The following is a 71,452-nucleotide window of genomic DNA, read 5'->3' as shown; positions in this document are numbered from 1 at the left end:
AATATAAATAAAAAAAGGCCCAGATGACTAGAACACTCCTCACTGCACCCGAATTCCTTGTAGTGAACCCCCAGGATTCAGAGCCTTCAGCAGGTTAGAAGAGTAAGGAATCTCCCGAGGAAAGAGTCCAGAATCCCAGTTCACTGACTTTCCCAAGAATTTCCTAGACCGTTCCCGGCTGCACAGAAGTATGGACTTCCGTATTCTCTCTCTAACCACGGCAAGGGGCCAGCTCTGGGGCCCTAAGATGGCCATAACCTCTCATAGGAATTATGGTAGAAAACAGCGGGTGTCATAAAAAACACAACAGAATGGGTGGGCACTTGCACAGCAGATTAAGCCACTGCTTGCTTGCAACACCCATGTCCCATATTAGGGTGATGGTTTGAGTCCCAGATGCTTGATCCAGCTTCCTGCTTGTGTACCTGGGAAAGCAGAAGATGGCCCAATTTCTTGGGCCCCTGCCACCAATGAGGGAAATCTGGATAGAGTTCCAGGCTCCCAGTTTTGGCCTGGCCCTGGCCATTGCACATCTATCTATCTCTCCCCCTACTTGAAAAATAAAAAAATCTTTTCTAAAAAAAATAAACAATGCAGTACAGTGGGCTAAGCTACCAGCATCCTATATAGGAGTGTTAGTTGGAGTCTCAGCTGTTCCTCTTCTTATCCAAGTCCCTGCAGTGTGCCTGGGCCACCCACATGTGACACCTGGATGGAGTTCTGGGCTCCTGATTGCAGCCTGGCCCAGCCCTGCTCATTGCAGCCAGCTGAGGAGTAGCCCAGCAGACAGAAGAGAACACATATGCACGCACCTGCTCTCTCTCTTCCTCTCTCTCCCGCCCTTACCCCATCACTCTGCCTTTCAAATACATAGAGCTTTAAATAAATAAATAAGAAACTGGTTGGACTCTTAGAGTCTTGGCCCATGATTTGAACAAGGAGAGTAATGTTCTCTGGAAGACAAGCTGAAGTCCTCCAGCATCTGAAGTGGCTTTGTGTCAAGTTGACTGTGCAGAGGAAAGGAGCCCACGAAAGCCAATCTGCCTAAAAGGAGGCTGCAGAGCGATTTACACAAAGGGACTAGAGCCATCTGGTGGGGACTATAGAAAGCCACAAAGAATCACGAGAATCAGCGAAACTCTGCTAGTGAACCCACACCCCAGAAACAGTGACTTCTGCATATGATGAAATTGAGACCCAAGAAATGTAAGTGGCTTACCTAAGCTGAAAGAGCGAGGTAACGTCATTTCGGTGGTTATCCTCAGATAGCATGTGAATCCAAAAGTGGGGGAACCGGTTTCGAAGAGCCTCAGTTATGAAGGGATGAGTGCTCCACGCTGAAGCTTTTGCTTCTTGCCTCTCCCTGAACTCGGGAACCTATAAAGGGTCAACAGGATCTCTTCGGCAGTCTTGACTTTCCATCTGGTTGATGTCCAAGAGCACACAGCTGGGTGCCCAGCCATCGTCACAGCCTCGTGGCCCTGCCTCAAGGCCCCCCAACCAGGAGGGGAGGCAGCAGCTTTCCCAACCCCTCCTAGAGTTAGGACTGCATTACCAACACCACCCCCTCATCACTGGTGACAATAATGAGATGTCAAATAAACCTCTCTTTGGTCAAAGGTTGAAGATGAAACTGTCCTACCTCACTGCACAAGAAGTAGAAATATTTAGCTTGCTCTGCTTTAGTTTAGGAACAAATGTCTTTGGGCCTGAAACCTGTGGAATGGATTTGCTACAGACCTTGCTTTTGTATGCATGTAAGTCTAAACTTGTTCATAAAGACATTTTTTTTTCTGACAGGCAGAGTTAGGCAGTGAGAGAGAGAGACAGGGAGAAAGGTCTGCCTTCCGTTGTTTCATTTGTTTACTCATTTATTTGAAAGGCAAAGTTCAGTTAGGGTCTAGGGGTCAGCACAGGGAGAGATCTTTGATCTGCTGGTTCATTCCCCAAATGGCTGCAACAGCTGGGACTCAGCCTGCCTGAACTCGGGAGCCAGACACTCCCTCTGGGTCTCATGTGGGTGGCAGGAACTCCACTCCTTGAGTCATCATCTGCTGCTTCCCAGGTTCATTAGCAGGAAGGCAGATTGGAATCAGAGTAGCTGGGAGCTGAACTGGCACTTCAATATGGGATGCAGGCTCCCAAGCACCAGCTTAGCCACCTCTGCCCAGAATTGTTCTTAACATAAACAGAGTATACAGATTGTAGAGACAGAAGTTAAAAGTAAATACCACCACTTCAGTAAGACAGTCTCTGAGGCCTAATCTCAAAGGTAGATACAAATGACCCAAAGTAGTACTGAACAGGGCCGGCACTGTGGCCTGGTGGGTGGAGCCGCCGCCTGCAGTGCTGGCATCCCCTGTGGGCTCCAGTTCAAGTCCTGGCTGCTCCACTTCTGGTCCGGCTCTCTGCTGTGGCCTAGCAGAGCAATGAAGTATGGCCCAGGTCCTTGGGCCCCTGTGCCCATGTGGGAGACCTAGAGGAGACTCCTGGCTCCGGATCAGCACAGCTCTGGCCATTGTGGTCAACTGAGGAATGGCAGAGAATAGAAGATTTCTCTCTCTCTCTCTCTCTCTCTATCACTCTGTCTCTCTCTCTCTCTCTATCACTCTCTCTCTATCACTCTCTCTCACTTGCTCTCTCTCTCTGCCTCTCCTTCTCTCTGTATAACTCTGACTTTCAAATAAATTAAAAAGTCTTTTAAAAAAAATACATAGCAGAAGGAAAAAAGCACTCAGAATTATTAGCTACAACCCATGAAATCCTCTCTGCTTAGTGTAAGCAGAAAAGGCACTTGTTCAACTCACACAACTGCTGGGAGAGTTACAAAGCCAATCATTGCAAACTACATGGGCAGGAACGACAACCACCCCCAACTACATTGATGGCTTCTCATGAAATACCTTTACCCCTACTGCTCAATCTCTGTACCCTTAGACACTGAACATTAGAAAGCATTTGCCAAGGAACTATCATCTGTCACCATGTCACCCAGAGAGTCGATTCCATAATGCAGCAGGAACTACTGTGCATTCATGAAAACCCACGACTAGGTCACATTTCCCAGCCTCCCTCACTGTCAGGTGTGGCATGGGACTGAGTTCTGACCTTTGGTATATAGACTGAAGAGTAGCTCACCACTTCCAAAAAGAGACCATGAAAACCTCCAAATTTTTTTGTTTTGAGATTTATTTCTTTGTTTGAAAGGCAGAGTTACAGAGAAGTGGGGGGGGGGGGGGTCTTCCATCCATTGGTTCGCTCTCCAAATGGCCGCAACGGCCAGAGCTGCTCCAATCTGAAGCCAGGAGACAGGAGCCTCTTCCAGGTCTCCCACGCCAGTTGCAGGGGCCCAAGGACTTGGGCCATCTTCTTCTGCTTTCCCAGGCCTGGATCAGAGAGCTAGATCAGAAGTGGAGCAGCCGGGACTCAAACCGGCACCCATATGAAATGCCTCCACTGCAGGCAGCAGCTTTCCCCACTACACAGCACTGGCCCCCCCTTAATGGTTCTTTCTTGCTTCTTCTGCTGTCTTAATGGAGAGTCCTCTGGGAACCTAGAGGTGGCAGACACACAGAAGGTATACACCCTGAACCACGGAGTGAATATACAGAAAGCTGCTCCACCAGGAACTCTCACATGAGTGACAAGTAAACGCACATTGTGCTTCAGTGCCAAGGGTATGTGACTGATCTGCTACAGAGACTGTCACTCACCCTAAGAATGCCATTCATATTGCTCATTTCCAAATCAAGTCTTACATGGGCCCATCTGACTGCAGAAGTCTAGTTAAACACTGAACTCTAGATACAAGAGAGCCAGGAGATGCAAGTTTTCTGACATTGTTCTTGGAAAAATGGAACTCTGAACAGTTACCACACTGTAGAAAGAATACATGGCGTAGGGGAAAGTGAAGCATGACCTCCACAGAAAGGAACAAAGAGTTCACAGGAAATATAGCCCAAATAATACATTAAAAGATGGCCAATTTCACTGATAGTCAAAGAAATGTAAAAGTACACCCCCTAAAATAACCATTTAATAGCCATTAAATTGCAGGGGAAAATTAGTATTTATTTGAGAGGCAGAGTGAGAGAGAGAGGGAGAGACAAAGAAAAAGGTCTTCTATCCGCTGGTTCACTCCCCAAATGGCCACAACAGCCAGAGCTGCGCCAGAAGCTTCTTCCAGGTTCTCCCACATGAATGCAGAGACCCAAGCATTTGGGTCATCTTCCACCACTTTCTCAGTCCATAGCAGAGAGCTGGATCAGAAATAGAATAATTGTGACTCAAACCAGCTACCATATGGGATGCCGGTGCCACAGGTGGAGACTTAGCCCACTATGCCACAGCACCAGCCCCCACAAAAATTTTTAAGGCTTATAAATTTAGCAATGGTGTAGAGAAATGGACTCTGTCATAGCACAATAGTAGAAGTATAAATTATTGCAACAAATATGGAGAGGAAAATTGTTCACTATTTAGCAAAGTTGAAGATGAACATAGAACCTAACCCAGCAAGTCCGTTTCTAGATAACTATCTTAGCACAGAAGTGATACACATGGCTTTCACAGCCGTGGCCAGAAGTAGTCATACAGCCATACCTCGCTGCAACATTGCAAGGAAGGGTAATCCTCTCCCATGTCCAAAATGAGGAAGAAAATTAGAAAACACTGAGTACAAGAAATACCTACCACACTTTTTCAAAGAATCCCAGTGCTGAAGCCTTCCTGTATGAATCAGCAAAGAAAGCCTCACAGCAAGACCTTCTCACCATGCATAGAATTACTGCCATCCAAGGACTGCAAGAACCTTTTGCTGGGATAGAATCCATCGTTGTTGAAAAGGAAATCGTTACAGAGCCAAAGTTAGAAAGGTAAGAAGTAAATCCCAATAAGGACAAGTGACTCATCCCTTCCCAACTTAGACTCAGAAGACACTCCATGATGACATCCTGCCATCTGCTGTAGATGAGAATCCCTGTACCCAGATGGAAAGCCACCTCGCAAGAACCCTTGGTCAGGGCTGGCTGCACGTCAGAGTAACTGGGTTGGTAACTGGCACCAGCTTCAGCTCCTGCCTCCAGTTGCCTGCTAATGCAGACCCTGGATGGCAGTGGCAATGCCTTAAGTAGTTGGTTTCCAGTCACCCACATGGGAGACCTAAATTAAGTTCCAACATCCCAGCTTCAGGAGCTCACTCTGTGTGTGTGTGTGTGTGTATACGTACCTCTCAAATTAAAATCAAAAACTTTAAAAAAAAAAATTCTTGCTCAATAGTAACAGCATTTTGTTTATTTACCATTGTCTATTCCAGAAAGGCATCCTGATACCCATATGTTGGAAAGCAGTCAACAGCTAAGTGGTCATTAAGCCTATTAGAGGTATAGATCGGATGGTCCACTTCATACAGGTCTTGAATACACAGAGTCTCCTGGAAAATTCAAGCAAATCAACAAAATCTACTGCCTTCCACCTTTGTTACAATAAGGTGATCTTTCACGGAGTGTTCTCACAAAAGACCTAGCTGATTACCAACACATAGGCACTCGATAGATGTTTGTTAAGTGATTGGAACAAGGCCCCGATCAACCTAGATCATCACATGCATGCCAGTGGTTATGTGGTCTACAGAATAATTCCAGGACAAACAGGCAGCCGGTAAACCACTGCCAGAGCTGGGTGGTTGTACATACACCAGGAATTTTTGTCCAAATGCCAAAGGCGAGGTGGAGGAGGAAGATGGGAACTCTCCCAACTGGCACACCTCGATCAATGCCACTGCCAAAGGAGGCAGAGGGGCGGAAATGGATCTTGGAGCCAACTCATTAAATTCAGAAGCTGAGAGATTTCTTCCCATCTTGCCTCACAAGTGACTGTAGTCTGTCTACATTCCTGCTTGCCACCTAGAACATACAGGGTGGGAGGGAGGAGACTGAAGTTCGCATCAGATTCTCAGGCGAGCAGAAAAGAAGAGACCGTTTTGCTCATAAATACTAAGATCCCACCAAGCTTCTGGCTTGGTTTGAAAGCTGAGGTGAAGATGCACACAGAAGAGTGGTCACAAACTTCCCCACCCAAAGTATCCATAGACATCAAAACCACCTTGATCTTTAGAGGAGACAATCCCTGGGAGGAAAAAAAAAATTTTTTTTTTCAAAAGACTCAAAGGATGACAGCACAGCAAAGTGGGTGTTAACTGGTGACTTTCCTAGGAAGATGCAGTCGAGAAAATAGATGCTGTTGCTGTGATAAAGCAGCCAGGAAGGACCCGGAGGCGACCTCGCTCACCCCTGGTGGACCTACACAAAATTGGAGGCAGTTCAAGTTCTCTTTCTTCTATTCACCTTTCCCTCTCTTAGACTAGTTTGTTACTTCCCTTTGTCCTGGTTTCCGTATTTTAGGCCTGTTTGAGTTTTTTCTTCACTCAGAAAAATCAGCTAGAAGTAATCCACTATGACTTTAGTTACCATCTCTTGAGGACTTCCTGTGTGCCAGACACCGTGCTAGGACTGAACATTCTCTTTCCTAATACCCCCTCCTATATAAGCACCGTTATCTTTGTAATTGATGAACTGGGGCTCAGAAAAGTTAAATAAGGCGTGAGAGCTCACACAGCCAGGAACGTACAAAACTAGATTTCAGCTTTTTTTTTTTTTTTTTTTTTTTTGACAGCCAGAGTGGATAGTGAGAGAGAGAGAGAGAGAAAGGTCTTCCTTTTTGCCATTGGTTCACCCTCCAATGGCCGCTGCAGCCAGCGCATCTCGCTGATCCGAAGCCAGGAGCCAGGTGCTTCTCCTGGTCTCCCATGCGGGTGCAGGGCCCAAGCACTTGGGCCATCCTCCACTGCCTTCCCGGGCCATAGCAGAGAGCTGGCCCAGAAGAGGGGCAACCGGGATAGAGTCCGGTGCCCTAACTGGGACTAGAACCCAGTGTGCCGGCACCGCAAGGCAGAGGATTAGCCTGTTAAGCCACGGCGCCAGCCTATTTCAGCTTTTTCCCTCTACCAGTGCAGCCTTCATTCTCAGTAATGAGCTGAGGAACAGGCTATGATCCTTCCCAAGTGTGTTTGCACTTTGGAGGCTACCACCCCACGTTATGGGTTTCACTTTCTAAAATGGGTCCATGTCGCAGGACAGGCTTTGCCCTAGCAGTTAAGATGCACTGCACCGCATAGCACAGTGCCTGCGTCTGATGCCCGTCTCCAGTGCCTGACTCCAGCTTCCTGCTAATGCAGACGCTGGGAGTCAGCAGTGATGGCTCAAGTGATTGGTTCCTGACACCCAGCTGAGAGACCTGGCTTGATTTCCCAGCTATTGGCTTCAGCCCACCCAGCCCTGGCCATGGTGGGCATCTGGAGGGTGAACAAGCAAATGGGAGTTCTTTCTTTTTCTTCTTCTCTTTCTCTTTCTCTTTTTCTCTTTCTCTTTCTCCCCCTCCTCCTCCTTCTCTCCTTCCTTCTTCTTCTCTCTCAAATTAAAAAAAAAAAAAAAATTGAATGCACCAATGTCACCAATGTCTAAACTAGAGTATTTGAAGATGGAATAATAGAATGTCTGGGATTTTAAAAATAATCTCAAGGCTGGTACGCTGAACAAAGTACATAACTATTGAAGTTAGGGGATTATATAATGTTTTGAAATATATTGGAATTTTTCCAAAATAAAGTGTTTAAGAAAATAAATAAACTGAGTTGAAACAAAAGGTTAAAAACCAGGCAATCTTTCTAAAGAAAGCAATGCTTCCCTCACAGAAATTCCACCAACCATGCCTGCCTCTGTTGAGCTAGAAACCACAGTTCCACTGAACACCTCTGTAACCACACCATCTAAGGTGGGCCCTGTTCTCACCATCACCACCATAAATGCTAACGTCTTGAGATGCACAGAATTAAAGCACCCAGCCTAATTTTTTTTTTTTTTTTTGACAGGCAGAGTGGACAGAGAGAGACAGAGAGAAAGGTCTTCCTTTTTGCCGTTGGTTCACCCTCCAATGGCCGCCGCGGTAGGCGCACTGCGGCCGGCGCACTGCGCTGATCCGATGGCAGGAGCCAGGTACTTATCCTGGTCTCCCATGCGGGTGCAGGGCACAAGCACTTGGGCCATCCTCCACTGCACTCCCGGGCCACAGCAGAGAGCTGGCCTGGAAGAGGGGCAACTGGGACAGAATCTGGCACCCTGACCGGGACTAGAACCCGCGGTGAACAGGGCCGGAAGTCCAGGATGAAGGTGCCAGCAGGGCCGGTTCCTCCCGCGGCCCTTTTCCTGGCTTACAGATGGCTGTGAGCGCACAGCTCCTTTCATAGGCCCGGTCCACCCTCCTTTGCCCTTAACTGCCTTTTTAAAGGCCCCGTCTGCAGATATGGTCGCACCGGGGTAAGCGCGTCAACAAATGATTTTCAGGGGGCCACAACGGAGTCGAGACTGCTCTCACCTCCGAGTTCTCCCGCCTACAGCCCACAGCTGCCCCCACGCCCACCTGGCTAGCTCCCACTTCCTCTTTAGGACTCTACCCGGGGAGCGCCTCCCCCTCCTCTGTGCTCACACAGCTCCCAGTGCTGAGCGCCCACAAGAAGGGCGTGCAACACAGCTGGGTATGGCCTCCAAAGGCTTGCAGGTGCAGCCAGGGCGCTGGGAAGGGCCCAGCCCTGCTCCGAGACAGGCCTGCGCACAAAGCCTAACTGGCCGCAGTGGAAGGCCTGCAGCCCGGCCTGCAGCCCAGCGCCTAATCGGTTTCTTTTTTTTTTTTTTTTTTTTTTTGAGTGATGCATTCTGTTTGCGCACCTTGTGGGAAGAAGGGCGCCATGTGACAGGAGTTTAAGTATCAACGTGATGACCCACAGCTACGCCAGCATTCCCTCCATCTTCACTTCGTCCTCCACCTGGGTAGCAGGTGTTATGTTTTAGTAATGTGACAGACATTTCCAACTGTCTGGACAGCGAAACGCTCCCTTTCTCATTTCCACTGCAACCATTGCAATCATGCAACAGAGAAAGATGGCCAAGAAAATGCACAAAGGGTCATGCTTAGGATTGTAAGAATCCTGTTTCGATTTAAAAGGGGAGGGCAGAGGTTTGATGCTTATTGCCCGCTGGGCTGTGCGATTCCAGCTGCATGTGGAAGCAGCCAGGAACGAAGTTCCCCAGAATCCCCATTCACACCGGGCCTTCAGATTGGGTTTGTTGTGAAAGACATTCACCTGGGAGTTAGTGGACAGCAGCAGAAGCAGCCAGGGTTATGTAAGGTCAGGAGCAGGTCGACTTACCGGCAAACATAGGTTTGGGGCAGATTCCGGAGTCCAGGAAAGCAGCGTGCTTTGCTGTTTCAGATGGAGATGAGTGGTAGGAGCTCTGCAGAGCTTCATGAGGTTTGTGGTCGCCTCTGCATGAGCTCTGAGCACCAACCACTTTGGGGTTACATGCTGTGATCAGCAGTCATAACATCTTTGCCCTCCCAACGGTTACAGAAACAACTAATCCTGTACCATTAAAATGCTTCCCATTCGGGACAGGGAGAATAATTTGTTTTCCCAATCAAAAAAGTTTTTAATATGGAAGTTGAATGAAAAGATGTACACCTGGTAGACCAGGCTGGCCTCTCAGAAAAGCCGGCTCTGCAGAGTAGTAGGCTACGCCTCCATCTGCAGGGCCCGCATCCCATATGGGGCCAGCTGATGTCCCTGTTGCTCCTCTTCTGATGCAGCTCCCTGCTGATGGCCTGGGAACATAGTAGAGGATGGCCCAAGGGCTTGCAGCTAAAGCAATGCATGAAGCCACCAACCTCCAGACTTTCCCCCACTAAGAATAAACCCACTCATTTAAGCCAACCTCGGCTGAGTGTGCCGACGTTTGTAGCCTAATGCAATCTTGATAAATCTTCCAATTTTCAACGGTAACTTAGAAAAGGGAGGAAGACTCCTCTATGAAATCCTCTCACTACCTGGTTAATGCCACTCTTAGGATCATTGGTTGCTATTCTCACCCTTTTATACTATTGTGTCTGTTTAAGTGTTTACAGGAGTGGATAATGGAACGAACCAAGATCTTCAGCAACCCGGCGGTCAACCAAATGCTGCTACAGGGATATACTCGGCCCCCACCCAGGAGACAACGGCTTGAGACATTGCCCCATGCCAGCGAAGAGTACCTCGTCGCCCCAGGTCAGCAGGAAGTAGCTCTAAAGTCAGATCATCGCCCCCCTACCCCTCCTGGACTTTTGGGGCTAATGTAATCCCATACAATGCTTTATAAAAAACAAAAAGGGCGAATGTGAGTAAAATGACACAGTCTTATCTGTGGTGGGATCTGCACCCTGACACCATCATGCTCTACCCCCCACCACCATTGCTGGAAGCCAGGTGACCACATGGCCCAACGACCAGTGTCAGCTCCACCCCTATCCTAATTGGATTTGCTGCTCCTACCTCCCTGCCCGCCCCCTGGCAAAGTTTTAAAAGGACCTGCTCTTGAACATCTCTCTCTCTCTCTCTCTCTCTCTCTCTCTCTCTCTCTTACGCTCTCCTTCTCCCTTTTTCCTTCTTCTCCCCTTCCCTCCAGTCTGTCAGGTTTACCCTAATAAAGTCTTTCCCTTAAAAAAAAAAAAAAAAAAAGAAGGTCTGATGAAAACACTCAATTACTCTGAAATATTGGTTTGGCATATTAGCATTGTCCATCAAATGAACACCATCTGAAATGTAGAAAAATAATTTACATGAAGACAGAGAGAAGGACAGGGTGATGACTACTGTTTGTCTACTCTCCCACAGGAACATATGACTGTCCAGCCAGCAGGGCATGTGTGGAGAACCAAGGATCAGAGGAAGGAGGCAGTTCTCGCCGAACTTTACAGAGAACATGCAGGGAAGAGCAGGGAATATATTCATGGACAGCATTATAAAACCATAGAATGTTAGAGTTGGGGGGCTTGCATTGTGGCACAGAAGGTTAAGCCTCTTGCTGCAATGCCAGTATCCCATATGGACACTGGTTCAAATCCCACTGCTCCACCTCTAATACAGCTCCCTGCTAATGTGTCTTTGAAAGCAGCAGCAGAGGACCCCAGTGCTTGGGCCCCTGCACCCACTTGGGAGACCAAGATGGAGTCCCAGGCTCCTGGCTTCAGCCTAGCCCAACTCGGGCCATTGCAGGCATTTGGGGAGTAACCAGCAGATGGAAAATATTCTTTCTTTCTCTCTCTCTCCCTTCATCCCTCCCTCTCTCCTTCCCTTCCTCCCCATCACTCTTTCAAATAAATAAAATATTTTTTAAATGATAGAGTTGGAAATGGTTTTAATTTGACATCACTTCACAAGTGAGAAAAACAAGACCCAGGTTGGCTATTTTAACTTGCGAGCCACGAATGGGAACCATCATTCTTTTTGTTTGCTGATTTTGCTCTTCTGTTGCAGCTGCTCTCCAGAATTCAATAGGCGACTCCGAGGTCAGGTGAGAGGACAATTCAAAGAGCAGACGTCTGATGACTCGCAGCATCCCTTTGTCCCTGCTGCTTCGACCCGCTCTTTGAAGTCAGTGTATGCACACGACTTCTGTGCCCCACGGATGAGTCTTTGCCAGGAGGTATGTCTGTCTTCATGATATGAGCCCCCAGTGGGCTCACTCGCCCTCCTGCAACGTGTCCACCTCGGTTTGGTGTGCACATGGTTAAAAGTTGGGTTTTTCAGGCTCAGACCTCTACGACATGGGAAAAAATCCAGCGGGCCACCAGTGAGCCAAAACTCACTTCTAACTGTAGCCTCTTCGGGGAGACCAGTGAGCACCACCTTTCAGCCAAATTTGGTGTTCCTTGGGGGAAGTTTTCTGGAATACGAGCATAAATCTTCCCCAAAATAGAGGAATGAACCCAAAAGGCATCTGATAGGGATAGGGAATATCACTTCCAAGCCCTGCCTAGAAAGCTTCCAGCACCCCGATAACATCACGTCCTATGAAGAAAATTAAACGAGAAACATTGCCATGAAGTGGGTGACATCAGTTCTCTTAAAGCACCCCAGCCTTACAGTTGCAAATATATTTTCCCAGCCCCGTGGAGGGATGCTGTCTGAAGAGAACTGAAACAGTCATCGTGTGCTAGAGCTGTGCGTTTCTCAAGATCTGCAGGACATCGGGAGATGGGATGGCATGTCATCAAGGTGTCTATCTTATGTTCGAGAAATAGAAGTCCCTCCTGGATGACAGATCCATACAACCAGGGAGTGACCCCACTGTATCCCGCTTCACTGACAATCCCCCAAGTCACCCACGCCCACCCTGACTGTGCGGACTGAGTAACCACCTGTTGCTAATCTGGTTTCCTGAGCCAGGCAATGCAGCACAGGATTCAATTACTGAACGACCTCAGCGAAGACGGCAGAGTAGGGGAAGCTGAACGTCCCTCCTCTCTCCATAAAAGCAGTGAAGGAACTGGCCAAATGTGTCAGAATCCACTTTTCTGGGATGCTGGAATCTAAGCAGCTTTACAGCAACCAGGAGACCACTTAATAGGGAGGGAAAAAAACAGCTGAATTTCAGGAGCAGGGCTTTGTAGGGCTGTAACTTATTCCAGGCCCCTCCCCACTCCCAAGCTTGGTGGTGGCCTTGGAGACACCAGCCCATTTTTCCAGTATAGCTGCCTGGTTGTGGAAGGAACTCATCCTTTTTTTTTTTTTTTTTTTTTTTCCTTTTTAATTGATTCTGCATGATCCCTTTGCAGGTTTTTTTTAAAAAAAAACATGTATTTATTTGAAAGTCAGTTACACGGGGTGGTGGGGGGGAGACAGTCTTACATCTGCTGGTTCACTCTCCAATTGACCGCAATGGCTGGAGCTGTGCCAATCCAAAGCCAGGAGCCAGAGCTTCCTCTGGGTCTTCCCACACGGGTGCAGGGGCCCAAGGACATGGGCCATCTTCTACTGCTTTCCCAGGCCATAGCAGAGAGCTGGATCGGAAGTGGAGCATCCGGGACTCGAAACGGCGCCCATATGGGATGCCAACACTGCAGGCGGCGGCTTTACCCACTACACCACAGCACCGGCACCCCCCACTTTTTTTTAAAGACATTTATTTATTTGAAATGCAGAGTGACAGAGAGGGAGAGGCAGACAAAAGATTCTCCATCTACTGGTTTACTCTCCAATGGTCACAACAGTAAGAGCTGGGCCAGGCCAAGGCCAGGAGCCAGGAACTCCACCAGTGCCATCTTCCACTGCTTTCCCAGGTACATTAGCTGGGACTCAAACCAGCGCTGCAATATGGGATGCTTAACTCACCGTGCCACAACCCCAGCCCCCCATCACTGCTGTCTGAGACCGTACTTCTGTCCAAAAAGAGTGAGAGCTTTGAGAAGTTCCTACATACTCCTGGGAATCTAGAAGGCCGCGCACCCTCCTGGAGCGGAACCCAGGCTCAGGGCAGTCTGGCGAAGGCGGCAAAGACCACAAAGACCACCTCTGGCTGGCTGACAGCCTCTGCACGGGAGGAAGTAAAAACTAAAGCAGAGCTGTAAACTCTCTCACCAGGCGGTGACGACGTGTCCCAGCACACACACCACGCCCAGCCCCGAAGCCTGGGGGCTGCTCTCATGGTCCTGGCATTTTAATAAGTCACTGAAGAAGCACTGGGTGATGAGCAAACTACTAGAGATTTCAGTAGCCATACAGGATACACGCTTTATAGACATAATTCAGGAAAGTCACTCAACAAGCAACTACTCCTACTACAAGTAGCCACAAGATACCCTACGGAGGAGGGAGAATCTGATGACCAGCACTGTCACATTATAAAATTCTAGATGTTTAGTTCTGAACAATAGCAATGAAAATACTACAAGGTGTGAAAAGAAATGAGAAGATATGGCTAAAAAAACTAAGGAAATTAAAAAGAAACTGTTGCTGAGGAAATGCAGGCGTTGGAAAAAACTTTATATTGACTATTTTAAATAGCCTCAAACACATACAGCAAACAAAGAGCTAAAGGATATTTCTCCAAACAACACTGTGAATGAGAACCAGCTGCCAAAGGTGGAAAGGTGTTAGGAGAACAAAGAAAGAGATGGACAAATCCAGGATCACACAGCACAAGCTACTGCAGGGACAGACAGACAGAAGTGCTTAGCCTAAGCATGCAACTGAACTAGACAAGCAAGAACAAACCAAACCCAAAATTAATATTAGGAGGTAATTAACAAAGAGCAGAGCAGAAAGAAAACAGACTAATAAAATAATACCAAATATCAACAAAATGAAGGTTATTTATTAACAAGATAAAAATAGTTGATGAACCATCACCTAAACTAACCAGAGAAAAAGAAAAGACTCAAATAAGTAACATGAGAGAGGTAGAAAAGGAAAAAGTACAACTTCTACCAGAGACATTCAAAGGCCATTAAGGACTAAAAAAGAATGAAGTTTCATCCCCACCTTTGCACCTTACAAAAAATCAACTCAAGGTGGATCACTGGCCTAGTTTAAGACCTGAAACTATAAAAGAACCAGGGAGAAACACTTCCAGGTATCAGTATAGGCAATAACTGTTTTGGATAAGACCCCAAAAGCACCATCAACAAAGGTAAAGATGGACAAATGGGCTTACAGCATCTGCATAACTAAGAAAACAATGAAGAGAATGAAGACAGAAACTACAGAATGGGAGAACGTATCTGCGAACTCTTTACCTAATGAGGGATTAATATGAATATACAAGAAAATCAAAGTTTCAAAAAAAATCATCTGATTTTAAAAACAGCAGGTGACCTGAATAGGCATTTCTCAATGGAAGATACATAAATGGCTTACGAATACAGGAAAATCAACATCACTAGACACCAGAAAAATGAAGATCAAAACCAAAATGAGATACAATGCAACCCCTGTCAGAATTTCAAAAAGACAAAATATAACAAATGCTGGTGAGGACTCAGAAACAAAGGAATCCTTGGGCCAGCGCTTGTAGTGGGCCTCTGCCTATGGCGCCAGCAGCCCATAGGGGCACCGGCTCAGGTCCCAGCTGCTCCACTTCCAATCCCGCTCCATGCTGATGGTCTAGGAAAGCAGTGGAAGATGGCCCAAGCGCTTGGGCCCCTGCACCCTTGTGGGAGACCTGGAGGAAGCTCCTGGCTCCTGGCTTCAGATCAGCCCAGCTCCGGCCATTGTGGCCATCTGGGGAGTGAACCAGCAGACGGAAGACCTCTCTCTCTCTCTCTCTCTCTCTCTCTCTCTCTCTCCTCTTTTTGCCTGTAACTCTGCCTCTCAAATAAGCTTTAAAAAAGATAGAAAGAAAGGGGGGGGGGGGAGGGAGGGAGGGAGGGAGGGAGGAAGGAAGGAAGAAAGGAGCCTTTATATGAGGGCACTTCAAAAAGTTCATGGAAAAGTCCAAGTGAAAGATGTTTATTTTTATAAACAAAAACTCTGAAATCCATAGTTTTTTATAATATACATTTCCCATGAACTTTTTGAAGATTTCTTATATATACAATAATATGTCAATTTTAAAAGGAAAAAATGCAATTTTTAAAAAATTAACAGCTTTCCTACATGAAAGAAAACTATCAAGGGTGAGTGTTTGGCTCTGCACTTGGGGCTCTGCTTGGGGCATCCACATCCAGTACTGGGTGCCTGCTTCAAGTCCTCATTCCATCTCCAGTCCAGCCTCCTGATGGTGCCAATCCTCTGAGGCAGCGCTGATAGCCCAAGCAGCTGGGTCCCCGCCACCCATGAGGGAGACTCAGACTGGGTTCTGGGCTCCTGGCTGCAGCCTGGCCCAGCCCTAGGGAGTGAACCGATTGATGGATGACCTCTCTGTTTCTCTCTGTTTCTCTCTCTCTCTCTCTCTCTCTCTCTCTCTCTCTCTCTCTGTGTGTGTGTGTGTGTGTGTTTCTCTCCCTTTTAGGTGAAAGTGAAAACAAATAAAGACAAACAAAAAAGTTAAAAAGAAAACTATCAAGGTGAAAACTTTCAGAGTGGGAGAAAATATTTGAAAATCACACCGCTAATAACGGTCTAGTATCCAGTTAGAGTGAAGAAATGAAATCATTGAGTGAAATGAATAAAAATGTTACTAAGGAGATAGAATTCATTAAAAAAAATCAGCCGGCGCCGTGGCTTAACAGGCTAATCCTCCACCTTGCGGCGCCAGCACACCGGGTTCTAGTCCCGGTTGGGGCGCCAGATTCTATCCCGGTTGCCCCTCTTCTGGGCCAGCTCTCTGCTATGGCCCGGGAAGGCAGTGGAGGATGGCCCAAGTCCTTGGGCCCTGCACCCGCATGGGAGACCAGGAGAAGCACCTGGCTCCTGGCTTCGGATCAGCGCGATGAGCCGGCCGCAGTGGCCATTGGAGGGTGAACCAACGGCAAAAGGAAGACCTTTCTCTCTGTCCCTCTCTCTCACTGTCCACTCTGCCTGTCAAAAAAAAAAAAAAAAAGAATTCATTAAAAAAATCAAATAGAAATTTTGGAGATGAAATCTTTAATCAGTGAAATAAAAAATACAATTCAGAGCTTTAACAGAACACACCAAGTGTCCATAAGCTGTACTTTGGAAATTTATAGTCATTAAATAAAAGTTAAAAAAAAAAAAAAAGAATACACCAAGTGGAAGCAAGAATTTCAGACCTCAAGGACAAGACTTTAGAAATAACCCTATCAGGCAAAAAATAAAATAATTAAAAAGAATGAAGAAAGTCTATGCAAAATATGGGATACCATAAAACTACCAAATATTCATATTGTACGTGTTTCTGAAAGAGAAGGAAAGGACAAAGACATTGAGAACCTGCTAGATGAAATAATAGCTGAACATTCCCTAGGTCTGGAAAGGGACAGGGACATCCAGAGACAAGAAACTCAAAGAACCCCAAGCAGACTCATCCAGGAAAGAGCTTATAATGCAACATACAAAAACCTATGGGATATAGCAAAAGCAGTATTAACAGGGAAGTTTATAGCATTAAATGCTTACCTTAAAAAAAAAGAGACAGAGAGAGAGAGAGAGAGAAATGTAGGAGCCGGCGCTGTGGCACAGTGGGTTAACGCCCTGGCCTGAAGCACCGGCATCTCATATGGGCGCCGGTTCTAGTCCCGATTGCTCCACTTCTGATCTAGCTCTCTGCTGTGGCCTGGGAAAGCAGTAGAAGGTGGCCCAAGTCCTTGGGCCCCTGCACCTGTGTGGGAGACCCAGAAGAAGCTCCTGGCTCCTGGCTTCGGATGGGCACAGCTCCGGTCGTTGTGGCCAATTAGGGAGTGAACTATTGGATGGAAGACCTCTCTCTCTCTCTCTCTCTCTCTCTCTCTCTGTAACTCTTTCAAATAAATAAATCTTTTTTTTTTTTTTTTTTTTTTTTTGGACAGGCAGAGTGGATAGTGAGAGAGAGAGAGAGACAGAGAGAAAGGTCTTCCTTTTTGCCGTTGGTTCACCCTCCAATGGCCACTGCAGCCGGCGCATCTCGCTGATCCGAAGCCAGGAGCCAGGTGCCTCTCCCGGTCTCCCATGTGGGTGCAGGGCCCAAGGACTTGGGCCATCCTCCACTGCCTTCCCGGGCCATAACAGAGAGCTGGCCTGGAAGAGGGGCAACCGGGATAGAATCCAGCGCCCCAACCGGGACTAGAACCTGGTGTGCTGGACCGCAAGGTGGAAGATTAGCCTGGTAAGCCACGGCGCCGGCCTAAAATAAATCTTTAAAAAAAAAAAAAAAGGAGAGAGAGAGAAATGTCTCAAATTAAAGATCTAATGATATATCTCAAAGACAGAAAAATAAGAACAAACCAAATCCCAAATCAACAGGAGGCAGAAATAATAAGGATCAGAGCAGAAGTAAATGAAATTGAAACTAAAAAAAAAAAAAAAAAAAAATCCCCAAAACAAAAAGTTGAAAAGATAAACAAAATTGATATAAACTTCTGACCAGATTAACAAAGAAAAAAGAGAAAAAACTCAAATAAATAAAATTAGAGATGAAAAGGGAGACATTACATCAATGCCACTGAAACACAAAAGATCATAAGAAACTGCTATGAAAAACTGTAAGCTAACAAACTCGAAAACCTCCAAGATATGGATAAATTCCTGGATTCCTATAACCTACCAAGAGTAACTCAAGAATATATAAATAGGAATGAGAGAGAGAGAAAGGAGGGGAGGAAGGAAGAAATGCCTGAGTTTATCAGTTTTGGTACAAACATAGTTTTGTGAAACTTTGCTTTACAACTTTATCAAACCAATGGTTAAGAATGTTGGGGGCAAAATAAGGGCGGGGGGCTGGCGCCATGGCTCACTTGGTTAATCCTCCACCTGCGGTGCCAGCATCCCATATGGGCACCAGGTTCTAGTCCCGGCTGCTCCTCTTCCAGTCCAGCTCTCTGCTGTGGCCCGGGAGCACAGTGGAGGATGGGGCAGATGCTTGGGCCCTGCACCCCCATGGGAGACCAGGAGGAAGCACCTGGCTCCTGGCTTCGTATCGGTGCAGCGCCAGCCGAAGCGGCCATTTGGGGGGTGAACCTTTGGAAGGAAGACCTTTTTCTCTGTCTCTCTCTCTCTCTCTCACTGTCTAAAACTCTACCTGTCAAAAAAAAAATGTTGGGGCCAGCATTAAGACATAGCAAGTAAAGCCACCACCTGCAATGCTGGCATCCCATATTGGCATTGATTTGAGTCCCAGCTGCACCACTTCAGGTCCAGCTCCCTGCTAATGGCCTGGGAAAGCAGCATAGGATGGCCCAAGTGCTTGAGCCTGTGCACTCCCGTGGGAGACCCAGAAGAAGCTCCTGGCTCCTGGCTTCGGATCAGCACAGCTCCAGCCATTGTGGCCAGTTGGGAAGTGAACCAACAGATGGAAGTTCTCTCTCTCTCTCTCTCTCTCTCTCTCTCTCTGCCTCTCCTTCTTTCTGTGTAACTCTTTCAAATAAATAAATAAATCTTTGAAAAAAACTAATTGACATTAAAATTAAAAGAATAACAAAAGACACATTTTAAAAACGGGAGCTGCTGGCCTTGTCCTGCAGCAGGTTAAGTCCTTGCCTGCCATGCCAGCATCCCATATGAGCATCGTTCGTTCAAATCTCAGTTCAAGTCCCGGCTGCTCCACTTCACATCCAACTCCTTGCTAGTGTGCCTGGGAATGCAGCGGAGGATGGCCCAAGTGCTTAGGCCTCTGCACCCACAGGGGAGACGAGGATGGAGCTCCAGGATCCTGGCTTCGGCCTGGTCCAGCCCTGGCCATTGCAGCCATCTGGGGAGTGAGCCAGCGGGCTATTTGTTGTGTCATGAGTTTCTGCTTTGTTCAGTGTGTTGCCAAAATACAGCTCCACATAATGTCCAGCATCTTTGCCCATATAAACCTGTCCAAGGCCAATTCAAATCTCACCACAATGGAGCCTTCCCAGTGACCCTAGCTAGGGATACCTCTTCCACTGAATTTCCCAGTAAAAGGAAAAAAGCAATAATTCAAAAATCTCAGTGTCCTACCACAACCTTTCTCAACTTCCCCCAACATCTAGTACAACAGCCCTTTGACCTCATCAACATCCCCAGTTCACGGCCACTTCTACTCTCATTTTATCCAGCACATTCTTCCAGAGCACCATTCAATTCCAAGGTCTAACAATGCATTTGCTATAACAAATACCTCCAACTCCTTGACCTCCACCTTCCAAGGCAAACACTTAACTCCACGCAGATCCAACAACCACCCACCTCTCTTGTACCTGAAAAAAACATCCAACTAGGCAGACTGGCAAGAGGTCAACTTAACCTCAACTTCACATGTCACCATGTCCAGGAATCTCTCATTCTTCATGGTTATTTCATACGTCTGCACGCCACTGAGACCTTGACTGCCTCCTACCTCTCACCCTCAGCTGATGATCGCTGCTCAAATTGGGTGAATTGAGAGCCCATCGGGTGTCATCACTGGTTTTCCAACCACCAATCAAGCCTCCATTTGCAACTGTGTTCTTTTTCCTTGTTTCACAGAGGAAGCGTCTTTCCCCTAATGAAATCCCCATCTGTCCCTATGTGCTTTGGATGGAATCTTCTTCCCACTTAGAACCTTGCTGTACACCCAGATGTACCAGAACTGACTTAAGGAGGCCTCAAGAGGTTAGAATGGTCCCCTGCTATCCAAACTTCCGACAGGCTTGGAGCCAACATTCTACTTGGGGGTAGGAAAAGAAACTCAATTCTGCCCAGACAGGGAGCTGGGTAAGAGCAGATCTCAAGGAGATGCCCCGAAGTGCTGTGAGATGTCAAAGCTGTGTCTGCACAGGCTTCCAGCCCAAGCCACTCCTGCTAATGATGAACTTGGCCTTCATCGAGACGTGTGAGATGGAGAGGTGACCTCATCACGTCTCTCAGGAGGAGTGCGAATTCAGAGGGAGCCACACAGCCCCGAGAGAGGCTCAGGTGCGGGCGGGCTCGCTTCCACAAGCTCCTTGTATGCGTCAGTGAATCACACCGTCACATTGGGGGAAACTGACAGCAACTGGGCTAAAGTCCATCTGCCAGTGTCAAAGGTTATTCATCAGACCTGCAGGAGCTCCCTGTTTGGCAAGGGCTGTTTCCTCTAATTGGGTATAGCTCCCTGGGGACCACCCAGCAGCCCCACCCCCCTTTATTTTCCCTGCAGTTCTTAACCAGCTATCTATTGTTAACAAGAGGATCTAGAAGCATGCAAATTCACTCTCCATTCTCTCTCCTAATCACTCAGTGAGCCACTTTGGGAGGTCACTAATGAGGGGCTCTGGCCAACTAAAAGCTGCATGCCAACCAACAAGCTCCAGTTCTTAACCAGCCCTTGCAAAATGGGATGTTTTTGACTCAAATACATAGGCCTGCTTAATACATAACTGAAATACATAACTTTTTTGCAACTGCCTGGCAACACGTTATCTGAATTAGGCAAAGTTGAATTACTGAGTTCCAACAGGCTTGAAGAAGTGGAGAACTCTAAGAGGCACACATTCGACTGGCTGGGGACTTGTCTATCTACCCCCAGAAACTGAGTCCCTTTGTTTCTCTTATCAGTCTCGGTACTGGGGCCAGGACTGGGGCACAGCGGGTTAAGCTACCCATTGGCTCTGCCAGCATTCTGTCTCAGAGCACCGGTTTGAGTTCCGCTGTCACTGCTTCATATCCAGCTCTCTCCTCACGTGCCTGAGAAGGCAGCAGAGAATGACCCAAGTTCTTAGGCCCCTGACAACCATGTGGGTGACCCAGATGGAGTTCCTGGCTCCTGGCTCCATCCTGGCCCAGACCCTGCTGTTTTGGCTATTTGGGTAGTGGATAGGAGATCTCTCTCTCTCTCTCTCTCTCTCTTCCTCTCCCCCCTCCCTCTATCACTCTGCCTTTCAAATAAGTAGATAGATATTTTTTAAAAAAATCCTAGGGGCTGGCATTGTGCTGTAGTAGGTAAAGCCGCTGCCTGTGATGCCAGCATCCCATATGGACACCAGTTCATATCCTGGCTGCTCCCTAATGGCCTGGGAAAATAGCAGACAATGGCCCACGTACCTGGACTCCTGCCACTCACATGGGAGACCTGAAGAAGCTCCTGGCTCCTGGCCTCGGACTGGCCCAGCACAGGTCAGACAAAGCCAGCTCTTTCATCCTCTGGTTCACTCCCCAAATGGCCACAACAGCCAGGTCTGGGCCACGCTGAAGCCAGGAGCCAAGAATTCCATCCAGGTCTCCCATGTGTGTATCAGGGGTCCAAGTACTTGGAACAAGAATCCACTGCTTTCCCAGGCACGTTAGCAGGAAGCTAGGTTGAAAAGGGGGCAGCCAGGACTCGAACTGGCACTCTGATGTGGGATGCCAGCACCACTGGTGGTGGATTAACCCACTGTGCCACAACACCGGCACCCATATAGCTTCTCTTGTCATTCATCCTTCCACTGAGCTGGATGAAGCACAGACCTTCATCATACAGGGACTAACCTGAGTCTACTGCACGCAGGACAGGTGTCACCTGCATGTTGTGTTCAGTAATTTGAGGAAGTTCAGCCACTTAAGATCCTGACAGATGTTAAATGAACCCTGGTCTTCATCTGAAAACACACGCACCACTATTCTTGCTCCCTTAAGCAAAAGAAGTTTCTGTGTCTTCTTTGAGGTATCCTTCCCTTCACACCTCGGTTTACAAGGGCAGCAGGACGGGGAAATTAGGAGATAAAACTATTTCTCCATTGAGTTTCTCAGTATAATATCCAGGAGGTGATGCTGGAGTGGCAATGCCCAAGAACCGCACACTTAAAGTGACAGTAGATCCTTCAGTCTCCGTGCAGGCTGGTACCTAACAAATCACTTCACCAAACTAAGCAACACTGAACTAACAAGAATGCGCATGCATGGCTGGTGTTTGGTCTAGCAGTTAGGATGCTGCTTGGAACTCAAGGGTCCCATGGCAGAGTGCCTGGGTTTGAATCCCAGCTCTGCTTCAGGTTCCAGCTCCCTGCTAGTGTGTGTCCTAGGTGCTGGCAGGTGATGAGTCAAGTAGGCAGGTCCTTGCTACCTACGTGGGAGATACAGATTGAGCTCCTGGTTCCTGACTTCAGTCCTAAGCCACAGGCCATTGCCAGTATTTGAGAAGTAAACCAGCTGATGGGAAGTCATTCTCTCTCTCTCTCCTCCACTCCACTTTGCAAATAAAAATAAAATTTTTAACTAGGAGAACACATATGCAACAAGGAGGCTGACTATATTTAAGAAGTAGAGACAGAGATAGAAATAGAGATCTTCCATGTGCTGGCTCACTGCCCCAAAAGTCCACAACAGCCAGGGCTGGGTCAGGCACCAAAGCCAGGAGCCTGGAATGCAATACAAGTCTCCCACTTGAGTGGCAGGGATCCAAGTGCTTGAGCCATTGCCTGCCTCTCAAGGTGGACCCTGGCAGGACAGAGACTTGAACCCGGTCACTTCTATACGGGATGTGAGCATCCCAAGCAGTGGCTTAACCACTGCTCCTAATGCCTGCTCCTCCCTCGTCTCTACGTGCCCCACACGCATTGGACAAACTGAAATAAATCTCCCTCCTTTGGCGCTGTCCCTGTGGCCCCACCCCTCCATCACCAGGGCCTTTCTGTCCCCCTCAAGGCCTTTTAGACCAAGCCTTTTCTCCCCAGGAACCTCTATTATGTAAGTAATACTCCACACCCCTGCACACCTTCTTGCAAACACATCATCAGTCTCAACATCCAAACCAAACTTTGTGTGGCAAGGCAGGCGGCAGGGAGGAATGGGGAGGGGGCCCATCTGCTTCTGCAGAGACCTTACCCGCATATATAGCAAAATAACTGGCTCACCGATCTGTTTATGTATCCCACTATAAATACGATCTAATAAAGAATCTTATCTTCTGTTGTCATGAAGCTTCAGGAGCTTTCTAGTTCAAAACAAGTCTCACTGTTTCAGTAAGACGTCCTGCTTGCAAAGACTTTCCTAGGGGCCATCACCGTGGCTCGCTTGGTTAATCCTCCACCTGCAGCACAAGCATCCCAGATGGGCACCAGGTTCTAGTCCTGGCTGCTCCTCTTCCAGTCCAGCTCTCTGCTGTGGCCCGGGAGGGCAGTGGAGGATGGCCCAGGTGCTTGGGCCCCTGCACCCACATGGGAGACCAGGAGGAAGCACCGGGCTCCTGGCTTCAGATCGGTGTAGCTCCAGCCATATCAGCCATTTACCGTGGTGTAGAACAACCACAGAGGGCACTGTGGTATAGATGTCTGCAGTGCCGGCATCCTATATGGGTGTCGGTTTGAGTCCCGATTGCTCCACTTTGGATCCGGCTCCCTACTAATGAGCCTGACAAAGCAGCAGAAGATGGCCCAAGCCCTTGAGCCCCTGTACCCACGGAGAGACCAGGAAGAAGCTCCTGGCCCCTGGCTTTGGCCTTGTCCAGCTCCGGCCAGAGGATGGAAACTTTCTCTTCTCTCTGCATCTCTGCCTTTCCTATATATATATATATATATATACACACACATATACATATATATATACATATATATATGTATATATATGTATATATATACATATATATATGTATATACATATACATATATGTATATACATATATGTATATACATATGTATATACATATATATACATATATATATATGTATATATATATGTATATATATATGTATATGTGTGTATATATATATATATATATATATTGATCAGAGCAATGCGGTTACAGTAAAAAAAAATGGACCAAAAAAAAAAAACAAAAAAACAAAAAACAAAAACCCTGCCCTTGTGAGTCTTGTATTCTCATGAGAGGAGGTAGGAGAACAAAATAATAAAGTTATATAAGTTAGAAGTGCCTGGCACAGGTTGGCAGGGACTTCTGCTTGTCACAGTTCCTCGGGGACTGGGCCTGATTGAAGCTTCCTCTTGGCGTGTTCGTCCAAGAGCTGTGGCAGTGCAAGGGCACGTGGGCACGGACAGACGAAGGAGGCCTGAACCTGGGTGACAGTAATAGAACAGGAGAGAAGTCATCCGAATCTGGATCTGTTTAAACAAAAACCCTGCCCTTGTGAGTCTTGTATTCTCATGAGAGGAGGTAGGAGAACAAAATAATAAAGTTATATAAGTTAGAAGTGCCTGGCACAGGTTGGCAGGGGCTTCTGCTTGTCACAGTTCCTCGGGGACTGGGCCTGATTGAAGCTTCCTCTTGGCGTGTTCGTCCAAGAGCTGTGGCAGTGCAAGGGCACGTGGGCACGGACAGACGAAGGAGGCCTGAACCTGGGTGACAGTAATAGAACAGGAGAGAAGTCATCCGAATCTGGATCTGTTTTTGATATCCAGAGAAGAGTTAAGGCTGCGTGATAAAAATGTGAGGCCAGTTACAACAGACCACCGCAGTTCTAAGAGGCTGTCAGAGACAGTTCGTGTAAAAAGCAGCTGTGGGGGAAAGCCCTCATATCCTGGTAACAATCTGAAAAAAAAAAAAAATGATCTATCTGGTAGGTCAACAACATCACAAGCAACCTACTATCACAGTGAAAGATTTCCCTATCCAACAGGGCTTGCTATTTGCATAATGGAGCATTGATGCCCTCTAGTGATAAAAGAGGAAGCTGGACGTGACAACCAATGCTGCTTAACACACATTTTGAAACTTGGGGTTCTCTTTGTGCAGTGAGAGGCTGCTTTATAAGAACTCTGCTGTGGCCCAGGAGGGCAGTGGAGGATGGCCCAAGTGCTTGGGCCCTACACCCGCATGGGAGACAAGGAGGAAGCACCTGGCTCTTGGCTTCAGATTGGCGCAGCATGCTGGCCGTAGCAGCTATTTGGGTAGTGAACCAATAGAAGGAAGACTTGTCTCTCTGTCTCTCTCTCTCACTGTCTAACTCTGCCTGTCAAAAAAAAAGAAAAGGAAGGCCGGCGCCGTGGCTCAACAGGCTAATCCTCCGCCTTGCGGCGCCGGCACACCGGGTTCTAGTCCCGGTCGGGGCGCCGGATTCTGTCCCGGTTGCCCCTCTTCCAGGCCAGCTCTCTGCTGTGGCCAGGGAGTGCAGTGGAGGATGGCCCAATTGCTTGGGCCCTGCACCCCATGGGAGACCAGGAGAAGCACCTGGCTCCTGCCATCGGATCAGCGCGGTGCGCTGGCCGCAGCGTGCCAGCCGCGCAGCCATTGGAGGGTGAACCAATGGCAAAAGGAAGACCTTTCTCTCTGTCTCTCTCTCACTGTCTACTCTGCCTGTCTAAAATTAAAAAAAAAAGTAAAGAAAAGAAAAGAACTCCTGATTGGGAGGGGGCCATGAAAAATCCAGTCTCAGGGAAGATAAAATCTGGCATCACTCTTTAAAGTTATCCATAACTTTCCAAGAAAGTGAGAATCCTGAAACCAAGTTAGTAAAGGTATCGTGGTTACCATGGACGTCAGAGTCAGCAGTATTAGCAGGGATATCAACCATGCAAATCTCCCCTTGTCTTCCATAAAAGATAGCCAAATATAAGTGGTGAGGTGTAAGGAGTAGAACTGGGAGTTCCTGCATTTGGTTGGGTTTTGTTTGTTCTTGTCATTTGTCAATTGCACAAATGGAAGACGATGGCAAACTGGAAGCAGTGCCATTTTATTTAACCATCTTCATGAGCTCAATATAAAGTACTGGAGAGATGTGGCTGCCCTAGTCTGAAGTAAGAAAACGCTCACCCACATCAAGGAAGCATTGTCTCCCCTGAACTCTGTACTCACACAAGCAGTATGATTGGTGTTATCAGCCGGAGGTACCAATATGGTTGCATCTCTCGTTTTACCTAATTAAATTAAGCCAGAATCCCAATGTTTTAGATAAGTAGAGGTATGGTTCCTCATAAGGGACTTGTCTTCCGCCCACGTGTTCAGCGACTCTGGACAATGTCCCTGGGATTCCCGTGAAGTCCTGCAGCAAGCCATTTTGGGAGGAGCCTGTTAGGCATGTCTGAAGAGCAATGGGCCTGCTGGGGGAAAGCTGAATAACACGCACATGAGTCTCCACTCCCAGGTTACCCTTAAGAAGCACTGACACCCATCATGTTTCTGGTCTGTTCACAGAGGCCCATCTGTCTAGTTCTTCCCCAGGTTTCCTCGTCACCAATTTCCAATCTTGTTTCATCCAGGCAAACTAGAGGCCACTGCCCATGAAAAAATGCAGACACGTATCTCTTGCCATCTCTTATTTCAGATACAGAGCTGGAAGTTCACCCTCTTGGGGGGCGTTCCCCTCACCATCCATCTGCATATCATGCAGATCCACTGAAAACTAAACTGCTCTTGCCTTGCTGCCCACTCTGGAGTCCATCCCCTTGCGTCTGGCAATAAAGAGCTAGACGGGTCAGCTCTCTGGAGTAGTGGGTTAAGCTGTTGTCTGCATTGCCAGCATCCCATATGGACACCAGTTCAAGTCCCAGCTGCCCCACTTTTGATCCAGCTCTCTGCTAATGGCCTAAGTTCTTGGGCCCTTGCGCCCACACGGGAAACCCGGAAGAAGCTCCTGGCTCCTGTCTTCGGCCTGGCCCAGCCCTGGCCATTGCGGCCATTTGGGGGTTGAAGCAGCAGATGGAAGACCTCTCTTCTCTTTCTCTCACTCCTGCCCCCTCTCTAACTTTCAAATAAATAAATAATCTTTAAAATAAATAAATAAATAGCTGAAACCTGCGGATTCAGGAGTCCATCACTTCTTTTGTCACTGAGAACTCCCGTTTCTATGACAACATTTCCTATGAACCTTTGCCTATGAAAGGCAGCCATCGATGAGCTTGTAAAAAAAAAGGCAATGACCCTCTCACCAGGACATTCCTTCCTCCCTCAGTGAAGGGAGATTGCACAGAGCCTCTGCCAGATGCTGGGTTATTCAGTCTCATCTTCTAAGTCCGTGCCGGCATTCCCACCGAGTCTCCTAACACTTTACTTAGTGCTATACACAGCAATTCTGGCATCCTTATCTCATCAACTATAGGCAACATCTCATCCAAACTTAGGGAACCATGCTAGCAGAACATTAGGTATCTCAAAAAGTTCTCAGGAAAATGGAATTAAAAGCTTAGGGGCAGGGGGTTATCCTGGTGGTTAACACACTGGTTAGGACACTCATTTCACACTTTGAACACCTTGGTTCAATACCCAACTCTGACTCCCAATTGCAGCTTCCTGACAATGCAAACCTTAAAAGGTAGCAGACGATGGCTCAAGTAATTGGGTCCCTTCCACCCACATGAGGGACCTGAACTGCATTCCCAGCCCCAGCCACTGCAGGCACTGGGGAATGAGCCGGTAGATGACAGCATTCTCTGTTATCTCTCTGCCCCTCTCTCAAAAATAGTTCAAAATCATGCAGTTTGCTCATGCACTGTTTTCTATTAAATTTCCCCCTCCTATTAGGCCCAGGCCCTGATATCCTTGGAACACGGACAGCCAAGTCCACAAGTAAATATGAACTCTCTTCTCTCCACCATGTCTCGCCTGTCCCACAGTCCAGTAACTTCCAAACAAACTCCACACGTCGCTCTCCCTGGTCTCACTGGTGCATTCTAGCAAGGTGGTTTAATTCCTTCCGTATGTGACCCATCTCTTCCCAGAGCGGGGACTGTCTCTCCCTATCAGGCTGAGATCTGGCTCTAGCCCCTGGTCTGAGAGCAGAGATGCGACAGGGCTGTCTTGTGCACAGATGTTATCATGCAGAGCACGTGTTTCAGGTAGGTCCATGTCGCGCTTTCTAGGCAAAGGGAAGCTAACCTCTTCAGTACGATGGACAAGGTGGCCACACCAGCAAGGAGGACTTAAGGAAACAGAAGTGTTCGAGGACCTCTGATTCACGTGAACAATCCAATTCCAAACTTCCATCCTGAACACTTTCACAACAAACTAGGTTAGTGTAGGAGACAGAACACAAGCAAAATTCCAGCACTTAGACAGCAATGTATAGAGACATAAGGGTGAGGGAAAAAAAAAGTGGGGCGGGGCAGGCAATGCATCCCAACACCGACACCGCTTCTTGGTGAGCGGCGAGACCCAATGGTTCACTCACACACAGGCTTCTCCGGAAGAGATGCAAGACAACTTTCCTTGTAGTAACTCCTAAAAGAGAATTTACTTTCCACTGCCCGGTACTCATTCCATTGGGTTAACTTCCTATGCAATACATCATCCGGGTCCTGGCAGCCACTCAGGAAGCCACGTGCCATGCCTGGCAATATGGTGTTTTCTTCAAATCTCAAAGTACAGGGATGAGCCAATGTGGGTGTAACACATTCAAGAGAAAGGAGGAGGCAGCTGAGAGACTCGGAGAAGGTGCACAGAGGGGACTGCAAGAGTGGCTTTGGAAGCTGAAGTCCAGGGAAGGCATGCTTCCAAAGCAATCACTTGTGAAGAACGGGACACACCAAACCGTCCTCTGGCCAGTCTGGGCTCCTCAAGCTACTCAACAAATAGGCAAAAAGGGGGGCAGGGCAACCACCGTGTAGGCCAGGGTAATTCATTCTAATTATCAAAGGAAAATCGGGTTACTGCTACTCAGTGGTGAAAAGGAGGACTAGGCTTCTTAGTACTCCTTACTCCAAGCCTCCACTTGCAACAGCCCTATTGCAACTCACACAGTTCTATTTCACTACTCATTGTGGTTTCCCTGTATCTCCCCACACCTTTGTTAACATCTGGTCATAGGGACCAGCATTGTGGAGTAATGGGTTAAGCTGCTGGCTGCGACACCAGCATCCCATGGGTGCCGGTTCAAGTCCCAGTTGCTCCACTTTCCATCTAGTTCCCTGATGATGCGTCTGGTAAAGCAGCAGAAAATGGCCCAAGTACTGGGGCCCCTGCTACCCACGTGGGAGACCTGGATGGAGTTCTAGGCTCCTAGCTTCAGTCTGGCCCAGCCCCCAACCATTGCAAGCATCTGGAGAGTGAACCAGTGAACAGAAGATTTCTCTCCGCTTTTCAAATAAATAAATAAGTCTTTAAAAAGAAATCAAATGAAGGAGACCAAAACCAAACAAGAACAGCTAAGAGAGATAGGAACTTTCTGGCAGTAGTGATGGACAGAATGGCAAGAGGCTTTACTGAGCTCATGCAACAGCCTGGGCCTGTTACAGGGCCTTTTCTTGTTCTGGGTCTCAGTGAAAGCCAGCAGCCCTTGGATCAGTTGCTCAATAGAAAAGAGTAGCAGACCACATAAAAAATATTCTGTCTCCAGGGCAAGCACTATGGCCACTGTCTTCACTTGGACCCCACATCCCAAATCAGTGCCCGGGTTTGAGCCCTGGCCCTGCTTCCAATCCAGCTTTCTGCTAGTGAGCACCCTGGGAGGCAGCAGGTGATGGCTCACGTCCTTGGCTCCCTAACACCCAGTCTGGAAATCTGGATGAAGTTCCTGGCTTCTGGTTTCGCCTGGCCCATCCTCAGCCATTGAGGCCATTTGAGGAGTGAACCAGCACATGGAAGACCTGTGTGTGTGTGTGTATCACTATGCCTTTCAAATAAATAAAAATAATGAATGTAAGGAGTTTTAAAAAAATAAAAAGGGAAGGTAGGGGAAGAGGAGGAGAAAGGAGGGAGGGAGGAAGAAACAAAGAAGCCTCCAAACCCCTGAGGCCCACAGGCTTTGGGCCCTTTGGGGAGGTGCGGGAGAGGGGAGATCATACCAGTCTCCCTTTACCACAGCAGGCATGCTCACCGTCAACAGGACCCCCAGAGATTTCACCGAGCTGGCCAGCCCTGAACTGCGGTCAGACTCCTTTCCCGGCCTCTAACACATCAATGTCTCACCAACACAGATGCTATTTTCATTTACAACTTACTGTAGTTGAGGATAATCCACCCATCCTGCTGACCTAGCCTACCTTTGTTCAGAACACTTACCTTAGCCGACCGTTGGCAAATCATCTAACACAAGGCCTATTTTATAAGAAGGTGCTAAATATCTCATGTGATTTATAGAAGATATAAAGGGATTTGAGAACACAAAACACAGTATCCAAAAACGCTGGCAGCACAGCACAGCACAGAGTCTCGGGGGCTCAGTGGGAGCGGCGCTGCCACAGCCGGATATCCTGAAGGAACGCTGTGCCATACAGCACTGGCCAGGAAAAAGAACCAGATTTAAACTCCCAAGGATGGTTTCTACTGAACGAGTATCCTTCTCACAGCATCTTAAAGTCAAAAGTTCTGGACATCTAGAAATGACCACAGTGGCCAGGGCTGGGCCAGGACAGTCAGGAGCCTGGAACTCCATCCAGGTCTGCCACACGGGTAGCCCAGGCCCAAGCACTTGGGCCATCTTCCACTGCTTTCCCAGGCGCATTAGCAAGGAGCTGAATCAGAAGTGGAACAGCCAGGACTTCAACTAGCATTCACGTGGGAGACCCAGATAAAGCTTTGTCCTGGTCTAGCTATGGCCATTGTAGCCATCTGGGGAGACAACCAGCAGGTGGAAGATCTCTGTAGCTCCCTCCTGCTCTGCAACAAATAAATAATAAAAACAAAACAAATAATAATAGATAAAATGACATGAGTCTTTAGGGATCACCCACTACAGCATAATCTCATTGTCACTTAACCAACGCCACCTACAATGGCCCTATGTCCGAATAAGGTCACAGTCTGAGGTACAGGGATTACACTCTTCCTGTGACCCTCTATTCCGCCTCTATCCCTGGCAGACATCACCCCTAATTTGGATGTTCCTCCAGAACCTCCTCCACTGGGACCCGTATCACAGCCACTGCTGCTTCATCATATCTGTAGGCAGAGGCAGTTCCGGTGATTTCCACCTTGGCCTTTCTTACCTTAACAGCCCTCCCGCCACAGGTCAGGGAAGCTATGTAGAGACTCCCCAGTTTCTGAAGATGCCTATTCCAATTAGGCTTTCCAGAACTGAGGAAATAACCACATCGTTTGACTCCACACCCTAGGCTCGCGTTAACTCCACTGCATCCGGGGATCCCAGTTTGATGGGAGCAGTTCTCACTCAATGCTGACCAGCGAAGAAAACCAACCAAATTTGTGGGGCTGCCTTCACAAATTGCCTCCGGTCCTGGTAAAGCGCCACACTCTCCCAGGGTGGGTGCGCAGGTCTTACATGAGAAGACCACAAGGACGCTCCAGTCTAAGCCTCTGAATCCCTTCCTCCGGCGTGAACCAAGGCAGGTCTGGCATCCTGACTTGGGTGTAGGCCGTCACTGAGTCCAACTAAACTGGTAATGATTCTCTGCTAACCCCTCAAAAATCGAACCCAGAACCTCTGTCCGGTTGGCGCATGGCAATAAATTTGGCCTGCTTGAGCATAACCTGATCATCTCTTAGGGTCTTTGTGTCACTCTGTCCAAAAACCTAAAGGAAGCATCTGACTGGCAGAACTCAGTTGCATGGCCATGCCACGGCTGCAGGGGACAGGAAGAGGGAATACAGACTCCCCTTAGGGGACTCACAGTAGTGAGAAAGACCTCCACCTAAAAGATAATTATAGCGCAACATACTAATAAGTGCAATAGTAAAAATGAGTACAATGCGTTATGAAAGAAACAGATAAGCCAGTCTTGGAGGATACAGGTCAAGAATGGAAGAGACCAAGGAGCTTCAGAGAAAAGCCTGCTGGAAACCATGCAAATATCCTTACCTGGTTAAAATCTCAGAAACTTCCTCCTGTCATGCAAAAACTTCTACTGAACTCTCCATGTTGCGGTGGATTCGTTCTGAGAGGAGGAGCGTGGTGGGGGAGAGAGGCGCGGAGTCACCACACAGACCCCGGGAGTCGGGTGAAAGCGGGCCAGAGGCGAGCAGCCCGCAGACTCGTTTTTTTCAGTTGCTTATATAGCCAAGGCAGCCAATCCGGTCAAGGGCGGTCTATGCCCTAACCAATCACACTCTGTTGCCAGGCAGTTTCCAAAGCCATCCAATCACAGCCTGTTGTCAGTCAGGCTTCGCTGTCATGTGGTTTCCGAAACCATCCAATCACAACCTGTTGCCGGGCAGTTTCTGTTGCCAGCGGCTACCCTGGCCTGGCCTTCTCATTCCCCCACATCTCTCCTGTGACTCAGACTGCAACACTTGTCTTCCATTCCCTTTCCACCTCTTCTTTCTCCTTTTTAATGCCCTCCCAACCGGGCACACCAAGCTCCACTGAGGCGACCAGTCTCCCTTGGCAGAAGCCCTGCCTGTGGTCCCTAATGAGATTCAGTTACGCTGTCTGTAAATCTTGGAACGTTTCAGGTGTGGGGTGGGGGTATCTCAGAATCTGTTCCGTAAACAGCAAGGAAGTGTGGACACAGCACACAGCAAAGGGGAACACCGTGGGAGGCACAGGTGTAAGCTACACTTCCAGCCCTCTCAGCAGCCTCTGAAGGAGCCTGCCAGAACATTCCTAGGGCTCGCCAGGGTCGTCTGAAAGCCAGCAATCCAGTCGGCTCTTCAGATTCACTCGTTGTATTAATGTCCCAATGATCTGCAATAGTACAGCTTTTTAAAACAATTTTCCTAGCAAAGATTTCCACACCACTCTTAAGTAACTTTTTAGGAAATGCTTATCAAATGCTTATAAAATGATACTTGAGGTTTAAAACTACTGCCTGAAATTACTATTAGGGAGACAGAACTTAATCCTAATTTATGCCAAGGCTAGTAGGAATAATAATAAAACCCCTTGTTTGTTTTGATTTTTTCTGTCACTTTAATATAAGATTGAAACAGTTACAATAATATTTGAGATTCCACAAAGAACTGCATGCTTGTGCTACTAAAAGACCTTTGTTGAGGCCTCTGAGCTTTACCTCTTAGGAACTGGAGAAATATGGAGGTTCCAAGCATCTGTGTCAGCACACAAGCGGTCACAACTACCTTCTAGATGCTTGTTTTCTATCTTTTCCTCTCAAAGGGAATTCTCACTCACCAGAAGCCCACACCACAGAAATGATCAGAACCAACAAATTAGCATAATTAGTAGTCCCGAGCTTGGTTTAAATGTTTGACAAACAGTAAACACCAAACAATATAAAATCAAACAGAATATTGTTTTTATGAGGTAATGACTCATCAACTAAAACCAAGATCAGAACTGTCTGCACTTAGTTACTTAGTATAACGCCTTCATCCTCAGTGCTTTACGGCACCACAGGTTTTAGAAATTAAATACATTTTCTGGATTTCACAGTAGTCATCACTTTCAAAAACTATAATACACGTCCACATGTCACACTTACAATGCCAGGAGTATTTTGCCACATATCAGCTCTTAGCCTCAAATAACAGAATACAAAAAGCTATACAGGACAAAACACCACAGAACTTTTGAATATTCCCCTTCCCCAGCTGTTAGCAGGTGGCGCTTTTTTAAAAGCAAAAGTGATGAAAAATCAGAAATTTCACATCCAATGCTCGACTTCAATTTCATCGTCTTCTGGTACCACCAAACCCTAGGATGAGGAGAGTAGATTTATATTAGTGTTTCTGAATGCATTAGCATTCCTTATAAAACTACAAAAGTACTACATGTTTATTGTCAGCAAATGAGTGAGAGAGATGAGACAAGGAGAGAAGGAGTCCCCGGGGGGACAGGATTACATGGACAGTGCAACACCACCCATGACCACCTTCCCGGTCACCACGCCTACTCCATTCACACAAGCTTGCTGGGAGCAACTTCCAGTCAGGAAACCAAAGACAGCAAATGCAAGCTCCATGGAGGGTATGGACTTTGAAGGATCAGTGTCATTTAGACCCTACACATACTGGCACGCACACATCACACTAACAGACTATAGGATGGCTCGTCTCCTCATTTGAAAACTCTCGATTCTTCCCGCATTTTCTCTTAGGTTGCTTGGCAATGGCCAATGACTTTTCTTCATAAAAAGTCCCTTGTATTTCCAGTTGTTAGTCATGATTTTGTACATGTTTTATTTCCATGACCATGATATTTCTTCTGTCATGGTACTTCCTAACCAGCCATGTTTTTCCATAGTCTCCCAATCACCACACCTTTTTCTTCCCAAATGCAACTATCCTAACACCACAGGTTAGTTTTGCTTGTTTGAAAACATGCACTTTTATAAAATATAAATGTTATGATCAGATTGCATATATTCTTTTTGTATCTGGCTTTCTTGTATTTGGCAAACCATCTGCAATACCGCATACACCTGCTTGTTTTCATTTTAGGCAATATTCCACTATGAACCAAGGCTATCCATGCATCCAGGGCTATCCATGCATCCGTGACGGATGGATGGGTTGTTTCCAGCCGGGAGGCTGTTTCGAACAGGGATACCATACACAGCCTTGTGCCCATCTGTCAGGGCACAAGTGTATGATTTCTGCTGCTACTTGCAGCTGACCCCCGATGGGTTCTGCATCTGTGTATTCAATCAACCAGAGGTTTAAAATATTTCAGGTAAGAAAAAAATGCATCTGTAATCAACATATACAAACTCTTCCTTGTCACCATACCTTACACAGTACAGTGTAACAACTACTTATACAGTATTTACACTGGATTAGGTATTCTAAGTAATCCAGAGATGATTTTAAGGGTTTAGGAGGATGTGCATGGTGACATGCAAACACTACACCGTTTTATTTAAGAGCCTCGAGCATCCACAGAGTTTGGTATTTGTAGCAGGTCTTGGAACCAATCCCCCATGGATACCAGGAGATGACCTTATCTGAGAATAAAACGTCCTGTACCCCAGGAAAGCACAGAATCAATTTTAATAGGTGACAGCTGTTTTTCAAATCAATTTATATTCAAATTAACATCAGAATTTCACTTACATTTTTAAAACATATTTTCCCATCAATTTCAATAATTAATAGTAATTTCCTCCTTGTGAAAAAAACTAATCAAATTCAAAGCAATCTACTCATTACCCATTACCCCCGCATTTGCTGCTGGGAGTGAAAGCTGTTCAACTCCAAACAGCTATTTTTTTAATTTACATTTTATCTTTACTTTTTATACAATGTCCTCTTAGCCTGGCAGCAGACATCATCATGTTTTTCACAAAGTATGGCTCATTATGGCTTCTGAAATTCACTGAATTTTAGAAATGCAAGGCTTTATTAGAAGTTCTGGTTTAGAGTTTAAAGGATCTCTAGTGATCACAGAGCTACACACATATGGAAAGGCTCCAGTTAAAACCTTGGTTAGTGGTAGCGTGGAGCCCTAAATCAAATCCCTGAAATGTTTATAAGTGTAAGAAACAATGAATCTGGATATTTTAATCCCAATTAAGCATACTATTAGTACTTCTGGTGAGTATACCAAACAAAACCATGATTGCTAAATTCATAGTTCATCAACTTGCTAAGCTCTCAAATTATTTCTGCACATGACTGCTACATAAAATACCTTTTGCTAGTTCTGCTCTTACCTGAGGCTGTTCTGGTTTTCGTTTCTGAGTCTGAACATGCTGAGTAGCTACCGGGGCCTCCACGAAGCGGCGAGTAAGGCCGACTGTTCCACGAGCCAGAGTGTGGCGGAGGGTAGGAGGGGTAGTACCACGAGTCTGAGAAGGGCGTGGCTGCTCTTTAGAGACATAAAGGTGAGTCAGGCAGTGCTCTTGTGACCACCATTTTTCAAGGCCTTCCTATTTCTAAACCACTGGAACATCTTTATAAAGAATTCTTTCCTGGATGTTCCAGTGTACCAGAGGAAACATGAAACACTATTTGTATTTCTGCGATAGTTAAGAGTCATTGCTATGGAGAAAGAACATGCCAGGGGGTCTTAATGCACACTCAAATGAAACATAAACTAACACTCAGGACATTCCAAAACATGACCCCAACTCCTTACCGGCCTCAATTCTACGGTTCTCCTATCAAACCAGACTGATCAGTCCCTAAATGCTGCATTCTTTCCTGCCTTCTCAGTTTCTTTTTTTAATAATTTTTGAGAGAATGAGAGAGAGAGAGTCCCATCCATCGATTCATTCCCTAAATGCCTGAAACAATAGCCAGGAATTCCATCCAGGTCTCCCACAGGGTGGCAGAAACCCAATTATCTGAGCCATCGTCACTGCCTCCCCTGGCCTGCACCGGCAGGAAGCAGGGGCCAGAGCCAGACTGCGAACTCAGGTACTTGACACAGAATGCATCTTAATCACCAGGCTCAGTACTCGTCACCGCCTTCTCTCAAGTTCTTGGATCTCAAGTGAAAACTTTCTTCCATCTCATAATACCTATAAGGATGTCACAGGATGGAACACAAAGAAAAAGAGGGGCCAGCCCTGGGCCATAGCAGGTAAAGCCGCCACCTGCAATGCTGGCATCCCATATAGACAGCGGTTTGAGACCTAGCTGCTCCTCTTCCAATCTAGTTCTCTGCTATGGCCTGGGAAAGCAGCAGAAGATGGCCCAAGTCCTTGGGCCCCTGCACCCGCGTGGGAGACCCAGAGGAAGCTCCTGGCTTCGGATCGGCACAGCTCCGGCCGTTGTGGCCAATTGGGGAGTGAACCACTGGATGGAAGACCTCTCTCTCTCATTGCCTCTCCTCTCTCTGTGTAACTCTGACTTTCAAATAGATAAATAAATCTTTAAAAAAAAAAAAAAATACAGTACTGACCAAAGCACATACAGCACTTCCCACCACCACTGATCTGATTTAATGTCGTATCTTATTTTCCTTAATAAAATGAAATGTAGTCAACAAGTAAGCAAAACAAAGAAGCCTCCAAAGAAATGCTAAATTAAAGGGCAAATGAGACCAATGCAAAGCCTACCTATTGCTGCCAAACAAGTATCCTAAGATTCCTCCAGTCCCCAGGCCAGTCCAGAACCCCGGTCCTGCATTTTCAGATCCTTGTCCTGTGAAAGCACTGCCAAAACCTGAAGCCGCACCATGGCCAGGATTCTGTGGTCCTAAAAATAAAAATGACTTCTTATGCATTCTCATTTAAACACAGCATAGCCAGCGAAAGCAAAAGTAACAAGACATTTCAATTATAGTATCTATTCTACATTATTGGTTAACTTATGAACAAGTTATATCTAAAAACATATTTGTAACATGCTGGTTTATAACTATGGAGCACACTTCCCAGACATGGAGAAGGACAGGCATGTTTGGGGCCTGGGGGTAGGGGTGGCGGTGTGTTCCTGTAAGATTACATCTACCCTGATCAAGATCAGCCACTAAGACGGTCCCACTTTTCAGAGTTAAGTTCCTTTCTGCATCAGGAAAGTCCCCAAGAGCTCCAGTGAGAGCTGAATCAGAGTCTCAGGGAGGAATCCAGATGGAGGCAGACCGTCGGGAAGTCAGATCGTAAGGAGACCTAAAAGGTACCTTTTGCTCAGAGGAAGCTTTCTTCTAAACAGATGTAAAAGATACACGTAGGGAACTGTGCAAATCGCCCATGTATGGGACAATAAGTTCACACATACATGCCCATCTGTGTAACCAAGCACCACTGACCAACAATAACCTTTCCCTGGCCCCATGGAAGGCTCCCTCGTGACAAGTCACAAGAGAGGGCACCTACGTGAGAAGCTGGCGCCACTGACCGCATCCCCCACACCGCAGTTTCACCCACTCTTCAGCTTCTTACAAGCAAAATCACACAATATGGACTCTTTTGTCCTCCACATCATTATGTCTTTGACAGTCAACCCTACTACTATTTCATGTAATAATTTGGGTTGGTTTTTTTCTCCAATTTATGTGTAAGTAGCCATTGGATGAAAAACTCACAACCTGTCTCATTCTAATGTTTATGGATATTCTATTTCCAGGTCTTAGCCATTATGAACAAAGCTGCTAGGAACATCCCTGTGCAGGTCTCTGCACATATTCACTCACTTCTCTTTGGTACATATCTCAGAATGGACCTGCTGATCGTGGGGAAACACCTGCTTAGTTCCAGTAGGTGTAACAGTTATCCAAAGTGTTTTGGCATTTTAACTCCTACCAGCCAAGCATGAAAGTTCCTATCTCTCCATGTCTTTGCTAAAACCCAGAACTCTCTTTTGAATGCTAGCCATTAAGTGTTTTCCTTATGGTTAAAAATAATTTCACGTGGTTTCACTCTGCACTTCCCTGAACACTGATGACATGGAGCATCTTTTCTTGTTTTCATTGGCCAACTGGAGAGCTTCCTTTTCTATAAAATGGCTGAGTCCTCTGCTCATTTTTAAAAGGGGGTTGTGTTTTCTGAGATTTGTGAGAATTCTTTGTGTGAACAGATTCTTGATACACATCTCTTATACAAATACACTTTGCAAACATTTTCAGTCTGTGTCTTGCCTTGCCGCTCTCTTAGTAATGTCTTGTGATAGACAGATGTTCTTAATGTAAACACACTCTAACTTATCCTTTCTCTTGTGGTTAGTATTTCCGTGTTCTGTTTCAGGAATCTCTGCCCAGCCTCAGGTTATGACAGAGCAGCTCTGCTCGTTCATCTTTTATGTGGCGATCTATACTACCTAATGAATTAACGTTTGTGTGTAACATGAGACAGAGCTCAAAATAAATGCTTACCACTGTATCCCGTCAAGTTTCCAGATTAATTTGCAATTTAATCAAACAGCCTCAAAATGCTAACAATACTCAATGACTTTTAGAAAAGCAGAACAAAAGAGGTAAAAAGAAGTAGAAAGTAAAGCCTAACAAAACAAATCTACTCTGGTTTCCCAACGCAACCATCTTCTTTTTGTCCAAAAAAAAAAAAAAAAAAAAAAAAAACGAGCACAGGCCGCACGCCTCGCTTTCACCCTGTACACGGCCCTCAAGCAGGGAAACCTACCTGTGAACTCGGACTTAAAGCCGGGGGGAGGTGCTCCTGCCGAGCTGGTGAATCTCTGGTACTGGCTGGAATATGGCGGGTACTCAGAGTAAGGTGGAGGCGGATACTGCCCATCACTAAGGAACAACTTGTAGACGACAAAGGCAATAGTAAGCAGCACCACAATGGTTACCAATCCACCGAGGCCGCAGGAGTCTGCAGAGTGCAGCTTATGGTAATAATCAGAGAAAGAAAAGCCTTGGTGCTTGCCAGATTCTCTCAACTTCTTCAGGCCGAGTTCTGTATAATCCAAGTTATACTCCAAGCCACAGGAGCCTCTCAGGACGTATTGGTCTTCAGAGGACTCATAGCCTTCGCAGCTCACCACGGTTTTTCCAAATTTGTACGCAACATCTAAATCAGTCTTGCATTCCCACTGTGAAGAAAACCAGAACTAAGTTATTAGAACCACAGACTTTTTTCATTTAGTATATATTATTTGAGCTATATGCCACTCATAAAACTGCAAAATGAAACAAGGGAATCACCAACTTCCCAATGATGCATATTTCTGTATCGGTGAAGGGCAAACAAGCGTCAAAGATAACAATGACACTTACGCTGGGTAGTGGCTACACAGTGTGTGCTGTGTTCCATTAAACATTCAAGTTAGATAGTCTTCTGTACATACGAGGTATTCCATAAGCAAATGTGCAAAATGTCAACATTTTGTCACTGCGGTTCAAGATTTTTTTAAGATTTATTTTATTTGAAAAACAGAGTTACAGAGAAGCAGAGACAGAAAGAGATCTTTCATCCGCTGGTTCACTCCCCAAATGGTCGCAACAGCTGAAGCTAGACTGATCTGAAGCCAGGAACCAGGGGCTTCTTCTGGGTCTCCCACACGGATGCAGGGGCCCAAGCACTTGGGCCATAGCAGAGAGCTGGATTGGAAGTGGAACAGCCAGGACTTGAACCAGCACCGAGATGACATGGCAGCATTACAGGCGGCGGCTTTACCAGCTACACCACAGCGCTGCCCCCTTGATCTGCATTTCTATGGTGCTTAATGATGATGAACATTTTCCCATGTAGTTATTTGCCATATGTATACCTCTTTTGGAGAAATGTCTATTCAGATACTTTCTCCATTTTTAATTTGATTGCCTGCTTACTGAGTTGTAATACTTTATATATTCTAGATACAAGTCCCTCCTATTCTGTGGGTTGCCTTCACTTTCTCGATGAATGTCCTTTGAAACCCAAAAGTTCTTCATGTGATTAATATGCAATTTTTTAATTTATGTTGTTATTGTCACCTTTTACTATACTATTTTCTTAAATACATTTATTTGAAGGAAGACACTGATTTATTGATTCAGGAAAATAAAACAAGCTACATATATATCAGTATTTCATATTGACTGCCAATTCCTTAATAATATATATTAATGTGACTTCTAAGTATATTTGTTATTATTACTATTTTATTTAAAAGGCAGAAACAGAGACAGAATTCTCACATCTGCTGGTTTACAACCCAAAGGTCCTCAATGACACAGCTAGGCTGGGGCCACAGCTAGGAGCCAGAAAGTAATCCAGGTCTCCCATGTGGGTGGCAGGAACCCAATTACTGGAGTTATCAGTGCTGCCCCCCAGGGTCTGCAAGTGGCAGGCAGCTGGAGCCTGGAGTAGGAGCAGGGAATCAAACCCTGATGTAAGGATGCAGGTGTCTCAACCACCAGGGCGCGCCTGCTCCCTAAGGACCGCATTTCACCTGAAAACTCTTGGAACTGGAAGAGGCTCCCTCCTGTTACTAATGGTTAAGTCAGCGTATAAAATGCTCTACACTTCTGTGCTTACACTGTTCCCATCTCTCTCTCTCCAGCTCTAAAAATCTTATCATTACCTCCTAGCCCAGCACAAACACCTCCTCCTCTAAGTCCTCCCAGTGCCTTACAGCACTTTGTTGGGATCTACATGTAATCTGAGCAGGAGAGAGTTTAATTCCACATTATCCATTTTGAATCCTATACATTTAATACATGCTTAATGGACAACATCACTACTAGTGTGCTGTTGTCGCTGTTTTTCCAACAAGACTAAAGCAATTTAAATGGGAGTGAGACTTCTGCTTTAGCCTTTAGAGTCTATGACTTCCCTTAGTGATACTAGGAAAATGTAAGTATTACCCGATAAAAAATGAACTCCCTCTCTCTGAACTGCATAGACCATGTAAGTAAGGCTTTACCAAACAAGAGTATCATTCTAGTGGAAGCAGAAATCATCAAATACAAGTTTCTTGCTTAAAGAGCAATCACCTTAAATCCTTCTTGAGGGGCCGGCACTGTGGCGTAGCAGGTAAACCCCCATCTACAACGCCCGCAACTCATACGGGCACCAGTTCGTCTCAGCTGTTCCACTTGCAATCCAGCTCTGCTATGGCCTGGGAAAGCAGTGGAAGATGGCCCAAGTCCTTGGGACCCTAAACCCGCATGGGAGACCCAGAGGAGGCTCCTGGCTCCTGGCTTCAGATCGGTACAGCTCTGGCCATGGCGGCCATCTGGGGAGTGACCCAGAAAATGGAAGACCCCTCTTTCTGTCTCTGCTCTCTGTAACTCTGCCTTTCAAATAAACAAATAAATCTTTAAAAAAAATCCTTCTTGAAAGCAGACAGAATACAAGTAGAAGACCTAAATAGTGATTTAAACCAAGTGTGTGTAATAAAATCTAGTGCATCTCTAATGTTCATTCAGTTTTAGAACTTGAAGGCAGTGCTCTGCGCTATGTACACAATGCCATTGTTCCAAGGGCAGGAAAGCCCAGTGACACGCTTCCACTCCGCAGTCTCTCTCAGTTCTAAAACAGTGTTAAAACCAAGTGCTCCCAGCTCAGGAGGAACAAGGTACCCCTACTGTTTACAGTCCGTGATTCCTGATCATCTTAACTTTGTTTCTTTAGAGCAATTGCTACTTTTTGAGGAATGACAGGGAAATGACAAGCAAAGAGATCCGCAACCCTCCCTTTAAGTACACAAAATAAATTCTGACAGTTTACTAACATCTTAGAAGAAAGTCATGCTATGCAAATAACAATAAATATTTATTTCCATGCTTTAGAACCAGCTCATTCCTTATGAAGGAAGATTTTTTTATAGGCAAAGTGACTGATTTATTTCTATATTTTAGGCTGGCTTGAGATTTTTTCCTATGTACTTCCAAAAAATACTGAACACTGTCCCAATAAACAGCTTATTGAGTAAAAACGCCATTTAGACTGCCACCAATGCAGTGGGTATTACCTGCACGTCATAGCCATCCCAGCCTTTGTTCTGACACTGTATGACTTTGGGGGTGTACGCATCACAGCCGGCTGTGCCCCCGACACATTTCAGCTGGGGGATGGGCTCCAGCCGGCGGGAGGTGGTGTAGCGGTCGTAGTGCAGGGTCAGCGCCTTCACGTCCCGCAGCAGCACCCTGTCTGAAACAGGAGGAACACAGAGCCCGCGGCTGTCAGACACAGAAAGGCGCTCATCTTAACCAAACTCCCCCCCAGGCAACAGTCCCAAATGCGGCCTTTGCAGGGTGACAGGAGCCGAGGACTCAGCTTCTCAAAGCCACCCCAACAACACAGAGGTCTTGGCAGAAAATTTAGATGGTCACGCCTCTAAGATCTCTCTGCATTTCTAGCTGAATATTTCTACAACACAAGTTCTTCCTGATTTTTGCTAAACCAGTTCAATAACCTGAAAAGTTGGTATCATGTAACAGTAATGATTAATTAAAATGGAAAAATACATACATATTCCTGAAGTACAATGAAGGATTTAAAAGTCCATCAACAGGTGAATAAATAAAAAATCCTGACCTACCCTTACAGCGGAATATTCCACAGCAGTTAAAATGAGATGACTAGGGGCTGGCGCTGTGGCATAGCAGGTAAAGCCACTGCCTGCAACACCAGCATCCCATATGGGCACTGGTTCATGTCCCGGCTGCTCCACTTCCAATCCAGCTCCCTGCTAATGGCCTGGGAAAATCAACGGAGGATGGCCCAAGAGTCTGAGGCCCTGTCACCCATGTGGGAAACCCAAAAAACTCCTGGCTTCAGCTTGGCACTGCCCTGATCACTGGGCCACCTGGGGAGTGAAGCAGCAGATGAAAGAGCAATCAATCAATCTCTTTCTCTCCCTCTGTAACTCTTTCAAATAACTAAAAATTTTTTTAAAAAATTCCATTAGTGACTCTAAAAAACATGAGTCAAATAGAACTCAGGTAACAAACTAGATAAATGGTAAAACATTTTAAGCAGGCTGGCGCCATGGCTCACTAGGCTAATCCTCCGCCTGCGGCACCAGCACACCGCGTTCTAGTCCCGGTCGGGGAGCTGGATTCTGTCCCGGTTGTCCCTCTTCCAGGTCAGCTCTCTGCTATGGCCCGGGAGTGCAGAGGAGGATGGCCCAAGTGCTTGGGCCCTGCACCCGCATGGGAGACCAGGAGAAGCACCTGGCTCCTGGCTTCGGATCAGCGCAGCACGCCAGCCGTAGTGGCCACTTTGGGGGGTGAACCAACGGAAAAAGGAAGACCTTTCTCTCTGTCTCTCTCTCTCACTGTCCACTCTGCCTGTGGGGGAAAAAAAAAAACATTTTAAGCAAAATACAGGTTGTAGAATATGTTTAATGACAGCTTCACATACACTTTGAAAAAAGCAAAGCAAAACAGTACTACATATGTATATATGCATATGATAGTAGCATGAAATCATACACAGGAATGATTGCACATATAACTCAGACAGTAACGCCAGGAAGACAGAAAGGGAAATCTACTGTTTCATGGGGCCATGTGTTTGCAGTAAACATGGTAAAATGTAAATGTTCGATAGAACTGAGTGCTAAGCATGCGGGCATTCACTGTATACTTCCATGTGATTTAATGTTTAACACTGCTCACAACTGAAAAATAAAAATATTTATAAACTATTTCTGAAATTAAAACTCATTGGCTAAGGAGTTTAAAACTAAGAATTCAGAACAATGAATGCCATTATGTGATACTGGGGACCAAAGAAGGCTTTCCCGTTTATCACTCTTGGATGAAGCTGCTTGGGCCATTCTAAGAATGTGGGAAAGCTCCCACCCCGAAGGCCTGGGTTTTCTCACTGAAATGACCCAGTGAATACCCAAGCCTGAAACCAGACCGTGCAACGGCAGACAAAGGGTAGGTTTCAGGTGGAGACAAAAATAAAAACTTCCTACAAACTGCCAGAAGAAAAAGAGAATAAAGAGGTCACAAAAGAAAAAGAATTAGAGAAGCATCGGATATGATCTCAACAAGCTCACAAAAGAAAAACGGAGAAATGTCCTCAAAACGTCTACAGGAAAAAGCGTGGCAGGGTACAGAATGCTAGGCTGTCACTCGAGAACAACTACATTCCCAGGCATCGGAAAGGGTCCAAAATACTTACCTGACCGAACTGTTCATTCTCAGTAAGACACTGAAGACAAGCATGGCGGGGGGGGGGGGGGGGGGGGGGGTGTTGGAAGCGAGGGCGTGAAAATCAAAGGACAGAAGGAGTGGTACACAGAGGTCAGAATGAGTGAGGGCACATGGATGGCAGCCCCCTGGCAGCCGGAAGATGGGCCCCACACCCCCACACTGGGAGAGCGTAAGAAGGGGTGTCAACACCAGGGTCCCCGCTCCTTCCACCACTATACCTTAAGTCGCCTCTGTTCCTGTGGACACAGCGTCCAAGTGAACCTGGCTCTGGTTTGCACTAGCACTTGGCACGTCTTGACCTTGACCTGAGGAAGTTCCTCCCCTTCCCTCTAGGTCCTGAAACCAGCTGGGGCCACCCTGGTCAGCCCACGGCAGCATCTGGCTTTACTCTACCCTAGTGCACCAGAGAGACCACGGTATGCCTAGAAGGACGGACAGAGAGCAATCTACGCCCTTCTGGCCACGTGTCTGCCGAGTGCTCAGGACCGGACCCCTAGAGCACTGGCTGGATGCTCTGATCACGGTGAGACCCATATCCCACAATGCAAAGGCCATGCTTCTTAGTTCCCAATTAAATTCGTTGAAGCCTCTTTAATACATGATTTTTATGTTGCTATTTTCTAGTTCTATTGCATTTTGATCACAAAATGTGGGCTACAAATTTGAGTGGAATTTATGTAAGCTTTTTTGGTAAGCTGAGTCCTCTAATAACTGCCAGAAAGGGCTCTTAAAGCTGAGGAACCGAGAAGCCAGAGGCTTGCTTTGCCCCTCCAGGAGAACAGTGAGGTTTTCAAAGACTCATGACTTTTGTCTTCACCACATATACGAAAAACCAGAGAAGAGTGAAGAACTGTTCATTCAAAAGCCATCACAGTAGTTCCCTCTGAGAAAGGAGAAGTGCTTAGCAAGAACATTGTAGAATGCTTTGTCTTAACCGGATGGGGATACACTATGTCCATGCTACTCCTCTTGTTTAAACTGTATGTACATGGTATATTTCAAGAGCTATTTTTTTTTTAATTTTTTTCATTTGACAGGTAGAGTTATAGACAGTGAAAGAGAGAGACAGAATCTTCCTTCCGTTGGTTCACCCCCCAAATGGCCACTACAGCCAGCAGCGAAGCCAGGTGCTTCTTCCTGGTCTCCCATGAGGGTGCAGGGGCCCAAGCACTTGGGCCAACCTCCACTGCCTTCCTGGACCACAGGAGAGAGCTGGACTGGAAGAGGAGCAGCTGGGACAAGAACCAGCGCTCATATGGGATGCCGGCACCACAGGCGGAGGATTAACCAAGTGAGCCACGGCGCCAGCCGGTATTTTCTTAAAACTCTAAGTCATATCTTTTCCTTTTAAAAAGTGAAACTCACTTTTCCTCTAATTTCACATTTCTGTGATAATCCAAATTAACAACCTAAGAATCCTTCCTCATCTTTTTCTCACCCAATCATATGTATGTCAGAGGATTATCTGACTCGTGCTCACTTATTTTCATAAAAACGATTCATCCCATATATACTATCCTCAGACATTTTTACATGGGCATTTCTTCATATCAACTGATACACATCTCACTTAAGCGCAGCTTAACAAAAAAAAAGCTTACTAAATCCCACTAAGATTTATAGGCCACATTCTCTGCTCAAAATGCAATATAACTAGAAAACAACATACCACTATCATAACCCATCTTTTTCCCTACAAGTCCTCAGGTCTAAGAAGAAACACGAATGCCCACACTACACTGGGTCCATCAGTCAGGGGACACTCAAGACTTCCCTGAAGTCCAGCCTCACAAAACCCACCTGCAAGTCCCAATATTTAGAAAAACAAAACCAAACTCTCTCAAACTAGACCCCCCCCCTCCCCAATTCTTCCAAATCTCAGGAAATGGTAACTCCATGTTTCTCAAGACAAAAACCTTGAGAGTCTTCCTTGTCATCTCTCTCCTCGTGCCTGGACCTAAACCATCGGAGCATCGTGTCGGCTTCACCTTCAAAACAGGTGAGAAGCGCATCTACCACTCTCCACCTGCAAGCTCCTGCGTGGCCCAGGCGGTCGCCACGCCCCACACCTGCTGCCTGAGCCCCTCTCCGCTGGCCTCCCTGCTTCTACACTCTGTGGTCCGGTCAGCAGCCCCAGCGAGCCTTTAGAAACACGGGTCTGATCAGGGCGTTTACTCCTCCTCGCCCTTCTGGTTTCTGACTCAAAGTCATCTTAACAGCGACTTCTTCCCTGACAACATATATGTATATTTTTAAGCCCCCATTTCTCCCTGGACACTCTGTCTGCCTACCCCTTTAAATCACAGACGCCACTTTTCACAGGATGTGTGCTATTTAAATGTGTGTTTGTTTACTGCCTATTTCAGCTCCATGGATATAAACTCCTTGGGGGGAGACACTCTGTTGTTTACTGCTATTCCCAAAACCCAGAAGAATGATGACATTAAGACTCATTTGTGAAAATTCTTCACCCTTTAGCTAAAAACAAAGCAGGACATCCAAAGTCAAACAACAGATAAATTAGGAAGCAAGTGCTAGCCTACTGAAGAACCTGGTAGAAGCTATCCCCATAAAGTCTTCATAAAACAGTTAATCAAAGGAAACTTAGGATGAAGCAGAATTTATAAAAATCAAGTTTACTCTACAAAACACTGTGGGGCTTTTTGTTCCAAAATAATAGTTTCACATCATAGTGGACTAAGCCATCAGGGAGTGATTCACCATTAATTTGAATTTCATCATATATATATATGTGTGTGTGTGTGTGTGTGTGTGTAAAATTCTCCTGACCCTTTACCAGTAAACTTCTTTTTCTGTTTCAGAATTGATTGCAGGTCCAACAAATTAATTTTTCATTCCAGGTTTTAAATTGTAATTCTGTTCAAGTCACCATCTATAAAACCGTCTAGGAATATATAAAGAAAATGCACATTTAGGGGCCGCCATTGTGGTGCAATGGGTAAAGCCACCGCCTGCGACGCCAGCACCCCATATGGGCACCAGTTCCCGTCCCAGTTGCTCCACTTTTGACCGAGCTCTCTGCTATGGCCTGGGAAGAGCAGTGGAAGATGGCCCAAGTGCTTGGACCCCTGCTCCAATGCGGGAGACCCAGACGAAGCTCCTGCCTTCTGGCTTCAGCCTCGCCCAGTGTTGGTTGTTGTGGCCATCTGGGGAGTGAACCAGCAGATGGAAGATCCCTCTTTCTGTCTCTCCCTCTCTTTTACTCTTTCAAAATAAACAAATCTTTAAAAAGAGAGAGAAAATGCACGTTTAATCTCAAGTTGGCTTTTTATCTGATAATAAAACGTCCACATCAAATGGGCTACTCAAAGTTTGCAAGCAGCCCCTTTCTCATTTCAACCAACAGGAATAAAACAGATCTGGCAGGAATAAACTAGGTAGGCATTTCTAATCATAAATGCAATAGTGGTGTGCTTTCCACTCCTCAAACCAAAAATGATGTTTTCATTGACAAAGTCATTGTTTACACTTCTATTGAATACTTCAAGAATACTTCAGTCCGTGGGAAATGGATTTAAAAGTTTATTTTGGTGTAAAAAAAGGTTGAAATCCATGTGTTTCAAGGGCTCCAAAATGTCATGAAAAATGCACATTATGGAAAAAAGTATGCAAGGCTTCAAAAGTATTTTTATACCAAAAAAAGCGTATCTTATAATTCCGCTTGAAGTCCCCTCGCACTGATATCAAAGAGCCTGCTGCTCAGAAATCATTTACCATCACAGAAAATGATGACAATAGTTCTTAGTAAATTGTGAACCCCGAAACGCCGACACGAGGCCGTGAGTTTCCGGGTCAAGGCCAGCGAGAGCAGCGGGAGCTCAGCTGGCCGACACGGCACTCGGTCACCGAGCGACCCCGAGGCTGCCCGCGGCGTGGCAACGGCGAGCCCGGCAACAGGCGGCCGCGGGGACATCAGCCAGCAGGACACAGACAGACACGCAGCGCACCCCGAGAAAGGCGGACGTCCGTAGAGGCGCCCCGCGCCGTCCGCTCTGGGCTCGCAGAGCCGGGCCGGGCCGGGCTGGACACAGAGGAACAGCCCAGAGCACAGAAACGAGTGACCAGAGCGACCAGCAGACGCGGCCAGGGGTGCCTCGGGGCCCGACAGCACTCACCGGGGTCGTTCCAGCACTGCGCGAGGCCCGCCATCTGCAGGAGCCAAAGCAGGCCAAGCAGCGGACGGCGCCGGGCCGCGGCCATGGCGCTCGGCGAAGACGGCTCGCGGCTGCCCCGCGCTCGCCGGCCTGCACCGCGGGTACTGAAGTCCGGCGCCGCCGCGCAGCGACGCCACGACCTGCGGTGGCGGGACGGGACGGTCTCTCCGCAGAGCCGCAGCCGCAGCGCAGGTGCGTGCGCCACTCTGACGTCACTGCCGCTGCGCCTCGTGGGGGGCCCTGAGTGGCTGCTGCCGGCCACGCCCCTGGGACGGGGGCGGGGCCCAGAACTGGGGGCGGGGTCGGGGGCGGGGTGCAGAGTTGGAGGCGGGGAGGGGCGGGGCGCCGTGCTGGGTGGGGGCGGGGCCGGGGGCGGGGCGACTGGAAGGTTCAGGTGGAAGGTGCTGCACTTTGAGAGGTTGAAGGTGTTCCCAAAACGTCAGGAACCTTTCCGAAGGAAGTCACTGTGCATTATTCAGCCTTTCGTGTTCAGTACCCAGCACGTTATTGGTGCTCTGTTGCTGTTTGCTAATGCATCCTCTGGTTTCGGGACTCAGAACGTTTAGGTATTTCCTTACACGTGGAAGCCACACGAATATTCAATATGTCAGGAAAAAATACTCCACTGCATGGACAGAGAACCAGCTCGCGAAACCTCATTCAGCTCTCAGGTCACAGGCCTGGATTTCTGTCTTCCATTCATTCAGCAGTTATGTACGGAATGTCTCATTTGCATCAGGCCCCGTCTGTGGCTGGAGAACACATACAAAGTCCCAGTGCTCACGTTAATATAGGATAGGGCAAATATTACAAATTAAACACCAACATGAAAATTAAAAACAAATAGTGTTAAGAGTGCACTGATGAAACGAAAACGGGTCATACACTAGAGACTGGGAGGCAGCATTAGCAAGGCCATTACTTTGATGCTTCAGGCCTGAATAATGCGAAAGAGCCAGCCACTAAAAAAAAAAATCAAAGGGCCAGCCTTGGCGTAGTGGTTAAAGCTGCTGCCTGCAGTGCCAGCATCCTATATGGGCACCAGTTCCAGTCCCCACTGCTCCACTGCCAATCCAGCTGTGGCTTGGGAAGGCAGTAGAAGATGGCCCAAGTCCTTGGGCCCCTGCACCAGCATGGGGAACCCAGAGGAAGCTCCTGGCTCCTGGAGATTTTGCATGGTTGAAATCATCACCTTAAGAGAATTTCTGCTGAGACCACACCATGTGAGTGCACGGCTACAGTGAAGAACGAAGCATAAAAGGTACTAATTCACATTGTAGTGGGAGCGCGAGTCAGTGAATAATAATGTGTCCATCGGTGATGGGAAGTGACTGAAGAAGAAAACAGGATAACACGATGGGTGATGCCATGCAACAAACAGGGTGCCCAGGTCAAGGTCTCTGAGAAGCCAGCAAAGGAGCTGAGCTCTGAATGGTAAGGGCAGTAAAGGGAAAATACAAGTGTTGTCTTCTCCCTCCTCTCACACCACACAGCACGTTCCTGTGACCAGATGTGTGGGGATGTTCTAAAACGAGCAGCTCTCCTGTGGACACCAACTGGGCGAGCTAGCATGCACTCCAGTTCTGAGCCCGTCTACCTGGACATAGTATCACATCCTACAGGGGAAGCCTCAGTCCCATGAGACTGTCCCCGTTTTTGATGGCAATGGCAAGCCCAAGGTTGTGCTGTGTGCTCCTGGCTGACTGGCTATCAATCAGGGTTCCCACGACCTCTCCTTAAAGATGAAACTAGGCTGGTGCCGCGGCTCACTAGGCTAATCCTCTGCCTGCGGCGCCGGCACCCCGGGTTCTAGTCCCGGTTGGGGCGCCGGATTCTGTCCCGGTTGCTCTTCTTCCAGGCCAGCTCTCTGCTGTGGCCTGGGGGTGCAGTGGAGGATGGCCCAAGTGCTTGGGCCCTGCACCCCATGGGAGACCAGGAGAAGCACCTGGCTCCTGGCTCTCTCTCTCACTGTCCACTCTGCCTGTCAAAAAAAAAAAAAAAAAGATGAAACTATGCCTGGTGTTAGCCTCAGATAATATAGGGGGGAAATAATACAGAAGATGAAGGGGAGTACAGATAACAATGTGGACCATATGTTGAGAACTGAAAGTAGCAAATGATACCTGGAGCTCATTAATGAGACTTCAAAAGTTCCTGGAGAACGAAATTTAAAAATAACTATTTTTAGTACAGAAGTTTTGAAGAAATGTTTATTTATTTGACAGGCAGAGTTATAGAAAAAGAGGGAAGGAGAGAGGCAGGGAGGGAGGGAGGGAGGGAGGGAGAGAGAATCTTCCATCCACTGGTTCATTCCCCTGATGGCCACAAAGGTCAGGGCTGAGTTTTGGCTTCAGCAGAGTCACCCATGAGGTTGGCAGAGGCTCAAGCACTTGGGCCATCTTCTGCTGCTTTCCCAGGCACATTAGCAGAGAGCTGGATCAGAAATGGAGCAGTGGAGATTCGAACTGGTACCCATATGGGATGCTGGCATCTCAGGCTGCAGCTTAACCCACTATGCCACAGCACCGGCCCCTGGTGCAAAAACATTTTGAAATCCACACATGGTTTTCTTTTTTGAACATTGTCTTTGTCTTTTTTTTTTTTTTTTTTTTTTTTTTTGACAGGCAGAGTGAATAGTGAGAGAGAAAGACAGAGAGAAAGGTCTTCCCTTGCCATTGGGTCACCCTCCAATGGCCGCTGCGGCCGGCGCACCAGGCTGATCCGAAGGCAGGAGCCAAATACTTATCCTGGTCTCCTATGGGGTGCAGGGCCCAAGCACTTGGGCCATCCTCCACTGCCTTCCGGGCCACAGCAAAGAGCCGGCCTGGAAGAGGGGCAACCGGGACAGAATCCGGCGCCCCGACTGGGACTAGAACCCGGTGTGCCGGCGCCGCAAGGCGGAGGATTAGCCTGTTGAGCCACATGGTTTTCTATTATATACGTTCTCCATGAAGTTTATGGCAACTCTTATCTTCTGAGTACTTTTTGTTAGTAAGGAAATTAACTAAAAGCTTTGTGAGCTTTCTTGGACTTGATTTATAAGAGTTGTGATTTCTGTTTAAAACATATGGAAAAGATTAAATCAGGTAAGTGTTAAAGCCCCAGGCCAGTGGCAGGTTGCTCAGTAAACAAGACAGGAAGCCCTCCTATACGGAAAGTATCCAACGTGAAAGGTAACCCTGATGAACTAGGATGTAACAATATGTAGCTAAATGACACATTAACTAGAATTTAGGATTCAGTTAGAAAACCAAGCTACTCCTTTCTCAGACAATGGTTTTCAATCTTTGGTTTGCTTGCATGGGAATCATTTGGGGTGCTTGCTGAAATTTCAGATCCCGGGGTTCAACCCACAAAAGTTCTAATTCAGAAACTCTGAAGTAGAACCTAGGTATTTGGGAAGTACCCTAAAGAGATAGTCTTTGACATACAACATCTGGAAACACTGTTTTTAAGGGTCTGGAGTAACTGGTCCCTAAACAGCATCTGTAGATCAAAGAATAGTCCTTGGAGTGTTTTCTTGCTAGAAACACTGGGACTCTCATGGGAAAGTTAAAGGTACACAATCTCTTAGGATTCTGTGACCATGGAAGCAAAAGAATACACAAGGGTACTTCTGAAAGTTCACAGAAAAGGGAGATAAATAAGGTTATTCAAATGCAAAAAAAAAAAATTGAACTCCATGCATATGTGAGATCCTTTAAAAAGTTCGGAGAAAAGATGTATTATGAAAAAACTATGGATTGATTTCAAAATCATCCATCCTCAAACACCCCTTTCTTTTTAAGATTTATGTATTTATCTGAGAGGCAGAATTACAAACAGAGAGAAGGAGAGACAGACAGAGAGAGAAAAAGGTCTTCCATCGCTGGTTCACTCCCCAGATGGCTGCAATGGCTGGAGCTGTGCTGATCCAAACCCAGGAGCCAGAAGCTTTTTCCAGGTCTCCCATCTGGGTGCAGGGGCCCCAAGTACTTAGGCCATCCTCTGCTGCTTTCCCAGGCACATTAGCAGAGAGCTGGAACAGAAGTAGAGCAGCTGAGACTCAAAATGGCGCCCATATGGGATGCCGGTGCTGCAGGTGGTGGCTTTTACCCACTATGCCACAGCGCTGGCCCCAAACATCCCTGCATTCAAAGACAGAATATCATGGAATAAAAAAAGAAAAGGTGCTGTGGTGACATTTAGGCTGGAAGCATAGACTTCTGCAGGAATTCTACCTACTCCATTCGAGATAGTAGAGGAGAGGATGCATGGATTTGCACCGTGGTTTAGGGAGGGGAGCTGGTAACTCACAGCTCCTGTCTGAGGATGACACATTCCCATGGCATATGTTCACATGTGCCTTGTGGTTTCAATACCGTGGTCCTTAAGTGGAAACTCAATTTTTTCATGGTACAGGGAAAGATGGTAGAACCTTTTGCACTAACGTAAATAGAAAAAAATTCTACTCTCACACAAACTATCTCTAAATTTATTTGGATCATTAAGCCTCAAAAAAGTGACCTGGCTTTTGAAAAACTGTGATTCAACACTAGAAATACTGGAAGGAAGCAGGATGGACAATGCCTTGAGCTTCCCAGTAGTTCTCATTAAAAAAAAATGTATTCATGTGAGAGGCAGAGAGAAACAGACAGAGACAGAGACAGAGAGCTCCCATCTGTTAGATCACCTCCCAAATGTCCATAATGGCTAGGACTGGGCTGGACTGAAGTCAGGATTCCAGTACTCCATCCAGGCATGCCACGTGGATGGCAGGAACCCAGTTATTTTATTATTTTAAGGCCTGGTGAGAACATATCTTCTAAACATTCATTCAACAAAGCCTTACATGCCAGTTTAGCTTAGTAAGACAGCTGGAAAGATTTTAAAAGTCAAAGCGTAAGTCACTCCCTCTACCTGCCTCCTTTAAAATCCTTCAAAAGATTCTCATGCTCAGAGAGAAACCCAAAACGGCTTGCAGAGTAGGCTGCTGTGTTAACCCCCTGCTGTCCTACTCCAAACCCACACTATCCCACTGGTTTCCTGTCATTTCTCCAACGGACCAAGCTCTTTGCTGGGTTTGCTGCCAGCGCTCACCACAGCCCCCTACACACACACACACTCCGCCGCCAACACCACTCTATCCCCATGATGACTTCCCCTTTTCTCTTCTAGTTACACTCCAGCTCAGAACAATACAGTCAAGCATAACTTGAGAAGCAGGACCGATTCTAAGAAATCCGTCATTATGTAATCTATGATGTGCAAATATATACACACACATAGGTCAGCCGATGGCTCCTACAAAACCACCCGAGACTCAATGAAGCGCAAGTCCAGACACAGTCGCAGGAGATGTATGAGGCAGCTGGGGGTGAAACATAAAAAGCAAGTGCGTAAGTAAGAGCCATTTACTGTCGTTATCAGGTCTTGTGGATGCACGGAATCGCATCGCTGTTCTCGCAGGTGACCGGCAGCACAGCAGGGCCGTGGCCACACACTAACGCTCTGCGGGCTGGGAGGTCACGAGGCGCGGGGCAGTTTTCGGTTGCACCATGCCCTTATCCTGGGATATGTGGTCTGTCGTGCGGCGCCTGACTGCAGCGTGTTCCTGCCTTAGTTCCTGGACGCTGGGCGCATGACTGCACTCAGGACGAGGCGGCACGGTCCGCTCCCTCTCCCTGCCCATCATCATTCCTGTAACTTCACAGTTTGGTCCGTCTCCCTCACCAGGCTGCAAGCCCCCTGGGGGCAGGCACTTCAGCTGGCTTTGGCTCACCTCAGCGCCTGGCCCTGTAGCCAACACCTCGACAAGGTTCTGCAAATGTTTGTAGGATGGAAAACAGACGCATTGGAAAAGCCCCACCAAGAACACGGAGATGCTCGCAGACGCCCAAGGGATCGGATGTGGGCTCACCCCACCCTTGGCTGCCAAAGCCGCCCCCACCTCCTCTCCCCCGGGGCCCCAGCACCCCAGCTCTGCACAGGACGTGAGGAGTTTGCAGGGCGAGGGATGGAGGCTTCGGAAAGGAGCTTCCGCCTGACCCTGGCCGCGACACGGCGGCCGGCGCCGGCCCCGGCGGGAACCGAAGGCTTCGGGGCACCGCAGACAGCGCCCGAGAGACGCCCAGGGGTCGGCCCGAAGGCCCCGGCCCGGCGCGCCCCCCGCGCCCCCGCGCGAGCGCGAGCCGCCGGCGGAAGTGCTGCGTCGCGCACTTCCGGGTGTTGTCTGGCCGCCGCCGCGCGTCTCCGGTCTCCCGGCCGCCGCCGCCGCCGCCGCCTCGGGTCGTGGAGCCAGGAGCGACGTCACAGCCATGGCCGGCATCAAAGGTGGGCCTGGGGCGCCGGGAGCTGCAGGGCTGGACGGCGGCGCGGGGAGAGGCGGCCCGGTCTGTGGCGGCGCGGGCGACCCCCGACCCCCGACCCCGGACCCCGCGCTCGCTGCCTCCCGGCCGCGGTGGGCGCGGCGCTGTTCGGCCAGGGACAGCTGGGACCGCGACTTCGGCGGGGCAGCCCCCTCGCTCCGGGCCGAGCTCGCCAGCCTGTCTCCCTCCCGTCGCCCCCGGGACGGAGCCCGAAGCGGTTTCGCTGCGTGGCAGGAGCCCCGGGGCGACTTGGGCCGTGGGACGCGTCCTGCGGCGAGGGGCGCGCCGAGCGTGGTTCCGAGGGGGCTGAGGCCGCCAGCGGTGCCCGGTGGGGAAAATCAGTGTCATTTTCCACTTAAAGGCGACCTTCGGGTGCCGTGCGCCCGCCAGGTGCCCGGGCTCGCTTCTTCCCACAGCCACTCCCGCACGGTGCTGGGACGGCTGCGTTTTGATCAGGGGGGGACGTTGGGGCGCCAGAGTGGACCCTGCCAGGCTCCCCGGGCGCTCCTGGCTCTCCCTTCTCCACGGTGGCACCTGGAGGCTTTTGCAGATTCCAGAGTTCTTATTCCCACCCCCAGCCCACCCCCCACCCCCCTTTTTTTTAAAGGATGAGATGATGTTACAGCTTAATGGAAATAAAATAAAATAAGGGCTAGAACCGAAGGCACAATGGCTCGTGCACTCCTGTGTCTGATTTAAAATGAGGGATGTTGCGTTCGCTCCAACTGTTGGGTAGTTCTGTCGTCAGTGGGGTGACCAGCAAAAGTTTCCGACCTCTTAAGGGATTACCTTGATTTCCTGACCCAGGCAAGCTGGAAGTGAACAGTTTCCTTAGCTGTGTTTTCCTGCGGTTGGTTTGGTTTGGATTATTATTTTTTTTTTTTTTTTTCCTTAAGGACGACTGTAGCCAAGCTTCTTTCTCAGGGTCACAGTTTGACTTTCTTGTTTATTTCTGAGGTCTGAAAACATTTCATTTCCTTCATAAAACCTTGTCGTTTGAGGAACTGGGATACTTTCTCATCTCCTTTTTGAACGATAGCAGCTACTTGAATCCTCATGAGAAAGGCAGTTACTGCAAACCTCTGTGGTTTTTAGGATGCTGCCTGTCTCCCTCTTCCTCCCCATTTCTTCAGCGTCAGCAGTGTGGAGTCTCAGCCCTGATTTCCTTCTCCAGGCTTACTCTCAGGGAGGTGACAGCGTCTCAGGTGGAATTCTGCTTGCATTTCCGGTTTCCTGGTGATTGTTTATCAGGATCTCGCTCCCTGTTGGCCTATGATCTTTATAATAGGAAAGGGAGTTGCTGTAATTAGAGACCGGTAGGTATTTCTTGAGCCGCGTGCCTATTCCTTTTTGATGTGCTGGGTTGTGTGTTTCTCAGCTTAGGCAGCTCTCTCCTACTACACCTTTACAACCACAGAAGCAGGACGTTGTCCCTGGAGTTTTGCTGGATAATTGGCCTGTTCCATCTCTAGCCCAGAGGCTTTGGGAGGAGAACCTCAGCTTCAGCTCAGCTTGTTTTGTCTTCCCCCGATGCATCACTTAATTACTGTGTAAGGTCTTACCGTGGTGGTGTGTCACTTAAGATAAGCTTGTATACAAGTGGCGACAATTGTCTCTGAATCTGCCTTGCTGCTGACCTTTTAAGACCAAAGAAAGTGACAAAGTTTGAGAACACTTTGGAAAGGGACTTATGTAACCTTATTGACTTTCTTGTTATTCAGTATAACCAAGAGATGAGATGCCACATAGAATTGTTTTGGAAGTTTGTTCTTGTTTAAAATTTTGTTTAACACTGAGTATTGAATGGAAGGATTATCCTGGGATATCTTGATTCCAAACAGTTCCAAAGGCCTTACTTTTTCATTAGACAGTAACATTTAAAAGGAATTAGACCCTAAGATGTTAAAAATATGTTAGCAATTTTTTTCCAGGATTAGTATCTGCAGCTGATAATGAAAACCTTGGTTTATATTTTAAAAAGTGATTTTGATACCTGAACCTTACCTAGTTTTAGTTCCATTGTTTTTTTGAGAAATCATTTTTCATTACCTTTTTAAAAAAGGTAATGAAACCTTTTTTATTTATTTGAGAGAGTTGCAGAGAGAGGTAGAGACAGAGAGAGGTTTTCCATCCACTGGTTCACTCCCCAAATGGTTGCAACGTCCAGAGCTGAGTTGATCTGGAGCCAGGAGCCAGGAGCTTCTTCTGGGTCTCCCATGCAGGTACAGGGCCCAAAGACTTGGGCCATCCTCCACTGCCTTCCCGGGCCACAGCAGAGAGCTGGACTGGAAGAGGAGCAACCGGGACAGAATCCGGTGCCCCACCCGGGACTAGAACCCTAGGTGCCGGCGCTGCAGGCGGAGGATTAGCCAAGTGAGCCACGGCACCCGCTGGGCCATTTTCTGTTGCTTTCCCAGGCATATTAGAAGGGAGGCTGGATCAGAAGTGGAAAAGCCGGGACTTGAACTGGCGCCCATATGGGATGCTGGCGCTGCAGACCAGGGCTTTAACTCACTGTGCCACAGTGCCGGCCCCTTTTCATTACCTTTTAAGAGTATACAAAAAATTTAGACCTTTTTTTTTCTTAAAGATTTATGTATTTACTTTGAAAGAGTTACAGAGGGAGAGACAGAGAGAAGGATCTTCCAACCACTGGTTCACTCCCCAGATGGCTACAATAGCCAGCGCTGGACCAGGTGGAAGCCAGGAACTTCCTCCAGGGCTCCCATGTGGATGGTAGAGGCCCAAACACGTGGGCCATCTTCCCCTGCTTTTCCTGGCCTTTCAGCAGGAAGCTGGATTGGAAGTGGAGCAGCCAGGACGTGGACCAGCGCTCATATGGGGTGCTGGGGTCGCGGGTAGCAGCTGTACTGGCTCTGCCACAACGCCAGCCCCTAGACTTTTTTTTCTGAGAAGATCATAGATGATCTCTGTCATAGAACACAGCTGTCCTCAGGCTGTCCAGGTCTTGAGGCTGCTTGCCTCTTGCCAAGAGTAACACGGCCATGCTTTTTTCTGTGTGGCTTAAAGTTCTTTTCAGCCCCCCCCCCCCCCCCCCCCGTGGCAGGACTGTTCTTGCTTGCAGTTCTTTTTCCTGTTTCTCACTGGCTTAATGTGGGAAAAAAATAACCAAATGTAGAAAATTGTGTTTCAAAAAAGAGAGGTAACCATGACCATTTTTGGGAATGCAAAGTTACTTTCCACTGAATATTGTGGGTACATGAATTGCCTTTTGAAAAAAGATGGATAAATGATTAAAGATGATTCTCTAAAACAAAAGGAAGTTTTATGCTGCTTGATTTCATTCCCAGTAGTTGTGTCACAAAACTGAATTAGTCCCCTGTCAGGAATATCTTCTGTTTTTGGAGGCTGTTAGTGTATGGCCTTTGTACCTCAGGTTTGTCTTTTCAGTGGCTTCTACTTCCTCCAGGATTCTATTCTGGATCAATAGCTTCTGAATAACTGAGGCGTTAACTATGTATGTAGTATTTATAGTAGTGAACTTGGCTCTTCGCAACCACATTTCAAAAGTGCAAATGGATTTTTACTTCTTCAGCATGCCTTTTAACAGAACCTTTACCGTTCAGAGTTGTTTGCATCCAGTCCAACTCTCATTTTATAGAAAACTGGAGAGGCAGATGAATTATTTAGACAATAGTTAGTGGCTGGCAGGGGTTAGGATCCAGCAGGTATTCACTCTCAGTGCTCTTTCCACGTTGCTGCATCCATTCTACACGTATTTTTGTTGTTGTTGAGTGTTAAGAACTGAGGCCTGAGCATCAAAGCAACAACAAAACTTGCTCCCTACTCTCGCGGTCTGAACAGTTTAAAAGGAAAGACAAGTGCAAGCCAGTGTGAAGTTGGGACTGTGATGGCGGAGCAGGACAGAGGCAGCCAGTGCAGGTGCGTGTGCCTGGACCTGGGAGGCTCGCCCACAGATCCGTGTGGCTTACCCAGCATTCCATGTCAGTCTCTGCTCAGACATTCCCTCCAAAGAGGCCCCATCCCAGGCGATGTTTGTCAAGTCTAGCATTCCCCTACCTCCTCTGTTGTCCCCCCATCCATTTGACATTTATGTGCTTGTCTTTTAGAGCCACTTTATTCTCCTACTAGAATGTATGCCCATACAAGCAGGGGCTTTGATTTTTTTTTTTTTTTCTTCATTGCTCGATCTCCAGTAGCAAGAATACTGTGGCACATGTTAGGTGCTCGGTAGGTATTTGTGGAATGAATCAGTGAATATAACAGGGGGCGTTGCTCTAACGAGGACGCTGAGAAACAGTTCACACACTGAGACCTGAAGGAGAAGTCCGAGCTGAGTTAGAGGACAGGGAGGAGACTGGGGCAGGCGTGCCTGCGCTGCGAGTATGAAAAGGCCCGGCAGCTCTCGGTGTCCTAGCCCCAGCAAGTGGTAGGTATCGGCACCCAGGAATGCTGCTTGAATGAATGAAGAACTCGGGCAGAAGTGGACGTGGGCAGAGGCCGGGCGAGCGAGGGAGTCTGCTGATTTCCAGGAGAGGAAAGAGAAGAGGCGGTGTGACTGAGGTGTTACTGAAGTGCTGAGAGCAGGGGCCGTGCCCTGCTGCGACAGGCCTTGGGAGAGGTGGGCGGGGCCCGAGCTTGGCCCCCTGGTTTGAACTGAGAACAAGTGGGAGACTCGGTATTGTCTCGCCACTTATGCTTACATTGCATTCTGTTGTAAGCCTGACGTGCTACAAAATACAAGTACAGATTTCTCCTTTCTTTTTTCTGTAGCTGAAAACGTAATGGCATTAAGGATTAAGTAAATGTGTTTAGGACCAACATGCTCTATGGCAGTGATCTAACCAAAATCCAAGAGTGTGCAGCCACCACGGGAGTGGGTAGCCTAGATGGTGGCCTTCTGCTTCTGAGATAAGTGGTACTCAAAGTGCCACACCCCTTTTCTGCGGATTTGGTTGGTAGATGTTAGCTTTTGTACTACCAACACTTATTTATTTAATGTTTGATTATTTATTTTCTTTTTTTTAAAGATTTTATTTATTTATTTGTGAGAGATAGACAGACAGTGAGAGGAAGAGACAGAGAAAAAGGTCTTCCTTCCATTGGTTCACTCCCCAAATGGCTGCAACAGCCGGAGCTCCACCGATCCAAAGCCAAGAGCCAGGAGCTTCATCCAGGTCTCCCATGCAGGTGCAGGGACTCTTGTGAACTTTAACTTTGCTGTTTAGGTTAATAGAACATTTTATTAAAAAAAAAAAATAACAAAAAGAGAAGAAATACAAGTTACATAGACCACAAATGAACACTGATTTCTTTGCTTGAGTCTAGGTCCTTGATTAATTATACCTATTTAAGAACATTGTGCCTACTGGCTGACATGTGAAAGCACTTTAAAATATACTGTTTTATGTAATAGAGAGTGAGTGAGTGTGTGTGTGTGTGTGTGTGGATTTAGAAACTATATTTCATCAGTAGATTGCATGTATTGCTTATAATAATGCCTTAGACTAGTGATACTGCAGGAAGGTGTACTCAGTATCCTAACGTTGTCTTAATATATAAATTAGAGGAAGAAACCCAAGTATAGTTTTGGAAACTATGTAAACATCTGCAACAAAATTAATTAATTGATTAAAAAAACAGTTAACTGCAGATATCATGCGACATTTTTTCATATTATTTTTTAAAATTTGTTTATTTGAGAGGCAGAGGGAGATCAGAACACTCCGAACTGCTGGTTCATTCCCCAAACACCCACAACAGCTGGGGCTTGACCAAGGCCAAAGCCAGGAACCCAGAACACAAGTCAGGTCTTCCATATAGGTAGCAGGATCCCAGTCATGGAAGCCTTCACTACTGCCTCCAGGGTTGAAATTAGCAGGAACATGGATGACCAGAATCAGGAACCAGAGTTACAGAAAGAGAAAAAAGGACAGAGAGAGAGAGAGAGAGAGAAGAGAAATCTTCCAATTGCTGGTTCACTTGGCCACAGGTGCCAGGGCTGGACCATGCTGACCTCAGGAGCGAGGAGCTTCATCCGGGTCTCCCACGTAGGTGGCAGGTGCCCAAACACTTGGGCCATCTGCTGCTGCTTTCCTAGGCCATTAGCAAGGAGCAGGAGTGGAGCAGCTGGGACTCGAACCCACATGTGATGCTGGCTGTGCAGACAGCAGCTTAGCCCACTGCACCACAGCGCCACCCTCAAATCCAGGGTTTTTAACCACTGGACTAAAAGGCCCTCTCCTTTTTCTTGCCATTTTTATGCACATTGAGAGTATCTGTGTGAGAAGCAGGAGCTAGCAACCAGTGTTGTACTGAGGGTTAAACTTGCCACTCCAGCTCCCCATATCAGAGTGCTGGTTCAAGTCCCAGCTGCTCCACTTCCTGCTGATGTACCTGGGAAGGCAGCAGATGATGATGACCCAAGTACATGGGCCCCTGCCACCCACGTGGGAGACCAGGATGGAGTTTCTGGCTTCAGCCTGGCCCAGCCCTGGCTGTTGTGGCTGTCTGGGGAGTGAACCAACAGATGGAAGATCTGTCTCGCTCACTCTTTCTCTCTTTCACTCCACTTTTCAAATAAATAAATACATATTTTAAAAATATAGCAGGGCTGGATTGGCAGAGAGATTTTCTCATAGGATGAGCTTTCTGAAGTTCAGTAAATGTGAATGCAAAGCTTTCCCTGCTGCTTTTCAAAATTAATGATCTATAGAGTGAGTATACTACTGACGCCTGTAAGAGCGTTGTGGGGGCCATGATGCTTACTAGAAGTGGAACCAGCAACTGAAGGTGGTGCTGTGTTAGCCTTAAAACACACTTTGAAAAATGAGTGAAGTTGAGTATCCCTTATCTGAAATATTTTGGACCAGAAGTGTTTTAAATCTTGGAATTCTTTGGATTTTGGAATATTTGCATATGTATAATGATATGTTATGCAGATGGAACCCAAGTTAAGAAGGAAATTCATTTGCTTCATATATACCTTATACACATAGGCTGGAGGTAATTTTATATTATCTTTTAAGTACTTTAGGCAGAAACAAAGTTTTATGGTATAGAATCTTTTTTTTTTTTTTTTTTTTTTTTTTTTTTTTTTTTGAAGAATCTTCTACTCTTAGTGTCACATCGCTGCTCAGTTGAATTTCAGACATTGGAGTATTTTGGGTTTCAGATTTTCTCATTTGGGGTAGTCAAACTATCCTTTTGCCTTGAAGAGGCCACAAAAAAGACTTATTCTGAGGCTGTAACTTACACTTTTAGAAACAACTCACTTTTTTAAAACAAAAATATTTATTTGAAAGGCAGAATTAGAGAGAGAGAGATCTTCCATCCACTGGTTCACCCCCTAAATTCACTGCAATGACCAGGACTGGGCTGGGCCAAAGTCAGGAGCCAAAAGCTTCTTCTAGGTCTCCCACGTTGGGACAGGGGCCCAAGCATTCGTGCTGTCTTCTGCTGATTTTCCCAGGCCATTAACAGGTAGCTGGATTAGAAGTTGAATAACGGTGCCGTCGCTCTGGTGCAACGGGTTAACGCCCTGGCCTGAAGCGCCGGCATCCCATATGGGCACCGGTTCAAGTCCCGGCTACTCCACTTCCTATCCAGCTCTCTGCTATGGCCTGGGAAAGCAGTAGAAGATGGGCCCCTGTCCCCGCATGGGAGACCCGCAGGAGGCTCCTGGCTTTGGCTTGGCACAGCTCCGGCCTTTGCAGCCAATTGGGGAGTGAACCAGCAGATGGAAGACCTCTCTCTCTGTGTAACTCTGACTTTTAAATAAATAAATAAATAAATAAATCTTTGAAAAAAAAAAAAAAGTGGAGTAACTGTAACATGAACCAGCACAGATATGGGACACCAGTGTCGCAGGTGGTGACTTAACCTGTTATGCCACAATGCTGTCCCTGAAGCAACTCACTTTTAATACCTTTGCTTTTCTGGTTTTGTGGGGGTTTCTTCTGGGATCATTGGTAGGGATCACATTGCTAATATTAATTTAAAAATAACAGTAACAGTGTGACTAACTGATGTATCTGTTGGACTTTTTTTCTTTGCAGCTTTGATCAGTTTGTCCTTTGGAGGAGCCATCGGGCTGATGTTTTTGATGCTTGGATGTGCCCTTCCAATATACAAGTATGTAGAATTGTCATTTTTGTCAGTAAATGTTTTCTACTTTTAAAGCTTTTAAATGTTTTAAAAGTTTTAAAATGTTTGATTTTGGTACTGAAGAATTAATGCAGAGAATGTTCATTTATCAAACACAAACCTTTTTAGAGATCATTACTTAAGAGTATGTTTATAAAGATATTTGGATACCAAGGTGCCAAAAAGATTTTTAGCTATTACCTGCCCTTTGACTACTAAATCTATAGCAACAGAATAGTAGTATGATAGCTCAGATTTTAAAAAAATCTTCTTGGGGCCGGTGCGTGGCATGCTAGGTTAATCCTCCGCCTGCAGCACCGGCATCCCATATGGAGCCCAGTTCTAGTCCTGGCTGCTCCTTTCCAGTCCAGCTCTCTGCTGTGGCCTGGGAAGGCAGTGGAGGATGGCCCAAGTGCTTGGGCCCCTGCACCTGCATAGGAGACCGGCAGGAGGCACCTGGCTCCTGGCTTCAGATCGGATCGGCATAGCTCTGGCCGTAGCAGCTATTTGGGGGGTGAACCAACAGAGGGAAGACCTCTCTGTTTCTCTGTCTCTGTCTGTAGCTCTGTCAACTAAATTAAATAAAAATAAAAATACCTGTCAAATAAATAAAGAAGAAGAAATCTTGAAGGAAAGCCAAAGACAGTAGAGGAGTCCACCATAAGGACACCAAATGATACTTTAAAAAAATCTTCTTGCAAAAATACTATAAGCAGAATCAAAATATAATTGACTACAAAACAAATGATCCAAACAGTGACTTTCCTTAGAATAGAAAGAACTTTTAAAATTTAGAGGAAAAGATAGACAGTACCAGAATGAACAACAAATATGAAAAGAGAACCACAAATTGCTGAAAAGCACATGAAAAAAACTAAATGAAATCACCTGGCAAAAATAAAAATTGTGAGTTAAATGACAGTGTTACATACTTACATACTATGGGGGTTGAGTAGGGCCTGGTTTTCTTGTAGCTCTCAAAAATGTATATATACTCTTTGACTTAGTCCTTCCACTTCTTAGACTTTATCACACAAGTCCGTTTGCACATGTTTGCAAAGATAATCTAATGGGAAAAGGGTATTTCTTCATGGCAGCCTTGTTTATAACAGCAAAAAAAAAAAAAAATGATGGAAGCATCATAAAAGTCTATCAAAAGAAAAATGGTTAAATTGTGGCACCTCCGTCAATGAAAATATGAGGAAGTCTGAAAGAATGAGGAAAAGCTGTAAAAGTTAATATGTAAAGGTATTCAGTTTACATTATTATATGAAAAAACAACAGTGACACATTCATGTGTATTGTCACATTCATCTAGATGTAGATATGGAAGGATCCCTAAAGTTCAACAGGAGACTGAGAAAGAGAAAGCAGAGATTGGAGGAAGTTGTTGATTTCAGTTTTTGTGCTTTTGTATTGTTTGAATTTTTTCTTAAACATATATTCCATTTTTAATTTTTTTATTCTGTTAAACTATTAGGGAGGATTTTGAGGGAAAAACATATCTTTATTTATTATAAGCTTCTAAGTATTAGCAAATTTTCAATGTGTCTTTTATTTTATGACAATTTTAAAGGCTATCTCTTTTGAAATTTTTATTTTGAAATAGAGGCTCTCAGGAAGTTACAAATATAGTATAGAGAGGTCCCCTGTACCCTTCACACAGTTTATCCTGGTCATATCTTACATACTATAGTGATCAAAACTGGGAAATGCCTTTGTTAGCATAGTTCCATTAGAGGCCGAAGTCATGAATCTCGATTTTAAAAAATGATTGTGTTCATATTCCCATTTTTAATATGTCTGTAACTTCAAATGAAAAATATTTTGAATTCCTACTTTGATTTCGACTCTAATAAAGCATTTTCTTTTAATATTAGAAAAAAATAAATTCTATCAGAGTTAACTTTAGGGATACTGTGGCTCAGAAGCCTTCTCATTTCAGTGTCAAGCCTGTGCTTGTTTTGAACTGTCACATATTTTGTAGCTTGCAGTAGTCTTCTGGTCCGAAAAGGAAAGTCTATTTTGTATGTAGGAAAATGACGTAAATAGTAGAAACTACAGTCAGTTATTTTTCTTTTTCTAGCCAATACTGGCCCCTCTTTGTTCTGTTTTTCTACGTCCTTTCACCTATTCCATACTGCATAGCAAGACGACTAGTGGATGATACAGATGCTATGAGCAACGCTTGCAAGGAACTTGCCATATTTCTTACAACAGGCATCGTTGTCTCAGCTTTTGGACTTCCCATTGTATTTGCCAGAGCACATCTGGTAAGTGACTGTAACCGTGGTTCTGTTTCAGGCTGTGTTAAATTCTTCTCCAGAGAAGTTTTCATTAAGCACATGAAAGAGATGAGAGACATAAGAGCCTAGATGATGGAGATTAAAATTTTGCTTTTTCGTTTGTTCTTGTTAACTAATGAAAACTGTATCAGAGAGCATGGACAGTCCTTACCTATTGATCAGCCTGTCAGCTCTCCTAGTGCCACACTCCCACAGGCCACCCTATAAAATGCAGGACAGGGAAGACCTGAGAAGGTTTGTGTCCTGCAGGGAGAGAAGGCCGGGCGACTTGTCCTCAGTTCTGCCTGTCACAGCTCGTCAGCCCAGCTTCACACCAGTGGAGACAAGGCAAGGAAGACAGGGGCTGCTCCCCTTCCACACAAAGAAAACAAGTACTCCTGCTGCCCTGTTAAAAGAACGGACACAAGTGTGCTTTCTGATACTTTCATCTGCTCTCTAGATAGATTTTTACTTTATTAATTTTTTAATTATTTTTTGAGAGACAGAGCTCCCATCCGCTGATTCGTTTCTCCAGATGTTCACAATGGCCAAGGTTGGGCCAGGGCCAGAGCCAGGAGTGCAGTCTAGGTCCCTCCCATGGATGGCAGGAACCTGATTACTTGAGCCATCATTGCTGCCTCCCAGGGCTGGCATTGGCAGGAAGGTGGAATCGGGAGCTGAAACTAACCCAGTACACTATTATGGGATGTGGGCATCTTAACCACTTGGCTTAAAGCCCACTCCAACATAGATTTTTAGATTCACTAAGGAAGAGCTGTAGCAGACTTCTTTATAAACAGAAATTTTTAGAATTCTCTACTGCTTCATCATAGCTTAGACATCGTGCTTGTTTTGAACAGCTATCTCTCAGGAGTGTCTTTTTTTTTAAAGGAGCCAAAGGTAAATAAAAGCAGCCATACACCGTTCATAGTGTAGGAAAGATACTGTGACAAACCATATTTGTTCTAGATCATGATTGGCACATAGCTAGAACCTCAGTTTGCCTTTCATTTTCCTCTCAGTTTTCATATGCCTGTTATCTGAGTGTTTTATCTTCTCTCCATAGATTGAGTGGGGAGCCTGTGCACTTGTTCTCACAGGAAACACAGTCATCTTTGCCACGATACTAGGCTTCTTCTTGGTCTTTGGAAGCAATGACGACTTTAGCTGGCAGCAGTGGTGAAAAGAAACTACTGAACTACTGTCAATGGACTTCTCGTCATTTGTTGGCCATCCATGCTCACAGGAGACGGCACAGTAATGCTGAATGGTAGAGCAAGCCTCGGGGGGTATTCTAGGTGCTCCCTTCTCACTGTTCTTGTAAGCATACTATTTTCACAGAGACTTGCTGAAGGATTAAAAGGATTTTCTCTTTTGGAAAAGCTTGACTGATTTCACATCTATCTATAGTATGCTTTTTGTGGTGTCCTGCTGAATTTAAATATTTATGTGTTTTTCCTGTTCATTTTTTAAAAATCAATATGCAATGTTAAACATTTTTTAAATGTAATAACCATTTGCATTGGTTAGGAATTCAGAATTCTGCTATTTTACTGGGCTCAAATATGTCTTTTTCTCTTAAAATTAGTTAAATTCCATTACAGACAGTTAGAAAGTAAGTTTTTAATCAGGATGACATCACTCCCAATTTTATGCAGACTGTTGGCATACCTTATAGATTATATACTCAGAGCAAATATAGCAGCATTTATACCTCAGAGGGGCCAAGTGGTAATGCCCAAGCCCTCCATAAGGGTTGCTGGTTTTACTAGTAAACAGGTGTTTTGTGAATTGAAAATTATTTTATGGAATTGCTACAAAGGAGTGCTTTTCTTCTCAGTTGTTAGAAGAATTTATGTTAAACTTTAAGGTAAGGGTGTAAAACACAGACTTTTTGAGCTAGGATTTCTATTTATGGTAGTTAAAGTAGAGTGAGTTGCAGTGTGGGAAGAAATGACGTTGGAATTCCCGTTTTTGAATGCTGTTTCTATTTATAAGTGAAATTTCTGATCTTCTATCAGCCTTTTGCGTTTTGCCACGGACAAAATGGACATACATGGAAGTACTGCTGATAAGGACAAGTTGTATGTTTGCATCGCGGACACCAGAAAACCTTCCTCTGCTTCTTCCTTTTAACTTATTTTGTACATTGTATATATTAAGTAAAATAACTTGAAGTATAGTTTAATGACACTTAGAAATGTGTAACTCACCAGGAAAATAATTGCTATGCCATACATTCTGAGTGCTCCTCCCAACAAGGCCTTGATGTGATTAACAAGTGACTTGTTAGTCTTGCAGATAATCAATTCATGCATTAATGATTTAAGGTTTAGACCATGGTAAGGGTAGTTCTTATTCTATAAGGTCATATCACATGTAATTTTAAAATATATAAGACATTTCTTGTGTACTTCTCAGTTATTTTTATTTTGATTCATCATGATAGATCTGCTATTTCCTTATAAAAGGCATTTACTGTATAAATGAACGCAGAGTAGCCAAATCCAGCTGTATAGCAGCTTCAGAAACAGATCCGACCAAAAAGTTCCCAGTAACCAGGCATGATCCAGTTGTCATGGTTCTTTGTATCTCACAATCATCAGAACTTTTTTCAGGAGCTGGTTATAGAAACACTCAAGCTGGTCTTAACAGTATTTTGTTAGGGATATTTGTTTTTGTGTTTATTCAGTATATTTACATAAAAATCATTTTGCCTTCAGCCAAAACCGAGTAATCATGACAGCTATCTTTTGTAGAGTGTATGGGAACAGATTTTAGATTTGTTCCGCTTTTTACTAAAGATGCCTAAAGCCACAGTTGTTTTTGCCTAACCCAAGTTGTTAGTTTGGGCTATGACAGGAAGCAGGATGAAATAGCTGCATGTGGATATCCTATTTACATGTGGGTCTGAAAATGGCTTCTCATGTTCCAGTGTTCTGGACTTAAAAGGGGAAGGTACAGGTTCACATGGATTAGACAGCTGGGGTACGGTTGGGGGCACTCTTTGTACCTGTGGTCCCCTGAATGTTCTCTGCAGGAAGGGCACCCTCTGGGACCTGCCCATTTTCTGTTCTTCTGGAATGTCAGTGTGGTGCACTGCTCCTGTCTGAGGCCATTGGCCGTGGACTCCTTTTCTAACAGCTGCGTTTTCTCCCTGTATACTCTTCGCATTGGCAGCATCTGTCTCTGACCTGGCACACTAGCTTCTCAGTGCTCTGTCTCTGATTTCTAGGCTAGTTACTCGAGGTATGAATTTTCCATAGAATATGCACTGACACACCATTGCCATTCTTCTATGGAAAGAAAATTTTTGATGAAATAATAAAGATTTTAAATATCTGTTTTAGTTTACGGGTGTTTTTGAAATAAAAATATGGTGCACACTTGTTTCTAAAGTCCACTATTTTAATAATGTGATATAAAGCAGATATGATATTAGTTACATGAGTAGACTTGTAGAAGTTTTGCTTCCAGAATAAAATTGAAACCACAGTAACAAATATTACAATGAAGCCCTTTGATTATGAGTTACAGTGAAAGGAGTGGTAACCTGGGGAAGCAGAACTTTTACATAAGATTTTCTAAAAACAGTCATAGAAGGCTTTGTGTCATAAAAAGACTGCTAATGATCTAAAGTCAAGGTCCTGTTCTTAAATGTTCATTTTATGCCTGCATGTTTTATTTTACTCATTGCATTCATTATTAGAGCACTTTGCATTTTCCAAATGTTTCAGTGACTCTGTGGTACAATGTGAACAGAGAAAAGTACTTTTCTCTTATCAAACATGAGTCTTGTCCCAGATTGTCCTAGTTATGATTGCATTATATACTTGTAAAGGTCTGAATCGTAGGTTCTACAGGTCTGCCATAATATGCTTTCGGGGGTATTGTCAATATAACCCATATTTCTAAAGCAAACTCTAGAACATTGCGTATGGCTGGATTCATAAGTTTCAGGTAACTTTAAGTCACAGCATTAAACTTAACAGGTAGCCAGCAAGACTTAACATTACTGTTAAGTGGTATGTACAAGGATACTTCAGAAGAAACTTGTGAGAAAATAGAAATTTTAGTGCAAAGAAATTTTGAAATCCATGCATAGTTTTTTCATAACATGCATTTTCTGTGAACTTTATGAATATCCCTCTATACATGGAATGCAAAATAAACTTAACTTTAACATTTTTTATGGAGCTGGCATAGTGGCACAAAGGGTTGGGCCACTACCTATGACATTGGCATCCCATATGGGTGCTGATTTTGAGTCCCAGCTGTTCCACTTCCAGTCCAGCTCCCTGCTAATGTGCCTGGGAAAGTAGCAGATGATGGCCCAAATGCCTTGGTCCCCTGCCACCCATATGGGAGACCCAGATGGAGTTCCAGGCTCCTGGCTTCAGTCTGCTCCAGCCCTGGCTGTTGCAACCATCTGGGGAGTAAACCAGCAGATGGAAGATCTGTCTCTTCGTCTTTCTGTGTAACTCTGCCTTTCAAATAAATAATCCTTTTATATATATATATATATATATATATATATATATATATATATTTTCTGCTTTTATTTATTTGAAAGCAGATCTTCTATCTTCTGGTTGTCTCTCCAAATACCAGTAATTTGCCAGGGTTGGGCCAGGCCAAAGCGAGGATGTTGCAATTCAATCTGCATCTCCCATGTGGGTGGCAGGAACCCAGGTACTTAAGCCATCATGGACTGCCTCCCAGGATGCACATTAGCAGGAAGCTGGAGTTGGAAACAGGCCCAGGACACAAACCAAGGCACTCTGATACAGAATGCAGGCATCCCAAGTGGCATCTTAAATTCAGTGCCAAATACCTGCCCTCTAAACCTACCTTTTAATTCCATTTTCCACAGACTTTGAAGTACCTTCATATGTTTTAGACTTCAGGATGCTTTGTGATACATACAACTGATGGGAAATCCAAATTCCTATGAGCTCTTATTTTATTACAATTTCGTTTTATGGCATTCCCAGGGAAGAAAACATCTTGCAGGTAACTATTCCAGATAGCTGAAACCTGACTTAGAAAGAACTAACTTTTTAAAAATTTTAACCATTTGACGAAAATATTATAATGGCTCATATGTACAATTGTGCTTTCTTAGAATATTCTAAAAGATTTTAATTTTTCTTTGCTAACTTAGGAATATCATCATAAAATACATTTCTCCTATTTTTAAACAGCCTCAGACCTATATTTTTCTGCAATTTTCTGGCTTTTCTTAGAATTGGGTATGTGTTCCTAGCACTTCTTTTGTTTTAATTTACAAAATATTAGGAAGAATGAAAAACTGTCAGAGGGAAAAATGAGGTAACCAAGGTCACAGAATCAGCTGGGTAATAACTTCTGTAAGCAAGGGCAAGACAATTGTCAGTGGACTTAATTAGGGTGTCTCCCAGTTCTTACCCAAATGAAATGCTTTTTTTTTGGGGGGGGGGGGGGTTGGGTTGTTCCTGCTGAAAAGGCTTTAAAAAAAAAACTAGTAGGGTCAACACTATGGGATAGCAGATTAAGCTGCCACCTGCAACACCAGCATCCTGTCCTGTACGAGTACCGGTTCAAGTCCTGGCTGCTCCACTTCCAATCCAGCTCCCTGCTAATGCGCCTTGGGAGGCAGTGGAGGATGGCCCAAGGACTTGGGCAACTCCCACCCTGTGGGAGAATAGAATGAAGCTCTTGGCTCCCAGGTTTAGCCTGGCCCAGCCCTGGACATTGGTGATTATTTGGAGAGTGAACCAGTGGATGGAATACTTTCCCTTTCTCTCTCTCTTCATCCTCCCTCTCTGTAACTTTAAAGTAATTAAATAGATTGTTGAAAAAAAAAATCTAGTTC

General features: G+C 46.1%; 2 protein-coding genes across 2 annotated transcripts; one reads left to right on the top strand and one right to left on the bottom strand.

Moving 5' to 3' along the window:
- Nucleotides 1–33,377: 33,377 nt before the first annotated feature.
- Nucleotides 33,378–49,022, bottom strand: SARAF (store-operated calcium entry associated regulatory factor). The gene is made up of 6 exons (XM_062213287.1): nt 48,801–49,022; nt 42,468–42,646; nt 39,188–39,602; nt 37,169–37,307; nt 35,819–35,973; nt 33,378–33,862 (listed from the first exon to the last, which is right to left on the bottom strand). Exons 1-6 carry the CDS (start codon nt 48,883–48,885, stop codon nt 33,837–33,839), a joined length of 999 nt encoding a protein of 332 aa, XP_062069271.1. The 5' UTR covers nt 48,886–49,022; the 3' UTR covers nt 33,378–33,836.
- Nucleotides 49,023–55,047: 6,025 nt separating this feature from the next.
- LEPROTL1 (leptin receptor overlapping transcript like 1) lies at nt 55,048–68,940 on the top strand. Its single transcript, XM_062213306.1, has 4 exons — nt 55,048–55,151; nt 63,226–63,301; nt 65,400–65,586; nt 66,665–68,940. The coding sequence occupies exons 1-4, from the start codon at nt 55,136–55,138 to the stop codon at nt 66,779–66,781; spliced, it is 396 nt and encodes a 131-aa protein (XP_062069290.1). The 5' UTR covers nt 55,048–55,135; the 3' UTR covers nt 66,782–68,940.
- Nucleotides 68,941–71,452: the final 2,512 nt, after the last annotated feature.

The sequence above is a fragment of the Lepus europaeus genome, chromosome 16 (genome assembly GCF_033115175.1).
Source record: "Lepus europaeus isolate LE1 chromosome 16, mLepTim1.pri, whole genome shotgun sequence".
NCBI lineage: Eukaryota > Metazoa > Chordata > Mammalia > Lagomorpha > Leporidae > Lepus > Lepus europaeus.
This window is presented reverse-complemented; position numbering and strand designations above follow the sequence as displayed.

What these genes read in the sequence shown, in the direction of transcription:
- SARAF (XM_062213287.1), bottom strand. Translation starts at nt 48,885, where the DNA reads ATGGCCGCGGCCCGGCGCCGTCCGCTGCTTGGCCTGCTTTGGCTCCTG. An exon ending in GGGATGGCTATGACGTGCAG is followed by an intron (nt 39,603 to 42,467) that starts GTAATACCCACT and finishes TTTTCTTCACAG; the next exon opens with TGGGAATGCAAGACTGATTT. An exon ending in TACTTGTTTGGCAGCAATAG is followed by an intron (nt 35,974 to 37,168) that starts GTAGGCTTTGCA and finishes ATGTCTCTAAAG; the next exon opens with AGCAGCCACGCCCTTCTCAG.
- LEPROTL1 (XM_062213306.1), top strand. An exon ending in TGTGCCCTTCCAATATACAA is followed by an intron (nt 63,302 to 65,399) that starts GTATGTAGAATT and finishes TTCTTTTTCTAG; the next exon opens with CCAATACTGGCCCCTCTTTG. An exon ending in TATTTGCCAGAGCACATCTG is followed by an intron (nt 65,587 to 66,664) that starts GTAAGTGACTGT and finishes TTCTCTCCATAG; the next exon opens with ATTGAGTGGGGAGCCTGTGC.